This window comes from Schistocerca nitens, chromosome 4 (assembly GCF_023898315.1).
Source record: "Schistocerca nitens isolate TAMUIC-IGC-003100 chromosome 4, iqSchNite1.1, whole genome shotgun sequence".
In the NCBI taxonomy this organism is placed as follows: Eukaryota; Metazoa; Arthropoda; class Insecta; order Orthoptera; family Acrididae; genus Schistocerca; species Schistocerca nitens.
Window position 1 is genome coordinate 424,726,291 of NC_064617.1, and position 72,089 is coordinate 424,798,379.

Consider the following 72,089-nt stretch of genomic DNA (forward strand, 5'->3'; position numbering starts at 1 on the left):
AATGTAGACCTGCAATGGCATGAAAAGCATTTCTGCAGAAGAGAAATTTGTTAACATTGAGAATAGATTTAAGTGTCGGGAAGTGTTTTCTAAAAGTATTTGTATGGAGTGTAGCCGTGTATGGATGTGAAACATGGAGGAGGAGGAGGAGGAGGAGGAGGAGTGTACTGTTTAACGTCCCGTCACAACGAGGTCATTAGAGACAGAGCACAAGCTCGGATTAGAGAAGGATGGGGAAGGAAATCGACCACGCCCTTTCTAAGGAACCATCCCAGCATTTGCCTGAAGAGATTTAGGGAAATCACGGAAAACCTAAATCAGGATGGCCGGACGCGGGATTGAACCGTCGTCCTCCCGAATGCGAGTCCAGTGTGCGTGAAACATGGATGATAAATAGTTTATACAAGAAGAGAATAGAAGCTTTCGAAATGTGGTGCTACAGAAGAATGCCAAAGGTTAGATGGGTAGATCACATAGCTAATAAAGAGGTACTGAATAGTATTGGAGAGAAGAGGAATTTGTGGCACAACTTGACTAGAAGAAGGGATCGGTTGGTAGGTCATGTTCTGAGGCATCAAGGGTTCACCAATTTAGTATTGGAGGGCAGCATGGAGGGTAAAAATCGTAGAGGGAGACAAAAATATGAATATACTACACAGATTCAGAAGGATGTAGGATGCAGTAGTTACTTGGAGATGAAGAAGCTTGCAGAGGATAGAGTAGCATGAAGAGCTGGATCAAAGCAGTCTCTGGACTGAAGACCACCACAACAACACACGTACAAATTTTTTCCTTGACATATGACTCTGCAACCATAATAAATTGTTTGATAGAATTAACTTTTTCTTCTGGCTGGAAGTCATTACTGTGATATTCTGTTGGCAGATATAAGTAAACATGTCATTTCCAAGTGAGTGTCATGTAAAGTATTATGAATGTCTGTTTCCTACATGTGTGGTTTTGTGGGCTATACTGTTTGATGTGCCAGATTCAGCTCGATATGTGCAGGCTCAATGGCTTATGATTTCTGACAATTGAGATGTACCACAAGATCACAACTGGGAGAATCGTGCAGAAAATATTCAACACTTGCCCCTCCAGCCACCAGTTTCTGTTTCACAGTATAACAAAACATTAAACTTGTTGAGCATTACAGCAGAAGTAGCGGAATGAAAATTAAAATTTAGTGCTGTAGTATCAATACTTTACTCGACTTGCAAACTTTAGAGATGATGTGTCCAGTGAGTGGCGATTTATCCACTTAATAGCAGAGAAAAGGAGATGTTTCCATGCGATGAAATATATCTAGTAGTTATTAGCTGTCCATTTTGCCACAATAAGAGCTGTAACATGTATTCCACATGTTAGCAATTGCGTTACGGAGCCAGCCTGATGCATGATCACCATCCACAGTCACGACTTGTCAACACAGGTTGGAGCTGGGTCCAACACATGCACGGGTCACTTAATAGTATCCTAAATGTGATAAACAGGATTGATATAAGGTGACTTGCAATGCCACTCCAGTCCCTTGAGATCTGGAGTCTTCCTCAGATCATTTTGTTACAATCTGTGAGCACTGGTGCATTGTCTTGCTATATGTGAAATATCACCTGTGCACAAATGTACACATGCACGAATCAGCAATGTCTGACAAATCATTCACGAAAGCATCTCCAACATTAAAACACCTCCATTACCTTACCTGCCTGAATGGTGTCTTGTTGGCATGCAGAATGTGTCAGTTCTTGTGGTTTTACGTTATTTTAATGAACTTACCTTGGAGGCGGATGGATATGTGTGTGTGTGCGCGAGTGTATACCTGTCCTTTTTCCCCCCAAGGTAAGTCTTTCCGCTCCCGGGATTGGAATGACTCCTTACCCCCTCCCTTAAAACCCACATCCTTTCGTCTTTCCCTCTCCTTTCCTCTTTCCCGATGAAGCAACAGTTTGTTGCGAAAGCTTGAATTTCGTGTGTACGTTTGTGTGTCGACCTGCCAGCACTTTCGTTCGGTAAGTCACATCATCTTTGTTTTTAGATATATTTTTCCCACGTGGAATGTTTCCCTCTATTATATATATATATATATACACACACTAACTGAACTTACCTCATTTATTCATGCTGTTTCTTTGCCTTCCCATTGTGGGTGGTGCCTGGAGCATTTCTCTATAACATCCAGCAGAAATAAGCCAACACAGCAGTAGTCCACTGTCCTTAGTATTGCAGTTCCGTGAAAAGTGTCCACGTGGAACCGTCTACTGTGATGATCACTGAATGCATCACAGTGCTCTGGGAACACTTTGAGGTGGGAGAGGCAGTTTCCATTGTCACACCCACTTCACAAGAGCACATGGTCTGTATGCCACCCCTCAGCTTCATGGTGCTTGCACAGTAAACTGTGACCCAGACACTGTGCGGTGAAGGTGGAAGCACTTATGTACGTAATGTTCAGGTCTTCCAGCAAACCGTCAATGACACTGCACAACGCAATGTCACCTTCAGTACTGAAATGACACTTAAAGTTTTTTCTGCCATTCTAGAAAAACACACACACACACACACACACACACACACACACACACACACACACACACACAGACAGAGAGAGAGAGAGAGAGAGAGAGAGAGAGAGAGAGAGAGAGAGAGAGAGATACTATATATACTGTGTCAGTGAGGAGTTCTCATTGCCGTAGTCGTGAGACCAAGAGTTTGACTTTACACTTAGGAAGGTCTACATCCTTATCAGATCACTGATGTAACAAAAGTTATCAGGCGTGTTATTGCAGGTGTGGGGCATTTTTGTAAATGTGTACTCCATGTACAATAACACAATTCTTCAATTTCAACACTTCACCTTACATACATTCATTGCCAGCTGCCACGAAACTCATTCCAGTAACAAGTGAATTAATGCAGCACAAGAGCACATAGCCGTGGCCATTGACAATTACAACTGCACCTGGTTTCCACATTCGACAATGCTCCCATGATTGGATGGTGTGCACATGAGTCATAGAGTAAAGCAGTGTTTCCAAATTGTACTGAAAGTTATAATGATACAGTCTTCCCCAAAATTCATATGAAATGTCCGATACCACCTTTTTTTTTTATATGCATCCAGATAGTTATCGGACAATTCAGTGCTTCTTAATGCCTTGTATGTCTGTCTTCATATATATCATTCTGTCCTATTAGATAAAAACCTTGATATTCATTGCGAAGGCATGTGGAATGCTCTGGAAGGACGTGCGTTGTTGTAATTATCAGTGGCTTGTTGTCATTGATAAAATTATGTACATATACTAAATTAAGTAACTAATCAAGAAATTGAAGTAACAAGTCCTTAGCAATAAATAACTAGAGACTGCAGAGATGTTAACTTGTAAAATCAATGCTCTTGAGAAACCGCTTGGAAGTTATTACCAAGTGATGTATTTTCATTTGTTATTTATTTTTATGTCTTCCTCTGTAATTAAAATTCTTTGTAATTACATTTCTAATTACCTCTCCAATTGTTTACACCTCTCAGTTTTCCAGTTTCCAGAATTTGAGGCCTTATTTGTGCATTTTATGTATGTAATCGGATAAAGCACGAGCTCTGTACTACCATTGAATATTAGTAACCAAATCCAAACTTTACGTAACTAAAATAATACGAGAGACATTATTGTATTTAAATTTCAGAATGATTTTCTTATGGAAAACTAAAGATATTACTACAAAATATTGTCATTGAATATTGTATTTTATACCTTACTCAGCTGTAACATCAGTTTCTTTATGTTTTGTAAATCAAAATTATACAAATTAATAATCTTTATTTCGGAAGTTATTGTTAAAATTCTATATAAAGCGATGCAGCGATGATGCAGGGAGTCAGTTTTGAAGTTACTTTTGGAAGTCAAATAAATCAGTGAAGTCTGTCCGTGTTTTGTTTACATGACGAGTGCACAGTTCGGATGTCGATTAATGTGAATAAATTTTGTGAAGCATTAAAATTTCGCATTCATTCATCAATGGACCAGGCAGAAGAAACAAGTTAAGTAACATTCAACATGAATCGTTACAAAGTGTCCACCTCACTCATTCATGGCAGAGGAATCCTTGTCACAACACCTTTGCATATAGCTCTTGTAATGCCCCACACATATGACTTTGAACATGAAATGCCAAAGAGACAATTGTAATGTTCATATTAGTGCCCAGCACATCTAAACCTATCAAGTGCAGCTAATTTTGTTTCTATAAAAAAAAATAAAAAGTGAAAATTTGTGGACTAATGATCACCCACCAGGTGGCCTTTTTCCAATTTTCAAGTCCTTTATGTTATGTTTCTGTGCCTACACTAATCTCAGTGCCTTGTGGTTAGCTGGGGTAATGGTGCGGCACAATGTCTCACCAAACTAGTGGATGATTTTGGTGCTGGCCAGTGGTAGTTGGCAAGAGATTTTGTTCATTATGGCTTCTGTTCTGTATTACTATCTGTATATGTTGACAGCAATTCAGCCATCAACACATCATTTCATCCATCACCCACCTGCGAAAGTGAGGCACTCTCTGTACATCCTTGACTCAGTGGCATGTCAAAAGCCCAGCGCCTGCATTTCTAATATGGAATGTTCTTTGTGTCTGACACACACAATCTAACTGCACTGATACTATTCATCCTGACCATTGCGCACCTGACCGTCATATCAACAACCAATACAAGGCATGACAACATCACAGTCACACGACAAACAGAATTATTCAATTCACTGTATCAACATGAGAACACTTTACAACACAGCACCTACATCTGATTAAAAAGCTCAGTGTCTACTGCTCTGTGTTCAGGTACTACTGCAATATGACGTTGCTCCTTTGAATAACAATTTCCAGTCTACTCCCAGAAATATTATGCACCAGCAGACCTCATTTAACACATTAAACATTCATTTTTCTTACTTTCACATGTTAATTGTTTAATGTCCTCTTTCAAAACTTCGTGTGAAAGCAAGGCCATAAGGACAAAAAGTGGCATTGCACCTATGTCTAAAACACATTCCACAAATTGTTAAATTGGCACAAACAAAACAGAAAGGGTAATTATAAAAAGGTAACACATTTATCATACAGAAAATTTCTCTGCCTATCAATCTCTTAAAATATGCACAGTACAACATCAAAGTAGCAACAAATACAATGAACATTATGTTTAAAGCTTCTGATGCACATTATATTTGTGTGCAAAGGTAACATTACATGTATTTAGAAGTGTAAAACATTATATGAAAAATTAACAGAAAATAAACATGTGGTACACAATATAAAGTAGCAAACTTCTAGGTAGTAAACAATACAAAAAGTACAATACAAAACACCTTCATATTACGCCTGTTCCAATCTTAACACAGAATGACTATTGTCAACTCACTATTACAAAATGTTATATAATACTGCACTGAAAACAATGACAACATATTTGTACTTTAGCATTTTACTTTCCAGGTTTCTTCAACTTGCTGGCTGTCGCAGTTCGTTGTACTGAGGGATTGTTTGAACCACACTCACACCATGGGGTCAGTAGCTTATCACAGTGGAGCTTTACATTCAGAACTGTAACTGGAGCATCATCGATACTCATCTGTCTTACTTCTGCAAGTTTATATGAAACAGTATTCATGCCAGTCTCCAAATCACGGTGCCGTGTCACCTGAATCTGATTGAAGCATTTGGTCATATCACGTTTCCGTCTTACACGATCATGCATGTGCCTGCTCATGAAGAAAAAAAATGAGTACATGAATTTTCAATTTAATCTAGTATTCTGAATCCACAGAAATAGAACAAAATTAAAAAGAACAGCTTTTTAAACCTGTAAAATACTGCTACAAACATATCAAACAACCAATGGTATACTTACAACAAGTTCACAGCAAAATTGTCACCAATTCAAACCTTTGCAACATATGAGACTCCATTGTCAAAAATAGGAAAATGCAATACAAGAATATATAATAGATAGTTAAATTACTGTCTGTACTTCTTGTAACAACAAATAGAGAACAAGAAAAGTCCCACTGCTGATTTTATGTTCATTTTGGCCTGCACATAGATAAGTAATGGGCATGTTTCTCACATCAACTTTCACTTAAGTGTGCAGTATTTTTAGAATTGGATTGATTTGGTCATTTGGGGGGGGGGGGGGGGAGAAGATTAGTGTTTAACATCCCATCAACAACGAAGTCATTAGAGATTAAGCACAAGTTCCAGGATGGCAGGACAAGGGTTTCAACCTGGTTCATAGAGGAAGGACACAGATGATGAATCCTGATGAACCTAATTGCAACCGAGAATCAATAAAACAGAGATAGAAGAAAGTAGAAGTGAGAGAGGGGTGAGAAGGAGTAAGGTGAGTGAATTGCTCCACCCGGAAAGTAGCTGGAGGACCCCAGGACATGTTATGCAGTGGGAGATGCATTCTCTGCACCTGACCAGTGTTGCCTCACCCTCCATTATCACAAGAACACTAGCAATGTGAACAAGTTGATAAAATCTGAGGACAGTGAATGACAATGATATGAAATTAAAACAATAACAAATTTAAAATAACAAGAAGAGTAAAATGGTTGGAAGGGCAGTAGAGATGGACCCCCTGGATCAGAACAGGTGACAGGGCACCACTCCAGTCCCTCAAGCAGTTGACCAGACCAAAGTAGCCTACCTCACAAAAAGAAGTAGAAACCACCTACATGAGTAACACACATTAAACCAGATCAGCTGCTTTGGTGTCGTCCATTAGCACCAAAGGCAGCATGTCAGCAAGTTTAAGATTTTGACGTAAGGTAGCCAAATTTGGGCAATCCAGTATGTTGTAGGTCACCAACAATGGGGTGGATCCTTATGTCATAGGATATGGCCATGGGACGGCCAAGAACAGCCAACACAAAGCAGAAAGAGAATGGTGGATTCCCTGCAAGAAGCATGAAAGAAAGACTGCTACGTGATTGGAGTCCCCTTTATTGCCCACCGTTTGTTCCGAGAAATCAGAGCACATTATTCTGTGTTTCAAGCTCCCAACTGATGGCACTAAGATGATCGAAGAGCTTGTTCCACTATCTCCAAAGTCGGCATCCTTGTTGCCTACTGGTCAGCATGTTCATTCTCCGAGATCCCTATGTGACCAGGGGTCCAGAACTAGTCAACAGTCTCAAGACTACTCAAGGAATCACAGCTGATTATGAAAATCTCGCCCGTGCAAGAACAAATGTGAATGAGGGCTTATTTGATGGCCATCAATTCAGCAATGAATACAATGCATCCATTTGGCAGGGAGAACAGTTCACTGCACCTTGCATGTGTGTAGGCAAAACTGGTCATCAGTCACCACCAAGCCTTTAGTGCATACCACTTCTGAACCTGGAAATGCATCAAGGACAGCTAGGAATAGGTGGCAGAAGACCATGGGTCAACAAAGTCTTTCAGTTCGAAGGATGAGTCGGGACAGATCTGAGGGTGGGGTGCACACCATGGAGGCATACACGATCAGTCTCTGACAAGAGGCAACAATGAGGAAAGCTGGAGTTCACAGTGGACACAATATGCATGCTGCAATTGTGACTCCACTCCTGGCCTCTATTTTGGGAGGTAGAACTCCCTACTAGGAAAAAGAACATGGTAGTTCGGATGCTCAGGAGAGCAGCGAATGTGTATCCCATAATTGAGCAGTCACTGTTATTGTCTGGTCCGTAGTGGAGGGCCCAGCCTCCACAAGTAGGCTGGTCACAGGGGTATTCCAAAAGCCACTTGTTGCGAGTCGGACCCCACAATGGCGTATCGGTTCCAGCATCTGCAATGCCAAAGGCAATGCCAAGCCACATACCAGACTTCCATAATCATGATGTGACAGTACCAGAGCTTTATAAAGCCACAGAAATAGAGAGAGATCTGTGCCCCAGATAGTGACCAGCACCTCTTCTTAAGCTGGTGAAGATGAGGAATTTACAACAAGGCACCGAAGACCAATCCCAAAACACAACAAGATTCCACCATAAAACTAGCAGATTAAAACTGCGTGCCAGACCGACACTCGAACTTGGGACCTTTGCCTTTCGCAGGCAAGTGCTCTACTAATTTCATTCAAGATTCCACCATGTTCAGCAACTCATCTTTGAGGCAGAGTTGTAGTTGTGGATGGACAGAACAACAGCAACAGAAGCCTGTGACGTATGTCTTGGTGGCCAAAAGTTGAAACCATGAGTGAGTGCTCAGGACGGTGCCTTTCATATGGCATGCTGCAGTTGGCATTCAGCAACACCTACAGTTGACGAGCAATAGTACAAGCAAAAATTGTCAGCATACAAGGAGGGTGACACTGTAGAACCCACAGCTGTAACTAGACCACTGATAGCCACAAGGAAAAGCGACACACTCAATATAGTACCCTGCGGGACCCTGTTCACTTGTATACAGAGAGTACCGTGGGAAGCCCCAACTTGAACCCAAGAAATATGGTGACATAAGGACAAAAATCGTGGGTCCCTGGAGATTCCACTCATGTAGCATACTGAAGATATGATGACGCTATGTGGCATCACAAGCCCTTTGCAAACTGAAGACAGCAATAAGGTGTTGTTGGCGGGCAGAAGCTGTCTGGATACCAAGCTCCAGGCAGACCAAACTGTCAGCAATAGGACAGCCTAGGTGAAAACAGTTCTGTGGCAGATTCAAAAGGCCCCCACATACCCAAAGTCCCAACACAGCCACTAGCTCACCATGCATTCAATCAACATGCTGAGAGCATTAGGGAGACTAATTGGGCAATAGCTGTGACTCTCAAGGCGGTGTCTACCAGGTTTCAGTACCTAGACAATCAGCTTCCTCGTTACTAAGCTGGGAACTTAAACTTGTTCCAGATACAGTTTTAAATGGCTAGGACACAATGTTGGCAATCCATCAATAGGTGTTTGAGCATTTGACTATGGATAAGGTGTGGCCCTGGAACTGTGTCAGGGCAAAGGGCTGGTGCACTGAGGAAATCCCACTCACTGAACACAGCATTATATGGTTCCAAGTGGCATGTAGTGAGAGGTAAGTGAATACACTCCATCTGCTGTTTGAGAACATAAAATGCAGGCTGATAATTCTCAGGTGCACAAGGTTGGACATAATGCAGAGCAAAATGATTGGTAACAACAAATGGGTCACTGTAGCAACATCTTTCAAGGAGATACTAGGAACACCTTTGGGGACTGGTATCAATACAGGCATCAAATCTTTGACCAAACCTGAGGAATGGTATGCTGTGTAATGGTAGCATCATACCATTCCCAGCATTAATGTTTCAGTCATTTTATTAGATGGTGGTCCCAGGCATGGAGCTGTTTAAAGGTAATGAGGTGCTCCTTCAAAGGAAGTCACTTATGACTTGTAGAGCTTGTCTATAATCTATAATGGCCACAGCAATCAGCATTGTTGAGGGCCCATCTGGGTGGATGTCCACATGAGTGATGCTTAAGGAGGGACAGGACGATCAGGAAGTGATCCCTATAACACAAGTCATCACGGGGAAAGACCAATGGCCAAACAAGAGCCATATGCCACCATGAAGTGTGGGGGGCACCAGTATTAAAGAGACAAAACTCCAGCTTTGCAAGCAAGTTTTTGATAACTTTCACAAAAGCTTAGGGCATTGAAGTGACCCAAAATTATGAAGGGTGTGGAGAGCTGAGATATCAGTGGAGACAACACGTTCTGAGACACTTCACCATTGGGAGGGGGAGACACATCACAGACGGTAAAATCCAGAGACGATCTCACACAAGCAACCACAGCCTCTGCATGGCATATGTTTGCTGTAGACAGAGATCAGAACATATGTGCAAACTCTGCCTGATAAGTCTTTCACAGTTAGCGTGATTCTTAAAGTAGCCCCAATACCACAGGGGATAAGGGTCCACATTGCTGGGATCCAAGTTTCCTGGAGGCACTACAAAAAGCAGAGGAAACATGTAGGAGACATCGAAGCTCAGCCTGGTGGTGGAAAAAACTGCTACAGTTCCATTGGAGAACCAGCTATCGGTATCCAGTGGGCACTTGATGAGATCAAGCAAGCAGGTTGTGCCCCGTGTCATCTACTGCCACCGGATGCAAGGATATGGCATCAATATACATTGGTCCTGAATCAGGTTGTGTGGGGGGATTCGATGCCACTGGGACCACCAGGATTTCTGCCTCGGATACAGAGGCAGAACATGCAGGATCTGGTAGCATGGAGGCCACCAGTCTCCTTCTAGGACTACATGTTGTCTTGTCCTCCTCCTCCTCTGTAGATGATTTTGATGTCTGTGAGGGCCTGTCTGCATAAGTTTCAGGGCAAAGAAGGAACAAAGTCCTATGAGCAGCAGCCTGTGGCCCCTTCAGCCACTGGCTGGCATCTCATTGTAGATCAGCAGAAATGTGGGAGGCAGTGTCCCAAGGGACCTGCTCCTGATGAGAGATGCTGGAGGAGGGCGATGCTTTTCCAGCTGGGTGTTGGGCACCAATTTCCTTGACGGGTGGAGAGGCAATGTTCCCAAAGTGGGTGTTAGGGGGAGCAGTAGGAAGAGGGTGCCCAACCACTGCCATGGAAGCAGCTCTGAAAAGCCTGACACAGAAGGTATAAAGGGTAAGGGTACTGTTGCTAGAGAGGATTACATCATTGTAGCCATAGCATATGTCGTAATCACAAGTGCAGCATGCAGACAATCATATTTCTTCTTGGCCTCTCGATATGTCAGTCAGTCAAGAGTCTTGTACTCTTGGATTTTCTTTTCTCATTAGAAGACAGTGCAGTTCAGTGAATATGGGGAATGATGCCTTCTGCAGCTGACACAGATGGGTAGACGGACACAAGGAACATTTGTGCACAACTTACGTACACAATCCCTTCAGAGAGGGCTAGCATTACCACACTAAGACATGTGCCAAAATCTCATGCATCTGAAACACTGTAGGGCAGGGGAACATATGGTTTCACATCACATTGATATGCCATCACCTGCACCTTTTCAGGCAATGAGTCACCTTCCACGGCCAAGATGAAGGCCCAGTAGCAGCCCAATTGTCCTTTGGTCCCTGTTGGACACAGCAGACAAAATTCCTGCCCCATCACTCCAAATTGACATGTAACTTGTCATTGGTTTGTAACAGAGGATTGTGGTGGAAAATGATACCCTTTACCATAATGAGACTGTTTTGGGGAGGGGGTTTACAGTTACAGAAGTGTCACCCATACTGTTACATGCCGGCAGCACTTGTGACCAGGCAGGGAATGCTGTTTTAATCAGAACTGAACCACTCTTCATTTTCAAGATTGCTACTACTACCCCAAACCTACCCACAATGTTTTAACAAAGAATAACAGCTTTGTGGCCAAAAAGGAATCCACTTCCATCCTAGAGCAAACTAGGTATTAGGAAACTATGGGCTACTTCTCCCCTTGTCTCTTAGTCCTACATCCCTCCCACTGCATTGTCAGGGAAGGAAACCTTTTTGGGGCATATCTCTCTGAATTGTAAGAACCTTTCCCTTCAGAAGCGACTGTTGGGGCCGTTGGCCAACAGCGGAATAAAGCTTAATCCGTTTCATATGGGAGTCATCTGCGATGGTGCCACCCACTCTGAACGGGAGGCATCCACACGGCCTCAACAATGGCTACTTGGCTAGTAATTCACTGCCTGGAGTCCCTGTGTCCCAGCCTTGGTGAGCACATACTTCTTAGCAAACGTGATGAGTTTCCAGCTCAGGCACCAGTATGCAGGGGGCTACCACCATGCAGGTACTTGACGTTCGCCCCCGCACACACACCCACAATGGAATGACTATCGTGTTGGGTTTTGGGCATATAACTGTTGCCAAACAGGAATGATGCAAAGATACAAATGCACAAAGATGGAATATACACTCCATTGGGTGACCTTCCCTGCATGATCCACACTTTTGTGAAATTTGGAAGAGGTAAGGTACGTCTGACCTAAAAATGCAGACCATTTAGTGTAGGATGAAAAGTTGTGTAAAGCGCTGGAAGAGGGAGGGAGGGAGGCAGAAAAAAGTAATGTCCAAAATCAAAAACCAGTAATGTGTGGTCAGACCAAGAAGAACAGCCCATGGAAGGGCAGAGGGAGAGAATAGTAGTAGAAGGACAGGCTTGCAGACCAGAATGGGAAATAGCGATGTATGGGCTGCGATCCAGTGTTGCCCAAGCACCCACTCTCTTTGAGAGTTGAGAGCCCCATGTGGGGATGCAGTACTTTTATTCAACATTAATCTGCTCGTCTTTAGCTCTGGGAAGACATTTTACATTATGATAAGAACACCATATTCTAAATGTGAACATGAAATACCAGGAAAGCCCATTCTCAACACTACTAAATCTATTGTTCCAAATGGCACTTGTTCTAAAAATACAAGAAATCAACTTTATTATAAAGAAATAAATGTTAAAATATGGAGAACACTGCTGTGTAAAGATGAACTCACAGAAGAACAAACCTGCTGAGGGGCGTAATGACATCAATGAAGGTATGTATGGACATATGTAACCAAGCACAAAGGAAAATGTTCGCAGCAATTCTTATCTTGACTGCTAATTGCCAATGGAGGAATGAACATGAGATTTAGCTTGACATACCTGAGCAAATAATGTAATTTATTTGTTTAGCAACAGTCATAATTTCATTTACCACTGGATGAAGGCCTCTCCAGACATCTGCACTTATTGCAATTTATGATTTTAAGCACTATGTCCCGCTTGTTTCCTCTTATGACAAATTCAGAATAAAAGTACTCTGATCCATCAGATTTCATTCTGAAAATATGCCCAGCAAACATCAGTCCCAAACTAGATACTACAGCTTCCTCAACTACTATGCTCTCTAATCTATGCCCCCTTGTCACTTCTCATTATTCTCCCATCACCCCTCCACTGCCCATTAAGAAATAAGTTTTGGACTATAATTACTGACTTGCTATTTTAGGCAGATTGGGAAATTACTTTTGAATACCTACAAATTTCGATATCTCTAGTTCTGTGAACCAAACTAAACTTGAATCCAATAGGTAAGTGTCAGACTACAATCCAAATGTCCTAAGTTCAATCCTAAGTTAGTCCCAGAATATTATCACCTCTGGCAGTGATATGGAAATGTGAAAATTGCCGATCTACATTAAACTCTTTGATCTCCCATAACTGGCTCCATAAGTTAGTTCAATGGTCAGCGGACAGCATGGGTATGCCACTGCTACAACAGAACCAAACCTAGTAAGCAATGTGGCATTCAAACTAATCTTTGACTGAGTACAGATTAAATAAAATATTTGCTAGGGTTGGAACAGAAGGCCAATTTTTGAAAAGATTGAAACAACAGGAATAGATAACAGCAAACAAACAGAACAATTTCTTAAACTATTATGGCTAACTGTAATGCACAAGTACACCTAACACAAAAGAGAGTAATGGGACATACAAATTAACTCTGAAGTATCATTGTTTTAAATGTAAATAAAAATATGTCAGATATGCTACAACTTTAACAGCCCAGTCAACAAAGACCAGGAAAGGTCGAACAGGAAAAAATATTGTGTAATCACAAATTTTGAACAGTGCTGAAGGACAGCCATAAACAACATACTAAAAATCCTGATCAGTGCGGAGTAACCATGAGAATGGGTGTGTTCAAAGATCTCTCTTTTATGTTTTTCTTTAACAAATTAAAAACTGCAGCTTCTAGCAAAAATGTTTCCCAGTACAAAATTAAACTATGATGAATTTCCTACAAAAAGGTCCTATTTATTTCTTCTCTAGGACCAATAGTTTTCACATTGCAAGGAATGGAAAAATCACAATCATTAGAAATAATGTTTTAGTGGCATAAAATTGATGTCTATTGTTAAACAAAGTGGATTAAGAAAAATATTAAATTTGTGTACCACGTCAAAGTGACACAGAGCTGTTGTTGTTGTTGTGGTCTTCAGTCCTGAGACTGGTTTGATGCAGCTCTCCATGCTACTCTATCCTGTGCAAGCTTCTTCATCTCCCAGTACCTACTGCAACCTACATCCTTCTGAATCTGCTTAGTGTATTGATCTCTTGGTCTCCCTCTACGATTTTTACCCTCCACGCTGCCCTCCAATGCTAAATTTGTGATCCCTTGATGCCTCAAAACATGTCCTACCAACCAAACCCTTCTTCTAGTCAAGAGCTGTATTAAGGGTTAAATTGTGTTCTAAGGGTGTGATGGGCTGGACAACAGGGTAGACGGATGGGGCTGGATGGACTGTACACACGAGGGAAGGCAGGTGGTCATGAAATTCCCTTCTTCATAGATTTGCAAAATGGAGAGCGAGCAGGCAATTCCTCAATATCTATATCACACTGCATCACTAAAAGCAACTACAGGATATTTCACAAAGTTATACTCACCCTTCCACAGCTCACGTTATGAATCTCAGGCAAAGCAGTGCACAGAGATGCCCATAGGGAGGGGTGTTTATTTTCCACAATGTGTGATAACTCTATATTCAATACATATATGAGTTGTTAACAATACAAATGCAAGAAAAGCATATGGGCTGATTCTATACAAACCTCTGCCTTTTCTACACTGCTAAAGGGGAAACTGATTCTTAGTCACACTCTACAGCAGTTGTGGTGTTCTTGTGGAAAAGGAGACTTCCTCCACCCAAGTACTGCTCACTTTTCAATTTAGAGACTATATTGCCCCAGCATTTCCTGTCCAGTTCTCTTATATAAGTAGGCAAAATTACTTCACTGACCTCATGTTTGTATATTAAAGTTATTTTAAGTTAATTGAGTTCTTCTTTATAATTATTCAGTGAGCTTCTATGTAAAATTGTTTCTATAAACAATGACTGACAACTGCGTAATTTGTAATATGTAGCACTGGTGCGAAAAGGATTGGATTTGTAAATGTGGTGTCTTGCTGCTGTCTATCATCGGCAGCATATTATAAAGCCATGTAACAGTGAAGTCACTAGGTGGTGAATTGATGAATGACCAGAAACTTACTACATTTACTGGAATAGGACTGATCATGTTCAGATCTAGAAGAGTAATCTGTTGTAATGCATTGCTTGACTTGTGCTGAAAAATCTGAAGTTCTATAACACCTAGGTGACCTTCTGTTGTAGAGCAGACAATTTAAGCCTCTGGGCCTCTTCAGATGTTGGGGAAGCTGAGGCTGGGGTGACACATTTGATACTGCCAATCTACAAAAAGTATTCCACTCACTGACAATGGCAACAATAAAATCAGCACTGTCAAATACACATTGACAGCTGCAGCTGTTTAACTTCTTCACATAATAGCTCATTTAACAACTGCAAGTAATTAGTCACTTAATAAACTGAAAATAACATCATAATATATACATGACCTCAGTGAAGTTATTTTCTCTATTCATGTGAGAGAACGGGGCAAGAAAAGCTGTGGGGGTAAAGTTGGTATGTAAACTTAAAACTGAACAGTGTTCATGAAGAGGGAAGTTGCCTTTCCCAGAAGAATGCCATAGCTGCCATACAGACTAAGAATCAAATTCCCTCTAGCATTGTAAACAGTGTGCAGAGATTTACATAGATTCTGTCCACATGATTTTTGTGTGTTGATATAATTATCTATATTGTATGTAGTGTTAACAGACTTTGTGGAAAATAACACCCTCAGGCTCACCTGCACATTACGGAGCCAGTGATTCATAAGCAAGTTGCAGAAGGGTTGGTATAACTTTGTGAGGCACCTTGTAGTTGCTTTTTGTGATGGAGTGTGGTAGAGAAAAATGGGGAATTACCTGCACACTCTTCATTTTGCAGACCTATGAAGGAAGTAAGTGCATGACCACAATCCGGCAATGTACTTACCCTCACACTTCTAGCCTCCATCTCCATCTTACCAGGCTGTTACACCCCAAGAACACAATTTATCCCTTAAGACGGTTCTAATACATTTATATCTAGTATAATCATTTAATATTTGTTCTTAACCCACATTATTTAACAATATACATTAAAAAATATTTTTAATAATTTGCAATTTCTCCATCCCCTGCAATGTGGAAACTATTACTCCTAGAGATAAATGAATAGGATCTTTTTTGGTAGGAAATCTAATGCAGTTTTAACTGTAATCATATTGGCTACATTTGGAAACTGTGACTGTGTAGAATAAATAATTAATGCAGTTTAATTTTGTGCAGCGAGACATTTTCCTTAGAAGCTGCTCTTTTTGAGATATTCAAGAAAAAAAAAGGATAAAAAAATTACCTTTAAATACCCCACTTCCCCCCCACATTTGCACTCCACAAGACAGGGTTGTTCATTATACTCCCCCCCCCCCACCACCACCACCACCACCACCACCACCACCACTGTACAAAAATTTGCAACTACACAATTTTTTCTCCAAGTTTTCCTTCGCTGATTGGACTATAAACAAAGAAAATAAGCCTCGGTAATATTTGAACGCATTTGGTTTTCCAAACAATTTAATTCATCTGAAGGTGAAACACACATTATCTTTAATGAGTGTAGTGAATATCACTGATTATCAAAGAATTTTGCTTTTTCACAACACTCCTTATATACATAACACATAAGTATACTATTATGGGCAGAACAGAAGCATTTGCTTCTTCCCAATTGCTGCTGCGAAAGTAATGGGGAAAAGAGACAAATTACCTGCTGAATCTCTAACTTCCACATTTTTTTCTGAAAAGGAATTGGAAAATAAAACGAAAATTAAACAGAATGAGTAACTGAGTAACCGCTACAAACCCTATATGGACCCCCCCCCCCTCCCCCCCCCCCCCCACACACACACACTAAAAATAAAATCAGGACTGGTGTGTCAATTCATTAACAGCAAAATTTCTGTTCCTGCAGAACTAAACATCATCCATAGAAAATCAAAGCATTATGGGTGATAGCTATTTACTGAACTATTTAGATGAATTGAATTCCTATATTATCAGAACATTTTTCCCCATTTGAAATCATTATCTGTTTTTCTCATGTACAAACAAAATAATCTGAAAGGACTGCTAATGTGTGTTGCAGTATGTGTATTAATTTAGATCACAGCAGCTAATCCACACTAAATCATTTTATAACAGCAACTATTACACAACCATTTTTCCAACATCAAAATCATTTTGTAGCATTATGTTTATGGCTGCAACCAGTCGCATAAAATTATTAACTCATGTGTTTTTTCTGCCCATATGGGCATAGCATTGTGTGTTTCAGATTTTCCTCTACTGCCCCATGCCTTATTATGTTTAAGTCTGATACAGGACATATCCTTATGCTATAAAGTAAAATCTATCCTAACTTAAACTGCTATAGCATAGTCTCCTGTTGCTGTCTGTTGCTTTTCTGCAGATGTGTAGCTTAAACAGATGATGCAAATTTGATACGACGATATTGTTGCGTTTTGCAGCAAATTTCTGTAAGCAACAAAAATAAAAATGTAACCCACACAGCTAGTAAGGAAGTAGCAGTCGGTACTGTAAGGACAAATTGTTTACAGTCTTGTGGCTTGATAGTGCAGCACAATAGATCTTTTTGTAATCATTCCACTGTTTTCAAAGGCTTGGATTGTAAACACTTTTGCTTTTACATGTGCACACTTCTCAGTTAACAATGCTTGTGTTTTTGTTCTAAAGATATGTTTACCTTCAAGGCTTAGTTATCAAAGGTGTGGCATTTGACAGTGTGACTTAACATCTCTTCTTTCCTTTCACAATCTATTAAAAACAACCATTTATGGGAAACACACACACACACACACACACACACACACACACACACAACAGTATTTCAAGATTTTGTACAGTGGATTAAAACCAGTGTAGATTTCTTTGCTTTTATAAGGTCCATAAAATTGGTGAAGCATTTGCTTTCACTGTTAGTGAAGTTATCTGCTTCATTTATTATTTTATGTTTTTGAGTTTTATTGTGAACATACATATTTCTAAGGTCCCCTTAGGTCTGGTTCTTTCCCTTTTTAATAATGGGGAGAGGTTGAACATTATTTACTGAAACTAGATAGCCTTTGTTTCAGATGTAGAAGCTATTTCACAGCTGTGTGCTTTGTCATGTCTGATGTAGTTCTTGGAACCACTTTCTGAAATACATCCCAGATTGGTCTATGCAAAGCGACTTGACATACTTCAGGCAGATCATGTTTGTTCTGTGTATGTGAAACTTTTTTTACTAATCTTTTGCACATGTTTCACTTTCTTGTGGATAGACTTAATCACTATTTAGCCGTATTCAATTCTTTGTAGCTATCTTATTGGTCACCTTCATTTCTTGGTTAAAAACTTCAGGATTTAAAAGACATTTATAAGCTATGTGGATAAATGCCTTGAATAAAACTTGTTTTTGTGAGTCTGGATGTGTAGGGTTCATGGATATTGTGGCATCTAGCTTTTTATAAACTAGTAACGAAGTTTTATTGGTAATGTCCAGATAATTAATACTTCTTTTTTTTTTCATTTTCTACTGCGAAAATTATGTGGTGTGGGTTGTTAAATTTGACATGTAATGACGTAAGTATGTATGTGGAGCCCTTAAAAAGTAAAAAATCACCTAGTTACCTTGAGCTCGAGATTATTTCAGCATAAGTCTTTTTTATTGCTTAATTGTTTATTTTCTATGGAATTAATGAGAACTTCTGCAAAGAGACCACTTAAATGACTCTCCATCATTAGGCTTACTGTTTCTTTATGAGATTTACTTACTGCTTTGATTTTGAGCCAAAGGCAATCAATATAATCTGAAAAGTGTGGACATGTGAAAGCAAAACTGTTTACTAAATATTAGCAATATGATCTAAGCATATGAAAACATGGAAGTGATTTAAAAAAAAAAATTAGTGTTGTGCTACGACATCACACCACAAGATTATAAACAATGTGACCTTACAATACCAGGTGCTGCTTCATCCTGAGCTGTCATTTCACTGACAGCATTTATAGACACTGCTGCAAAATATGACTATAATGGCATTACATCAAATTTGTAGCACTACAATCCACATCAAGCTGGAAAGTAGCTCCATGTTTTGAGGAGGAGTGAGAGATAAATTTGAAGGGCTTGAGGTCTGCATGAGTGTGGCCGCAGGCAAGTGACGAAGTCCATGTTGCCAAACTGTGTTGCTGTGGACAACAATTAGGTTCATTTGGCTATGATACATTGTGTTATACATTCAAATCTATGTATTGTAACCAATTTAAATCAATTATCTTCATGGGAGAAACTGTACTCCATTTCATGACAACCCTGCATCAGCTGCTTCATAGCTAACGTCTACACCATGTCAGAAGACGAGAACAGTTTTGTGAAGACATAAAGAACATTTTCCTCAAAAAGGCTATTGTCTAGTGACATGGTCAAAAACAGTTACAATATTTGTCATTTTAAACAATGGAAAATCTGGAATGGAATAATAACAATACTATGAAAAGAATAGTTGCTGCTCACCATATGGCAGACATGCTGAGTCCCAGATACGAACAACAAAAAAGATTGTCAAACAAGTAAGCTTTTGACAAGAAAGGTAATGTTGGGCAGCATGCTCAGCAACTGGGTGGTCCAGTTGTTTCTGGGATACAGTTTGTAAGTGACCAATCATGCAGACAGACAGCTTGTAGGCTGTCATGCCCATGTACAATGCAGCACAGTGGTTGCATCTTGACTTGTCGGTCATGTCATGTAATATTCAACACAGAAAAGTAAGGTTAGCTTATTCCACCAAAATATTAGAGAACTGAGTAATAAGGTAGAACAGCTTCTTGCCTGCTTGCAAAATTTAGAGGAAAAGATAGACATTCTGTGCCTGTCTGTGGTTAGATAAATTATATACAAAAGATTACAGTCTAGCAGCTTACTCATGCAGAACTAATATGGGAAAAGGAGTTGTTGCATATTTTAAGACAGAACACAAGCTCAAAAGCATTGACACAAGTAGATTTTGTAGTGACCAGCACACAGAAGTGTGTGCTTGTGAATTAATGCTGAAAAACAGTCCACTTTTAATTGTAACAGTATACCACATCCCCACTGGGAAATTTTGAATTATTTATGAGGAACCTTGTTTCCTTACTGTTCTGTCTGTCAGACATCGGCAAGCAGTTAACAGTCTGTGGTATCAATGTACATTTTCTAAAGGATTCTGATAGGAAAAATGATTTGGAATCCTTATTTGGATTCTACAATTTGCTCTCAGTAGTTAACTTTCCAACAAGGGCGGATAAAGACAGTAGGTCCCGAACTGATAATGTTTTCTTTGATGAGGCACAAAGCAAGAAAATAACTGTTTACCCAATAACAAATACTCTCTCTGATCATGATGCACAGTTAGTCATGATAAATAACATAGTGCCATACAGTGTGGATACACCTTTGTGGAAGTCAGTCAGAATCATTAATGACTACAGGGCAAATGTTTTTAAGAGCAGTTTACAAGAAACAGCCTGGGATGAAATTTATAAAGAACCAAATGCCAATATAAAATTTAACCTAGTCCATGATAAATTCATACCAGCATTTGAAAATAGCTTTCCGCATAAGCTAATCAGAAGGGACATTAAACAATCATGTAAAAAAATCATGGATCACTAAGGGGATAAAGTATCTTGTGAAAGGAAAAGGGAAATATATCTTTTGGCAAGAGGGGTTGGGTTAGGTTGTTTTGGGGGAGGAGACCAGACAGCGAGGTCATCAGTCTCATCGGTGTAGGGAAGATGGGGAAGGAAATCAGCCATGCCCTTTCAAAGGAACCATCCCGACATTTGCCTGGACCAATTTAGGGAAATCACGGAAAACCTAAATCAGGATGGCCGAACACAGGATCGAACCGTCGTCCCCCCGAATGCGAGTCCAGTGTGCTAGCCACTGTGCCATCTCGCTCAATTTTTGGCAAGAACAAGTAGAGACCCTGCAGTAGTTCGCACTACAAAAACTACTCAAAATTACTAAGAAACGTTATTAAAAAATCAAGAAAAATGCACATAATGTCAGAAATCAGTACATCTCACAACAGAATTAAGGCAATGTGGAATATAGTGAAGCAAGAGACAGGACAACCAACCACAGAAGAGGATAACATTACTATTGAATTGAATGTAAGGGTAATAAATGACAGGTCACAGGTATCAAATGTATTTAATAACCATTTCTTAAACATAGTAGAAAGAATAGGGACCAACAGTTCCAGAGAAAGATCACAGCAATATGTTGAAGAAGTAACTCTCATACAATTACATCATATTAACATACCGCCAACTTCTACTTCTGAAATTAAGAGGGTCATACATTCTCTCAAGAATAAAAGCTCTTCTGGTGTTGATGGTGTTTCCAATAGAGTACTAAAGGTTTGTTCCCATATAAGAAGTCCGGTATTGTCCAAAATATGTAATGCATCATTAACTCAAGGCATTTTTCCAGAGAGACTAAAATATGCCGTTGTTAAACCCCTCTTCAAGAAAGGTGATAAGAGAGAGACGTCAATAACTACAGATCTATTGCTGACATCATCTTCCAGAATTTTTGAGAAGGTGATGTATTCTAGAATAGTATCTCACCTTGGCAACAATAATATCCTCAGCAAATCACAGCTTGGCTTTTAGAAGAGTTGCTCCACTGAAAATGTCATTTACATGTTCACATATCAGATATTACAAGCATTAAATAATAAAATAGCACCAGTAGGTATTTTCTGTGACCTATCCAAGGCATTTGATTGTGAATCATACTACACTCCAAAATAAATTGATGTTTTATGGGATTGATGGTATAGCCAACCAATGGATCATGTCATATCTAACCAAAAAAATGCAGAAATTTGTACTTAGTAGTAATTCAACCAACAGAATCCAGGGACATAATTCTGATTGGGGAGAAATCTTGTATGGGGTTCTCCTAGGCTCAATCTTAGGTCCACTACTGTTTCTCATATATTTAAATGATAGCCTTAATGACCAGGAGCAGCGGTGTTTACATAGAGTTATCAGTGTTAACAGACAAGCAACACTACATGAAATAACCACATAAATCAATATGGGACACAACAAAAATATCCATTAGGACAGTGTGGTAAAATTTGGTGTCAATCGACTAGAGTAGCAGATGACTGATGTGAATGCCTTGGAGGATATTGCCTGCAGTGCCTCTCCTGGTCTCATGACCATAAGGTTGGACCCTAGGTCAGATGAGTCCCAGTTTTAGTTGATAAGAGCTGATGGTAGGGTTTGACTGTAGCGCAGACACCACAACAAATGTCAACAAGGCACTGTGCAAGTTGATGGTAGTTCCATAACGGTGTGGGCTGTGTTTACATGGGATGGACTGGGGGTCCATGGTTATGTTCAGCTACTTGGAGATCATTTTCAGCCATTCATGAACTTCATGTTCCCAAACAATGACAGAATTTTTATGGAAGTCAATGCGCCATGTCACCCAACCACAATTTTTTTCATTTTGTTTGAAGAACATTCTGTACATTTTGAGCAAATGATTTGGCCACCCAGATTGCCTGACAAGAATCTCATCAAATATTTATGAGACATAATTGAGAAGTCAGAATGGCTCAATATTTCTGAAAAGGGCTTTGAACAAATTGTTGTGTCCATGTCACATGTATCACACGACTTGTCACATCAGCATCATAAAGTTTCAGAATGAACAGCGTTTCAATATATAATATTTGGTACACAGTATTGTTATGAATCAACCCATAATAAAGCTGCTTCAGTTTAGCATAAATATACAGCCTCTACATAGCATTTTCATAATAAAATAAATATACATTCACAAAATTAGCCCGGGTCACATATTTTGGGCTTGTGTGAGAATAGTTATTATGCCTTTTTCCATGGCCCCTAATAGTGTGTGCAGTAACTATGGAGGCAAACTCACTGAAGCAGACAGATTTTTTTGGATGAAATAAGAAACCACAAATCATTTACAACACATTTGGAAGAAAAAAAAAATATTGCAGGGCATATTTATATTTTTATTCAGTTATTTGGTGAATATCAAAATAAATAACAAACAATGACAGCCTGCACATAACAATAGCATGTCAGAGGCTGATGATCAACATTTTAGGTACATGGACCAGAATGATGCCAAACAAGTATACTCGTTTAGGGAAAAAACTCTTTAGTAAGTTTTTCACTGTCTCTTCAGAAAAAACAACATACCCTGGGAAACATCCTGGAAAGCCAATTTGCATTCATAAAGGGCAGAAGCATGATATAAACAGTGAAGTGCTTAATGAACCAAATAGAAGAGACACTGAGACATGCGAGAGATGAGTATTATACAGTCTTTGTAGATCTCGATAAAGAGTTCAACTCAGTCGTAAAGGAAAACTAATGGAGAAACTGAAGAGAATGACCAAGGAGGGAGACCCACTAGTGTAAGCAATTGCGGCACACCTTCAACAAAATCTGATTCAAAAATGCAACAATGCTGAAAGATCAGAGCAAATTATGCAGATGAATAGAGTTATCCAAGAACACCCTATGAGCCCAACCCTCTGCTACATCTATATAGTTGATGTGACAAACATAATGGTGTCTCAAATGCAGATACAGTTCTACAGAGAGAGGGACACAGTGTAAGGATCAGCAGAAAGGGAGGCCATACAGAGGGCACAACGAAGACTAGCAACAGGGGCAAAGGAAAATGATCTAAAAGTAAGCCAAGAAAAGATAGTTCAAATAACATTTAGGAAGGGAGGAAAAATATCACCAATGAGATTATAACTCCACAATATGAACCACTGCAAATAGTAGGGAAATATAAATACCTGCGGATAACACTACAGACAACAGCAACATCTTACAGTATGCATATTCTGAAAAGAGCAGGAGTAGGCATCAAGGCCTCACAAAATATTCGAAACATAACCAATTTGCTGAGAACCACAGCGATGACACTATTCAAAGCAGCTGCGGCACAACATCTTAACATCTTAAGACATATGTATGAGAGATCATGTGGGAAAAATTTAAGATCGTCAACATGAAAAGAATATAAAAAACCAAGACAATGTTCATGAAAAGTATACTGGGAGTGTGAAAAACACTGCAATCCAGACTTACACATTAATTCACGAAAGAGTTCTTTCATAGAGGACATTGATTTACAACACCGGAGCCTACCTTCCAGAGAATCATATTAGGAACTGATTAACATCATGGACTGGGAGAAGAGACACCTGGAATTCAACAAACCAGCCACACTGGACCAGAGTAATAACAACAAGACTCACAATACACAGGTTTCATCATAAAACATGTACCAACAGCACATCGAACAAGCCAACTGAAGAGAGTGCTATGACCACAAGGGGATAAGAAATACCATATTACAATGTGTGTGTGTGTGTGTGTGTGTGTGTGTGTGTGTAGAGAGAATAAAAACTGTAACAGATTACAGCAAAGACTAAAACTTACATATTAATGCCCAATCTGAGCACACTTTTCTCATTTTAAAAAAACTTTGAAAATTTTAAAATGTAGCAAACAGTGTCTCAATTGAAGCATCCTAGCAGACTAAAACTGTGTGCTGGACCCCAAGAGTCGAACTCGGGACCTTTGCTTTACGTGGGCAAGTTCTCTACCATCTGAGCTACCAAAGCACGACTCACGCCCCATGCTAACAGCCTCAATTCTGCCAGTACCCCAAACTTCACAGAAGCTCTCCTACTGCAGAGTGATAATCTCCTTCTAGTGTCCCATTTACTTGCATTAAATTGTTGCTTATGCGCGCGCGCACACGTCGAACACACACACGAGAGAGAGAGAGAGAGAGAGAGAGAGAGAGAGAGAGAGAGAGAGAGAGAGAGAGAGAGAGAGAGAGGAGAGAGGCAGACTAAAGAAGCTTCCATGTTTTTCTTACCTAAATGTATTGTTTTTTCCTGTAGTAATATTTTGAGGACGAGATATCTGAAGCTTTGCTTCTTTTAGGCGAACATAGAATTCATCATCTTCCAAACCCCAGCCCCAATATTTATTGCTCATTCCATTGACTTTTTGGAAATCCTCCCTGAAAACCAATTTTTTAAATAATAAGTAATGTTTTTTTAAATAATTTGATACATCACACTCCTTTTTAATCAACATTATATTGCCTCTTCCATTATCATTCTTTGAAGACATACATCACTTTACTAATGTCTTACATACCAGAAGTAACATAATTGGCAAATGAACATAAAAGACTCTGATGTTTATGAGGAGAGCACCTTTGAATGTGAGTTTTAAAGTAAAGATTTACTCTATGGGCAATTTATGAGATAAATAGTGCTGTTAACATCATTTAAGGAGTTATAAAATGCCAAATTGCACCTTGGTGTGAAGCTCACAACTGTCGGTCCCACTGTAAATGGTTCAGTAAATCAGTTAAAACATCTGAGAAAGGCAAGGTGTATCACCTCCAATAATATTACTCCTACTAAAGGATCACAATTACTACTAGAAATTGTGTGACAAATTCTACTATATCTATATATATACTCTGCAAGTGACCATACGGTGGGTGGCGGAGGGTGCCCTGTACCACTACCAGTCTCTTCCTTTCCTGTAACACACTCAAATTGAGTGAAGGAAAAATGACAATCTATATGCGTCCATATGAGCCCCAATTTCTCGTATTTTATCTTTGTGGTTCTTATGCGAAAAGTATGTTGATGGCAGTGGAATCGTTCTGTTGTCTACTTCAAATACCGGTGCTCTCAATTTTCTCATAGAGTTCTTAGAAAAGAATGTTGCCTTCCCTCCAGGGATTCCCATTTGAGTTCCCGAAGCATCTCCATACTACTAACATGTTGTTCAAACCTACTGGTACCAAACCTAGCTGACCACCTATGAATTGCTTCAATGCCTTCCTTAAATCTGACCTGGTACAAATCACAAACACACTAGCAGTACTACAGACTAGGTCACGTTAGTGTCCTACATTGCGGTCCTTTACATATGAACCATATTTTCCCAAAATTTGCCCAATAAACTGAAGCGCACCATTCACCTTCCCTAACACTGTCCTCATATGCATGTTCCATTTCATATCATTATGCAATGTTACACCCAGTTATTTAAACACTGGGACTGTGTCAAGCAGGACACTACTAATGCTGTATCTGAACATTATGAGTTTGTTTTTCCTACTCGTCTGCATTGACTTACATTTTTCTACATTTAGAGCCAGCTGCCATTCATCACACCAACAAGAAATTTTGTCTACGTCATCTTTTATCCTCCAACTGTCACTCAACTTCAATACCTTCCCGGACACCACAGCATCATCAGGAAACAACTTCAGATTGCTGCCCATCTTCTCTGCCAGATCATTTATGTATATACAAAATAATACTGGTCCTGTCACACTTCTCTGCAGCACTCCTGATGACACCCTTGCCTCTGATGAACACTCATCATTGAGGACAACATACTGGGTTCTATTACTTAAGAAGTCTTCAAAGAGGAGCAGCAGGAGATTAGTGCTTAACGTCTTATCGACAATGAGGTCATTAGAGACAGAGCAGAAGCTCAGATTAGGGAAGGAAATCAGCTGTGCCCTTTCAAAGGAACCATCCTCGCATTTGCCTGAAGCAATTTAGGGAAATAACAGAAAACCCAAATCAGGATAGCCAGACACAGGCTTGAACAACTGTCCTCCCAAATGCGAGTACTGAACGCTAACCACTGCACCATCCCGTTCGATAGAAGTCTTCAAGCCACTCGCCTGTCTGCGAACCAATTCCAAATGTGCATACATTCATTAAGTCTGCAGTGGGGCACTGTATCAAATGCTTTAAGAAATCGAGAAATAAGGAATCTGCCTGTTGCCCTTCACCCATAGTTCGCAGTATACCATGTGTGTCAACAACTCAATCAAGTAATTACGCAAACCACCTAACTGAATGGTAATGGGAAACAATTGCGGAAATACACAGAAATGTTTACGAAGATATTGACAGCTATATACTTACCTCTTAATTAACAATATTCCTCCAACAAATGTTGAGTAGTTGTAGCGCGGATGCAGCTGTGGAGATGCCACATGAAATGGACCACTCTCTGGATATCCGTATGACAGTTGTGAATTAAGTGGGAGAAGATCAACGTCATGCATTGCAATGTAGTCACATTCTGGGCACACTTCTCGGAATCCAACGTTGATCAACGCTGCACGGTTGAAGCGGTAACTGTCGATCTTTAAAACAAAATTCTCGTGTCAATGCGCAGAAGAAACAAACCTGGCTGAACATTTCTTACTGTAGTATTATTCTGAAGCCAGAAAGACAATATTTACCTGATTTAATACAAATATTTGATGATTTATATTCTGCCTTTTCAAAAACTTGTGCATATGAGGGGCAAATTCCAAAAGTTCGTCAAAACGGTCCCTAAAAGGAACTAGCACGGCTAGTTTATGTTTAGCTTCGTCACCCTCTGTCTGATACGTTTGTTCTTCGGTTTTCCGTTCAGTTAAATCACTTGATTGTTTATCCGCACAGTCACAGACATCTGTAAATTGTTAACGTGCTAAACAAACATTTTACGTTATTAGTCACTCAGCAACAAACACGGTGAATTGGCAACTTACCCGAAGTAATTGGTGTCAAAGCAATAAAGCATCCAAGCATGAATGTCATGAATATACACAACACCAGACACTTAGTTCTCCACAAAAGAAGTCCCAGATACACACCCATCTTACATCATGCATTAATAACAAGCAGGAGTACGAAACATTGCAAGACAGTCATTTAAAGAAAGCTTGTCTGCTGAATGATTATACACCATTTGTCTAATTCAGATTTGTATGACGAACACTTCTCAACATAGCTCTTAACAAACATATCGTTAACTTTTCTTGTGCCCAATGTCCAATTGAAACAAACTATTGTATTAATTCCTAACACCATTGCCTCCACAGCTTTCAAATTCACGCCCGACATCCGTCTGCAACTCACACAGTCTGCAATGAGCTTCGCGTGAAGAAATCCTGCATTTGAGATATCCGTGCACTGGCAATCTTATGGGCATCTAAAACTTGCACATGCATTCCCCTCAGACGCTTTAACTTGATTTGTTTCCATCACAGTCTGGTTCCTTCTAACCACAAGGCAATTATAGACATACAGGATAGGTAATATGACATTTCTTAATAACCGCTACACGATTCACGTGGGCTAAGCGCTACGGCATGCGCGACAGCATTCTTTTGGCATTTAAAAGCTGAGTCAACAAAATTACTCCATCACACACAACACATCTATTGCTCCACGGACCCGATCACTTACGGAGTTCATGGGAAGAGCCGATGCTCTACGAGACAGCAAACGAAAAACACTCGTAGATCAGGAACTTGATGACTGATGTTGAGAGTGCGGAGCTCCGATTACAAATGTCAAATTAAAAAAAATTATTAGAGTCACCCCCAGCGAAATTAGGTGTGCAGGAGTTCCGGCGCCGCTGGCTTGCGGAATAAAGCTGGAAACCAGTTAGTGGAGTAAACACGGTACCGTATTTATTGCTGACAAAGGAGCACACACAAGAATCGCGTGCTCACAGTACAGCCCTTCGGGACGAACTTTAGGACGTCATATCGTATTTGAGTAAATCACCACCAACTGTTTCTGAGGCAGTAATTCGTGTCTCTCGAGAGCACGCTATCTGGCATCAAGTTGGCTTGTTCAGTTCACAGAGATATCTCCACATCTGAGATAGTGTCCTGCTGTTCAAGCTTCCCTCGCAAATTACTTGTCATAACTGTTGCTCTAGTGTCTTGGTTAGTTAGTGGAGGAATTGCCTTTTCAGTGTTGAATCTGCCTTTGGCCAGAGGTGCTTGTATGCTATCACTAGTAATGTGGGCATGACCCCCTACATTGTTTAGGAGGGTCACGAACTTGGAAGTATCATAGATGATTCCATAACTGTATGGTACGAATTCGAAGATCATGACCATGTTTCCAGGTGTTCCAGTTGGAAGGCCAGTAGTAAAGCATCAGGAATGCATTCATATATGTGTTACACAGAAGTCCTGTTGGGGTTGTGCTTGAACACGCTGTCAGAGATTGATGGTGGACGAAGTCCTGTGGGCCATGCATGGTGCAGGTGATAAACTGAGATGCTTCTTGTATGGCCAAGACAGCTGGACCCTGCATTGGATTATGAATGAATTCAACTGGATCATTCATAACATGGATGTACAGGTAAAAGCACAGGCGGTATTGTTATGGAGACATGAATTAGTTACCCGAATATTGTCTTGTTGATGTGAGGCAAGATTTAACCTTGTTATCAAAAATTACCAAAGAGGTCAAAATGCATTACACATTGTTTGTACATATGTTCACCATTGTTGCTGTCTGTGGTAAGATGTGGTAGAATGTCACTTTTGTGTTTCACACAAATTGTAGGCTGATTAGAGTGGAAGAGAACATAATGTGAGTCACTTTTAAGTCATCATTCTGTTATGATTGTATGAAAAGACTATGATTGTGGAATGACTCCATTATCAAAACTAACACTGTATCACGAAGTATACTCGTTATGTCAAAATATATGTTGCTATTTGTTGTAGGGTTGCCATTGTAGGGGTCATGATGAGGGTGACTTGCAGAATGAAGCTGGAAGCCAATGAGTGAAGTTAACATGAATTTTATTATAAATAACATAACAAACAGAAATATCACTTACATGCAACAGAATCATTCACACTGAACTGAGAACAGCTAGAGTGCCAAATATATTCCTCCCTGTGGGATAGCTAAACTCATATTGCTGCAAAAGAGTTGTTTTGTGTATAATTCATGTCATTGATTATGAGGTCCCCAAAAGTTTATCGATCCACAAATAAGGTTGCTAATTCTTCTTCTTCTCATGGCATTACAACCCTGTGTGGGTTTTAGCTTCATCTACAAGTTTCCTCCATTCTGCCCTCTACAGCATGGTTCTCCACCGTCCTTGGACTCTGAGATAGTTTATATCTTCTTCCACGTCATCTATCCATTGTTTTCATGGCCTTCCTCTCTGTCTTCTTCTGGTTGGCCTCCATTCAACAATATTTTTAGTTGTTCTTCCAGTATCCGTCCCGAGGACATATCCAAGCCAAGCTATTCTTCTATTAAATGATGACTAACTGAAACCCTCAGCTGCCGACAGGTGTTGTTGATATACCTCGATGTGTACAGCTGAAAATGTGTGCCCCGACCGGGACTCAAACCTGGGATCTCTTGCTTACATGGCAGACGCTCTATCCATCTGAGCCACCAAGGACACAGATGAATAGCACGACTGCAGGGACTTATCCCTTGCACACTTCACGTGAGACTCACATTCCCAACTGCCCATAATTCTACATATGTAATGTACCTTATAAACATTTGCCCATCAATTCATTACTCGCACACGCTTTGGCGATTCCCGTAAGAGTTTGGGCAACCTGTGCGCATTCGCACAGACGAAGGTCAATGGCTGGGTAGCCTTTTAACTATATATATGAAGACAGTAACTGTTCTCGAAAGAACAAATACTGTTGATGACCGTGCAGCTTTCCCCTGGAATAAATGATGACTAACTGAAACCCTCAGCTGCCGACAGCTGTTGATGACATACCTTGCTGTGGACAGCTGTATGTACTGTATCCATCTTACTTGTTCTGCTTTGGGGCAGATGTTTGAATGCTACTCTACTCGGCATTGTTCCTTACATAATTTGCACATCATTGACCTACTTAACTTTTGCTTATCAACATTTTCATCCACCTTCCATTGCCTTCTTTGTCAATGCTATCACAAAAGCTGGTGGTGGAGCTTTTCTGAACTGTGCAGTTGCAAGTTACCCTTACTATATCTTCCCCACTTCTGAAATTATCCTGGCCTTGACCTATGGTAACCTACTGTCCCCAAACCCTCCACCCGACAGTTTCCGCCCCCTCTATCCTATTCACCTCCTCTCAGTTCGCATACCCTCATCCTCACTGTATATCACTGTCTGCCAACACACCCACCCATCTTTTCCCCTTCTCTGCTCCTCTCCTTTTGCACTCCCCCCCTCTCCCCCTTCCCCATAGCTTCCCTGCACTGAGCCTGGCAGCCTTGTCCTGCCACCAGCTTGTCCTTACACGGTCCGCCAGGCAGCACTGACTTCTCTCCCCACATCCATACCGCTGTCCCTCCCACTTTCCCGTCCATTCTGCACTGTCAATGTGACACACTTGCATTCTGACCAGAGATAGCAGTCATGTGCTTGCTTGTGTGAATGTGTTCCTTTTCCTTTCTGAACAAGGCTACAGCAGAAAGCACAAATTTGTGTCTTTTCATCTTGCCTGTATGCAACTAAACATCTCATCTTTACAATAAATAGCAATCCGTCCTTTTCATAACATTGCTGATATTCCAATATGGACTTTCCATTGTTCAGTTTGCCTTTCTTCAGAGGAAGAAATACACTTTCAAAGGAATTCAAAATTGCTTTTACTCTTTTGACAATAATTTTCAAATGGCAGTTCATCCACTACTTTAAACTGATTTCTGTGTCTGATGTCTCAAAATGATTTCAACAAGATGTCTATTTTAGTATTCAGTATTTGGTGGTCCATTTTCCTCTTCATCAACATTTCTTTGAGCTGGTGTGCTAAAGCCACAACACCTATTCACATTACTTTATTTGATGCCTTCTTGAAAAATGTGCCAAAAACAATTCTGATCAAGTGTGTGGAAACACTTAATGCTGGTCTACACATAGCAATCTGTCTGCATAAAATAAATCATCACAAATCTCATACTTCCACTTGACACAATCAACCGCTGGCCACCACTACCAGTCTGGGAAACAAATTTCAGTGGCAAGGGGCTATGCTCTTGCACAGAATATTTCAGATCATTATATCATAACTGACAAATCATAATATCGAACTATATCATAACTGACAAATTCTTCTGTGGACTATGTTAAGAACTAGTTTTTGAATAAATTTGAAATAAGTGCCAGAAGCGGAAACAATGACCTAAGTTGTCAAGGAAGAGTTCTATAATACATGGCAGTTTTCACATATTAATTTACTTCCCGAAATAAAAGGTGAACCTGGAAACTGGCGAAATTATTTGTGAATGAAAGAAGTGAGCCATAGATATCTATTGACACTTGTAAATCCTCACATTCTATTTCATCTGGTGTTGTCTTTCCAGTTTCTTCCGCAACCATATTTCTGCTGGGTCTCAGTATTACCTGATTGATCAGGGAGCACAAGAGTTCAAAGGAGCACATGAGTTCAAAATACCAAAAACTTAGTTTATATTTGTTCGCTCCTCACACCAGATTGAATACATTTCATTACTTTGCTAATCTCATTGCAGTAAGCAGGCTGTGATGACTACTTTTAACAATTGCCCTGTTTGCCATAGGATCAACTCTCCTTTCACTATCTATTAAATAATTAGCAACAAAATTTATCAATGAACTCTTTAGACTCTGGAGTCTAGAATACTGACATGTATCAGCCATTTTAGAATTCAGTGTGCGTTCAAAAAGAAGAAGAAACGCAGCCGACTCGAACACATTTCACCCCGCCAGAATTTTGGCAATTTGTTATTACTATAGTTAATAAGGTTAATATTCCACTCAGGGAATACAGAGTGAGGTGGCACAGTGGTGAGATACTAAACATCTATTCAGGAGGGCAGGTGGTTTCCTAAATCACTTAAGTCAAATGTTGGGATGGTTACTTTGAAAAGGACACTTCCAATTCGTGAGGGTACAAGATTTCCCAGATGTTTTGTTGCCAAAGTTTTTGAAAATAAATAATTTCATTGATTGAGGGGGAAGTCTGGTGCCAATTTTGGATATAAATCAACAAGAATTATTAGCAGAAGATCTGTTCATTTGTTCACAGAGAAAAATTGTACTGAATTTAAAAATTTAATTATTTTGTGGGAAGATTTGCTAAGGAGCCGGTCTTGTTTTGTAAGTTTAGTTATGTTATTGGGGTACTCCACATGAGACATCTCAGGAATATCAAAGCAATGATCGGCATCATGATGTGTGGAGTGATTGGCAGCAGCAAAGAATCTTTTCTGCGAAACATGATGTCATGGAATACCAATGACCAGAAGATTAATGATCTAAATGCTGGTGCATATGCATTGGTTTCTTACTCTGGAAGACTGGAGTTGGTTCAAAGGAGATGTACCTAACTGATTAACTTCAGATCCCACTTATAATAAAAGGCACAATAAGAGCCTTCATACAAATCAGGGTTGTTGAGTTCTGGTTTAGGATTAAGTAGAATTCTTCGACAGACATAAGAAGAGTTTATCAACGAGTCAAGGGTTCACAGACTGCTTGGAGCTGAAGACCAGCAACAAGGTAATTTAAAAATGTAACTGAACCTTCACAAGTTTCCTCTCCTATTCTTCCCTAACACAAGCATTTGCTCTGTCTCTTTATTATTGGTATCACCAAAAACACTAATGGCAGCAGTGACATTTTAAATGCTGCTCACAAAAAATCACAAAAGCATTATTTGATGTACACTGAAAAAAATTTGTAATTGTTCTAGGCCACTTTTAAAAGACTGACTTCATAATACTGACAACAAAATAGCACTTGTTCAGTTATAGCTTTAATATTAGAACAGCAGAAAATGTGATACCCCTAGAACAGTGGGAAGGGTTCATTTGCCTTTAATGAGATTTGCAATAAAAATCTACAGCTTAGTTAAGCTAAGGACTATATTTTTTCTACTCATTTGTATGTAATGCACAAACATCAATTACAGCTTTACAACAAAGTTGTAACACTTTTACATTACCATTTTAGGTACTAAGTATTGCTTGCCTCCTAAGATATGTATACTGTACCTAACATTTATTTCACTCGTTTGTGTGTAGTCAACTCTTTGAGCAGACTGGTATATTTCAAACGAATTTTCTGCAGATGGCTATTTTGTACTTCTCACAGATGTCATGGTCTTGTTTCCTTTACACATTCCAGTTTGCGCTTCTTTCTCTTTTCTGATTTGTCTGGTACTACAGCTGCTTCCTCGTTTGATTTGCTTTCATGCTATTGTCCTATTCTTTGTTGTTTCCTGTTCGTGATTTTATTTTTCAGCTGAAGAATGAATGTGTTCTTCTTCAGGTTCTTTTTAGTTGTTTAATTTACATGATCCATGCATGTACAGTGCCACGTCTAGGATACTGTAACAGACGTGCATTGGCCGCCTCCTAAAAGCAACCTTGGTTGAGTATTTATGAACCCTTAGAGCAACCAGTAATTTTTCTGGTTTCTCATTTGCTCATTGCTATTTCAGGATGTGTGCTGGGAATAAAGATGGCCATATTCTTCTTTGCTTGGTACACTGTTGGAGTGCATTCTGATTTATCAGTCTTTTTCATGATGAATAAATCCGCTTCAGTTGTAGTTGACAAATCCTTTATTTGGATAAAATTATACACATGACCCAGGTTTCAGGATGTATCTTCAATCAGCCACTCTGCGATGTTTATGTGTAATCAGGTGTCTCAATGGGGTTTGTTTGGTAGTCTGTTTATTGGTCTTGCTGGGCACTTATATGGTAAGCTACTTTTGACATTCACAAGTTGACATTTTATGGCTTTTATGTCTTCATTTTAATTTCTTAAGCCCATGCCAAATATCTAGTCATTCGCAGTTGGTTCATGGGTTACATTGGGGTGGCAATGTGAGCTTATTTGCTCAGAGAACATTTTCATGCCTCATCTGCATGGAATCTTGCATGCTACTTGAAAAATTTGCTGGATTTTGTGCATGACTGGTATGACTTTCTTATATGCAATCAAAGTATGACTTTATGTTCACATTTTTATGGGCCTTTTTAATGTTAATTAATTTTATGAAGAATTCCTCTTAGTTTTCCTTGTTATGTAGTGGTTTGTCAAGTACAACTGGATCAGATTTATTTATAACGAAAAATTTTAGCAGCCATTGTGCATGTCTGGCTAAGAGTATGTTGTCAGTGTTTGTCAAGATAATGGTGAAATGTAAGTCAGAATTGTTCTTCTTCAAGCAGCTTGATTTTGTTAGGGTATACCTTATTTACTGTTCCCACTAATGGCATCTTCATCTGTTGAAGATTCTTGGCAAGGTGAAGGGACGTGAAGAAGTTATGTTGTCATGTTCCTTCTTTCATTTAGAAATGGCTCCATGATGTGAAGACTGACATACTCTTCCAATGGCTGGTTGGCCTTTCTCCTTACCAAGATATGGATAGGAACTGCAAAAGTATCTGGATGCTATGTGTGCAGCTATCCAAAACACGAGTTCACATTTGTTGAATTTGTTAGGCACAAACTTTGTAAGCCTGCCCCTAAGTTTGCTTCAAAGTAACTGCTGATAAACTAGTATTTTCACTATAAGAACAGTGGAAGCAAAAGCACTTGCTCCCTATTTCACGACTTGTCAGCAGGGATGTGTGAAGCTTAAGATTACTTCTTTTCGAAGCAGACGGATCTGATAAGTTCACAGAAGATGACTTGTCAATTTATCCCTGATAAATTATGCCCCAAAACACGGCAAAAGGTAATACAAGGAAACATTTTTAGGGAAAAAAGGCACTTCTGACATACATGATACCAATCATTGCCTCCAATTATATGGTTCAATTTATGTTATTTATTTCCTTCCGAGCTTTTGATTCAATGTGTTTTATGATGCCCAGCATTGAATCATCAAAAACAAATTGTAAGGAACTTATGTCAGAGTCATCCACCTGGTGGCAGGCATATGCAATGAGCCCCTTCTCTCCTTCTGGGTGTTCAAAGTAACCTGTTTTCCATGCAACAGCATGTTAGCAGCCTTCCACTCTGTATCACTTCTAGCTGCCAACATCCTGTCATGTCAGGTGAGTCCTGAATCTAGTGAAAGAACTGAGATGGGGAGACATCTGCTGATAGCAACTGCTGCTCAGTCTCATTATCTTCATCATCAGTTGCAGTTGGTCTCCAAAGAAATCATGATCTGGAGCCGATAAGTCACTTTCTGATGAAATATCAGAATTCTCCAGAATATACAAAATTCTTCATTACTAAAAGCACGCTGATGTAATGTAACTGAAATGCCCATTGCAGACAAAAGAAAACCACTAACTGACGAGACGAGTACCACCAGCCACACATGAAAGACAATTAACAAGTTATGTTAAAGTCCGGTGATGAAATCTTTCCAAGTACATCACCTGAGGCAACAACAGCTGATTAAAATAAAATGCAATGCAAGTACCTTTGTAATTATGAGAACAGTAATATTCTAAAAAGGAGTTACAGCAGAGGCAACTGACACCTCACATAGTATATTTCATAAAATTTCCATGAAATTGTGGAAAATCAGTAAATTGTTGTACACTATTGTCAACACTAGAATAAATAAGGGAAAGTCACGAAGTCTGTTGAAAAGGTGTTACAAACTGAATGTTTTACAGAGGAAATAAAAAGCAGACAGGTGTCTTTTGACCCCTTTCACCGTATTAGTAACCTACGTTTACCTATGCAGCCATGACACCACAACAAGTGGCATAGACCAAAATCACTCATTCAATCACAACATTCACCGAAATAGATCTTAATCAAACAATGCAAAATCCAGGATGGAATGTAACAATATTATGAAAAGGAAAGTTGCTACTCACCATACAGCGGAGATTCTGAGTCGCAGGCAGGGACTACAAAAAAGACTGTCACAATATAAGCTTTCGGCCAACTAGGCCTTTGTCGAAAATAGACAGGACACAAACACACAAAGGTGCATGCCCGCGCAAATGCAACTCACACACACATGAATGCAGCCTCTGGCATCTCAAGCCACACTGCAAGCAACAGCAGCAGTGCATGATGGAAGTGGCAACTGGATGGGGATAAGGAGGCTGGGGTGAGGAGGGGGAGAGGTAGCAGGGTGGGGTGGGAGACAATTAAGTGCTGCTGGGGAGTGCACAAGGACGAGGTGCAGAAACGGTAGTGCAGCTAGGTGCAATAAGCAGGTTAGATGGAGGTCAGAGGAGAGGTGAGCGGGATTAGCAGAAAAAAGAGAGAAGTAAAAAGACAGGGCTGTGTAGTGCTGGAATGGGAACAGGAAAGGGGTTGGATGGGCAAGAAAAATGAACCATGAGGGTCACAGGAACGTAGGATATATTGCAGGGAGGGTTCCCATCTGCGCAATTCAGAAAAGCTGGTGTTGGTGGGAAGGATCCATATGGCACAGGCTGTGAAGAAGTCACTGGAATGAAGGATGTCATGTTGAACAGCATGCTCAGCAATAGGGTGGTCCACTTGTTTCTTAGCCACAGTTTGACGGTGGCCATTCATGTGGGCAGACAGCTTGTTAATGGTCATGCCCACATAGAATGCAGTACACTGGTGGCAGCTCAGCTTTTAAATTAGATGACTGGTTTCACAGGTAGCCCTGCCATTGATGGGATAGGTGATGTTTGTGACGGCACTGGAGTAGGTGGTGGTGGGAGGCTGTATGGGACAGGTCTTGCATCTAGGTCTGTTACAGGGATACGAGCCAAGAGGTAAGGGGTTGGGAGCAGGGACTGTGTAAGGATAGATGAGTACAGTTGCTGCAAGTCCTGGGCAGTACTGAGTTACGAGGGGAATGCTCCTCTGTGGCTGGACGGTGAGACTTTGGGAGGCTGTGCGAGACTGGAAAGATAAGGCATGGGAAATTTGTTTTTGTACAAGGTTGAGAGGATAATTACGATCTGTGAAGGCCTCAGCGAGACCCTCAGTGTATTTTGAGAGGGACCGCTCGTCACTGCAGGTGCGACGACCATGGGTGGTTAGGCTGTATGTAAGGGACTTATTGGTATGGAACAGGTGGCAGCTGTCAAAGTGGAGGTATTGCAGGTGGTTAGCAGGTTTGATATGGACAGAGGTGCTGATGTAGCCATCTTTGAGGTACAGGTCAACATCTAGAAAGGTGGTTTGTTGGGTTGATTAGGACCAAGTGAAGCAAATGGGGGAGAAGTTGTTGAGGTTCTGACGAATGAGGATGGATGTCCTCACCCTTGATCCAGATTGCAAAGATGTCATCAATGAATCAGAGCAAGGTCAGGGGTTTAGGATTCTGGTGTTTGGGAAGAATTCCTCTACATGACCCATGAATAGGTTGCCATAGGATGGTGCCATGGGTGAGCTCATAGCTGTATCCTGGGTTTGTTTGTAGGCATTACCTACTGATGGCTACATCAATACCTCTGTCCATATCAAACCTACTAACCACATGCAATACCTCCACTTCGACAGCTGCCACCTGTTCCATACCAAGAAATCCCTTCCATACAGCCTAATCACCCATGATCGTCGCATCTGCAGTGACGAGTGATCCCTCTCGAAATACACCGAGGGTCTCACTGAGGCCTTCACAGATCGTAATTATTCTCCCAACCTTCTACAAAAACAAATCTCCCATGCCTTACCTTTCCAGTATCCCACAGCCTCCCAAAGTCTCATCGTCTGGCCACAGAGGAGCATTCTCTTCGTAACTCAGTACCACCCAGGACTTGGAGCAACTGTACTCATCTATCCTTACACAATCCCCGCTCCCAACCCCTTACCTCTTGGCTCGTATTCCTGTAACAGACCTAGATGCAAGACCTGTCCCATACAGCCCATACAGTTTGGGGTACTGGCAGAAGTGAGGCTGTTAGGATGGGGCACGAGTCGTGCTTTGGTAGCTCAGATGGTAGAGCACTTGCCTGCGAAAGGCAAAGGTCCCTAGTTCGAGTCTCGGTCCGGTACACAGTAAAATGGCTGAGCAGTTCCTCAGAAGCCATGTATGTCTGTAGTCAATGCTAAGCAATGCTTGAGATGGTGTAAAGAGCAACACCACTGGATAGTGGATGACTGAAAACAAATTATTTGAAATGATGAATTACACTATATCCTGTGGCAATCTGATGGAAAGGTCCAAGTTTGCCAAACACCTGGAGAACAATACCTACCATCATATGTTGCATCAACAGTGCAATACAGGAGAAGTGGTGTTGTGGTATGGGGGTGTTTTTCTTGGTTAGGGTATGGTCCCCTTATTGAGGTTAAGAAAACTCTAAATACAGAAGGACATGGTCACATTTCACAGCATTATGTACAGCATGCAGTAGATCATCCGTTCAGAGATGATAACTCATTGTATCAGGTGACATGCACTGTCATAAAGCAGCACCTGTGGGGCAATGGATATGAATTGGCCTGCCCAGAGAACTGACGTGAACCCAATGGAACACCTTTGAGATGTGTTAGACCCTAGACTTCACTCCAGACTCCAGTGTCCATCACTACCTGCTCTCATTTCTACTCTTGAGGAAGACTGGGTTGCCATTCCTCCACAGACATTCAGATACCTCACTGAAAGTGTCATCAGCAGACTTCTAGTCGTCATAACGGCAAAACATGGTCACACCCTGTATTAATGTCCACTAACAGTCGCCCAGATACATTTGGATAGATAGAGGTGGTTGATGTGCACCAAAAACATTTCTTTACTGACCGACGCTTTTGCTCATGTAGATTGATGACCGTGTGTACCTATAAATAATGTATACATTAAAAGTCTGTAACACTGTCAACCAAATATATATTAAAAATGAGCTGACAAATGGACTAAATATGACAGGTCTTGTTAGAGATCAGCACTATTGTTGATGCTTCTCCTAGCGAACCCGCACAATAGAAACTACATGAACTGCCACTGCTGTGAAAGCTCCCTATATTCCAAAGATGAAAACACACTAGGAGACTACATTTATGCTTGAGTGCACTTACGGCATATCTGGCTCTTTGGCTGAAAGCTTTTGGTGGCAATTTGTTTCCACTGGTCATAACCAATATGGTGACAGTATACGGTAGCCTATAAAAATCACTTAATCTAATGATTTCTTTTGGCATTTTGATATGGAGAGCAGGAAGAAAAATAAATGTGCTGACAGTCTAAACTGTAGTGAACCCAAGGGCTTGGGTTAGGCTGTAGTGTGACAATTTGGTTGTGAGTGATGAAGCCAATGAATCTCAACAAGAAAATAAAACTGCTGTCATTGAATGACATGTAGTGCAGCCTGAGATATATATCTGTCATTACAATAACCTTCTTGTATGTCTTATTAACAATTCTGATGAGAATTTCAGCAATGTGGTTAAATTATTACATAATAGAACAAAATACCAGCTAACTTTATTTATGAACCACTTAAAATTACAAATAAGCTTTCTTAATGGCTGCCAATGACGGACTCACGATTCATCATGTTAACTTCCCTTTGTTCATCATGCCAACTGTAGCACGCAATGTAAAAGTTGTTTGTGCATGTGAACCCACAAAAAAGCTGCCGCCCCCACCCCTCCACTTTCCAATGAATAATGAAGAAGTACACTATGAAACTAATATGGGCATATGCCACAAGAGAGATTTGTGACTGTAGTAACTTCAAAAGTACACCTTTCTACTTTAAATACAAGTGGTCACAATGAGGACTGAAATCAAGAACTTCTTTGAAAGAGGATAAAGAAATTTAATGAGAATAATTTATTTGTAAATTCAAACAAGATCACATATTAGTAAACAGTACAGCACACCCACGCCAACAGGGATAAATTTTACACAACTACGTACATTGATCACACCTTGTTTATGCTAACAAACAGTTATGCACATAAAAAACTGTATTGACATGTTAAAACAGTTATACAGAGTGAACCTCGACTCCACACAAAATTTCAAAAGTTGTTCAGAGATATTTTTTTTGTCAATCCTGGTATAAGGGCCCAGTGATCTTTCATTACACATTATTGAATAATTTCATTTAATATAATTTTTATGCCAGTTTATATTTGTATCTGTATCACACTGAAAATATCTGCACAACAATGCAAATGTCGACAGTAGGTGCTGTGTGTCATGTTTGGAATTAAAACTGATTTGTTCACCCAAATTACTAGTTGCTGACTACTAATATCCACTTTGCTCTTCAGCCTCAAGCTTGCCTCCAGTAATGCTCAGTTCTATCTCAGGTTAATTCTAACAGCAATGTTAGGGTTATGTTAACAGAGTTGTATTTCAACAGAGTTGCATAAAAGTACGGATCGGTTTACTCGCGGAAGAGAGAGTCAATATGAACCTTGTGTATGGGTTCACTGAATACAATGGAAAAGAGGCACGACACACTGCTATGCTGGTCCTGCAGCAACAGCAACCATATCATACTACTTTGCTACTGTACACAGGTGCATTACTCCGTGTATTGTGTTGTATGTTGGGGGTGATTACATATTGAAGGCTTTTTCATTGCTGTGAAGTCACTTTCACAGAAGCAAGGTAATTGGGGTAACAAACTGAATAAATCATAAGTACATTATTCCTTTACAATGAGTTGCTGGAGACCTCAGGCTTCTCACACTGAAATATCCAGAAAATACCACTGAATAACCTGCAAAGTTTTGTCACAGGAATTTGAGTGTGTAGGCCAATATATGAATGTTTCTACTGTTGTTTTTCTCCTTGTCTCAGTTAGATTCAAGTTTACATATGTGAAATGAGAGAAGTGACAGACAAATATGTGAAAGTTTCAAGAGTGACTTAGAATCATATTTCAATGCGATGGCAATGTAATTAATTTTAATTTTTTAACTCTTACGTGAAGTATCACTCTGCCAAATGATCCAAGGGCAAAATACTGCTGCTGCAACTCTGAGGCTGGGAACAGTGGCCATGTGCATGTGAGTTGTGTTTGTGTGAATGCGTCCATGTGTTTACTGTTTCGGAAGAAGGGAGCTTGATATTTTAGCAGTCTTTTTCATTGTGTCCGTCAGTGACTCAGTACCTCCTCTATGTGGTCAGTAGCTCCTATCCTTCCCATATGATTGTTATTCCATCCGAGACTTACCATAGTTTGATTTTGTCAGACTTTTTTCAGTCATTCTCAAACATAGTAAATCAGTCTGGGTAAAAGTGGATTACTCTACAGTGAAATACAGTTGGTGACAAATTAAGATTTGCTGTCAAGTTGGAACTTTAGTCTAGGATTCTATCTTTTCTGGTCAATGCTCTATCTGCTAGGCAATCTGAATGTAAAGAACAATTCATAACTATAATTACTATAAACTATGTGATTGTGGAAGTAAGAAAAATGGAAATAATTATTATGTAGGATCTCTGTTTATAAAGTGATTTATTTTTTCCCAATTATTCTCTATATTGATGTACAGTTTCCTGTTCAGTGATTCGGATCTCCACATTTGGATGTACAGCTTTGATGTGCTGGTTGAGATTGCTCCTGGTCTTGAATCTTTTTGGACAATTTGGGCATTGTAATTGTGGCTCTTTTCCACACACATAATGGATGTGCTTCAGAAAAGAATTTCTTAATCTGTATTCCTTTCCACACCGTGGACATATGACCTCATTTTGTCGAAATAAATATGCCTGCTCATTTAAATACTCTGATGGTGTGTTGGAATAATCACATTCACCTGAAACATACACATGTAAATTAGTTCCAGTGTTATACTACCTAGATTACCTCTTGTAAGTTTAACCACTTTGTGATATAGTATGTGTGAATTTTATTTCTGTCACAAATACTAAAAGCTGTGTTGTGAATGTTACAGTAAACACTAGGGACATATTAATCAACAAGAATCTGTTTAGATTAACAAATTCATCCACTACAAAAATTTAATGTGGTTCAACAAGTTAAGATTTCCATTTGTTGAATCTCAACTCCAAAGCGTCTCCTAAAGAAGGCCATCAATATGTTAATATTACTAAAACTAAATATGAGGACATTCAATTGTTGCAGAATTCTGTAAAAGATAGTGGACATGACAATATCTTTGCACTAAAAACATTATAATTCTTTAAATATTCAGCTCTAATTCATTTCTTTTTTCGAAGACTCTTGACTGAAAACGCCACATCTGACTGCAAATTATGAGACATTCTGAGTTGAACGCATGGAAAAATGGTTGGAGTGAGGTGGGTCAACATTTAAGACACTGGACTTGTATTCAACAAAAGCAGCATCCAAATCCTCAGTCAACCATCTGGCTGTGCAATCAAACACAAATTTGGTATCTGTTCTTTTGGACAAGTCCAAAGCACAGAAACCACTCATATACACATCCAAATTTAGTGCACTGAATGTAAATTCTAAGATTCTTTGGAAAGACCACAGCCTCTTTTCTGCCTCATCTTTATTCAAACCTTAAGTTGTACTTTGTATTCCTAATCACTCCATGGTCAATGAGATGTTAAAACATAACCACATTTTTTTTTCTTGCCAGTAACTGACGTGTGTTTCCTTTTCTTCACCAGGTGTGTTTTACCTTGATACATCAACGGCGTTGTACTGTACAATGTAGATTTTAACTGCTTTAATCATTTTATGGCACTAAATCAGAAGCAGTGCATGGGAGCATGCATTGCTATTTTGGTGGTTAAGCATGTACCACAAATTTCCTTGACACTTCTTGTTTTCATGGGAACAGTTACACATTTTTAGTCTGTGTTTTTCATGCCTTTAGTCCTCTGCATGTGTGTAAACAGGGAAACAGTTATGTTAGAGACCATAAACTGCTTCTAGTATAGTGGTATACAATCATGGAAGTATAAAGTAAATGTTGTCTTGGGTTTTAGTACAATGTTACTGGTGAGCAAAATCTGTAAAATAAATGAATAATCATGAAGAGAAAATTTTCTTGAAACACATAATCCAATCATATTTAAATTTACAAAATATTAGGAAGTACAGGCTACTACAGAATGTATGCTAAAGAGTATTGTATAAATATCACTGGATTTCTTTGATGTGCAACACTGCTATGCATTGTGATGCACTGCATTACTTGTTGAATAAACCATTTATCATATTCTATTTTACAATCACAAAAGCACAAAGATTGCAGCTATTTGCCTGGGAAACTGTTATACTAACAACAAAACAAAAATAGGCCAACACACCCTGGTTCCAAGTTTTTCTTGATTCTGAGGTTAAGGCCAGAAATCATGCTTCCCACAGTCTTCAAAACTGCACTGCTCCCCCCCCCCCCCCCCCCCCCAAAGCAAAGAAAAACAAGCTCCAGTTTTTACTGACATCAATACAAAGCATAGTAGAACCACTGATGTAAGGAACAGGAATAAGTTTGGAAGGTTACTATTTATTTCATGTGTGGTTCACAGAAAAAAGTTTAACTTTCTTTTAAGCACTCTAATTATTTTAGCCAATGTACTCAGTTTTATCATTTATTCTTGATTAAAAATAATATGTTCCATATAACATGTTCAACAGACAATGGTCACTCACTCACTGAATATAACTTCCAATGTTTTCTAGTAATATCCTGAGTAACTGAGTACTTTGTAAAATGGTGCAAAATGAATATGGGTTCTCGGGATGTAAATAATAATTGGTGGTACTGGTGTCCCAAGTGTTTACTTGGCACAAAGAGAGGGAAAAATGTTGTACTCGCTAAAAGGGATTACTTGCTGGAACATCAAACTTTTTCCTGTATCATAATCATGTAAAACTAGATGCTGTTTAATCTGATTTTTCACTTCTGTAAAATATATAATTAATTTAACATCATTTTTCACAAGATGCAGTCTGTGACGGCACGCCACTGTGAGTTGATATCACAAATAAATACAAAGCACTGAGTTCATAATTTTAACAACTCAACTGCACATGGCAAATAGGGAAAATGCATAGATGGCATAACAAAATCTGATGCTACCTGCTGTGTTTGACAGTGTGGTAGATTCAAATGCCATGCCAGTTCATCCACTGTGCTGTATCTGATTGCACAACAGTTTGGATGCTGTGCCAGTTTATCCACAATGCCTACGGCTAGAGGGTACAGAGGATAAGCATTACTCAGTCACAAGTGCACTGCTTGTGATCACCGTCTGCATCACTATGTTGTAGTTTGGATTTTATAAGGTGTCCTGGACACACCATCTGTCAGTCTCTCATGTAATGTATTGCTAACTACTTGTTCAACTATTATGACGGCACCCACATTACAGGCTGGTATCTCTCTTTCCTTGGCTTTGACTTGAACTGAAATTTTTGTGCATCTCTGTGCCTGAGCAGTTGGACACTCGGCTGTAACCTCTGATTTTGTGCCTTATCAAACGTAATTAACTGATTGTAGCTCTTTTGTGTATTTATTGCAATAAGAAGGGTTTCCATTATCAATGGCTATTTATTCTCATTAGTTTCACTAGTATGAAAGTTTGTTTATCCATCAAACATTACTATAACATGTAATCACCTGATCAACAAGGTTAAGAAAATATATTTGTTTTCAAAAATTATTTGCTATATCTTCCAAAAACCATGTATTGTATATGACACACAGGCAGTCCAGGTAAGCAAAATGTAAAAATGAAATTGGGTAATATATTGATTTTATGTTTTGAAATTTGTTATGAAAAGGAACCTAGTACAAAAAATTTATTTGATTACATTATAGTACACTGAAAACTAGTTTTTACATTCATATAGAGGTTATTCTGTGAGACACGATATTTGTGGCCATACATCATGTGGTATGCTCCAAAACAGTTTCTTTCTTTTACTAGACACAAGTGAAATGACATTCTGGCGGCAGACCTTTGCTCTTACACTTTTGCAACTAGGCCTTCTGCAACGATCACCCCCATCACTAACAGTCACTGGTATGTGTAATGTTCCTGTCATCCTTTTTTGTTGGCTGAGATGGGGGAGTGGGAGTTACTGTTTTGTTGGAGGATTAGATACTGCATCTACATCGTCTTCACTACACTCTTTTGATGTCATGTACTCTTTTTCAGCATGGGCCAACCCCTCTGATACCTGAATCTTGAACTTGAAGCAATCCATTATTTCTTTGCTCTTCATTTTCATAGCAGTGTGGTCCCACCTTTTTCTCAATCCAAAGAGCAGCACTGGCAAAATAAAAATAAAAAAAGAAAGATATTGAACATACTGTTCACTTCCTAGTTTTTACAGTGTGCTTGTATGCTGCAATGATGCTGTTAAATAAATTAGCATCTTCCATATTTTCATTGTAGCTTTCAATGACATGTTGTCTGTTGATGCTGATATACTGTCTGGCTTTCTTAGATCACCACTTGCTTTGTCCTACGGGCATTTTACCTTCTGCAGACATATCAAGGACTACTGGTTTGTTGTCATGCCATTTGGCAACAGAAATCTGTCCATCTCCTCATATGGAATGGTCAGTTACATCACGGCATGTCTTTCTCATTTCATTGTCAGGCTGGAGCTTACTCTCTATTAGAGTTGTACTTAGTTGAACAATACCAGTTACCTGACAACCATGTTCAAATGAAGACGTTCAGCAGCTCAGCAGATGTAAAGTACTACAAACTCTAACACCCAGTCACAATACAAACTGCAAGTATTATATTTGGCAATTTTGTCACAACTTTGCCATCAATATTTAAAAAAACCATAACCTTCCAGTATTGTATTGCATATTTCCTTGTAAATAAAGAAATGCAAAAGTAGTTCCCTCATCATCACTTGATATTTCATCAAGTTCTGACAGATTCCCATAAAAGTGAAGGCTTCTCCAAGCTCATGAAGTATCTCATCTTCTGACACTACAGAAAAATATTTACTTATATTACATTAATCAAATCATTAGTTTCTTACTATTAAAATTATTATTATTTATTGTTATTATTGTAACTACTTCACTTATTAACACTCAATAATAGTAAAATGTGCCAACAGTGATAGAACATTACTGCTGAATATTTACAAATGAACAAACATTTTTATAAGATACAAATCCACTGTGCCACAGCCAACACACACGTGAAACTCATTTTACAAAATAGTGAAAAGTAATATCTTAGTGCTGCAGGCGGCTAATATTCCATTCCTTGGCAATAAGATACAATTGGTTTAAGAAAGACAGGACATGGATAAATGAATAAAAACACACTTACTGAACCTCAACTGTTCTTCCACTGCACGCATTAGGGAAGCAATGGCTAACTTCAGTAACTGCTGACACAGGGTGCTGAAACTCACTGTAGTAGTTAGTGATACATTGACTAACATGAACAAACTGCTGACATGTGTCTTTGGCATTACATGTGTTCTTTATGCAGACAAAAGTTACCTGTTCTGTGTGTTGTATACAACACACTGGAAACGAAAAGGTTATGAGGATAATTTAAACTAGTCCACCAGGCAGAGTGGTTCGGCTACCATTCGAAGTCCACAATAGCAATGCATCTGGCGCCACCAGTAAACTGTCTCATTGATTCCAAGGTGGATTCATCAAGAGGATTCATCAATATAATACATCGCCAAGGAAGATAGATTTTTTATCGCTAACTCTAAAGCCTCTCTAATGCAGCTGTTACCTTTCATATTGTTCTCAGTATAGAGTATAGGTTAAAATGTCATATCCAATGAAATCACATTTAAGTGTTTGTTTGCAGTTATGCCCATCCCTGTAAGCTATCAGACTGTGGCCGTCATAGTATCGTGTAACATGTAAGGAGCCATAACTGCAGAATGCACTACAGCATGAGTTGCTCAAAAACATTGGATTTTGGCTCTCCCATCGCCTGTGATAGCAGTCACATGTACACCAGGTTACAGAAATCATGGGAGAGCAATATGCATATGATGGTGGTAACATCGCGTACACAAGAACTGAAAATGCAGTGCATTGGCAGAGCTGTCATTTGAACTCAGGTGAGTCATGAAAAGGTTTCCAACATGATTATGGCTGCACGACAGGAATTAACATATTTTGAACACTAAATGGTAGTTGAAGCTAGATGCATAGGACATTCCGTTTCAGAAATCATTAGGGAATTCAATATTCTCAAATCTGTGATGTAAAGAGTGTGCTGGGAATGCCAAAATTCAAGCGTTACCTATCACCACGGGCAATGCAGTGGCCGAGGAGCTTTCACTTAGTGAACAAAAGCAGCAGCATTTATACAGAGTTAACAGTGCTAACAGACAAGCAATACTGCATGAAATAAACACATAAATCAATGTGGGGCATATAGCGAACATATCCTTTACAGCAGTGCAGTGAAATTTTGTGTTAAGGGCTGTGGCAGCAGATGACAGATGTGAGTGCCTTCGCGAACAGCACAACACTGCCTGCAGAGCCTCTCCTGGGCTCACGACCATATCAGCTGGCCTCTAGACTACTGGAAAACCATGGCCTGAGTTTGATTGTGGTGCACACCCCACAAATCCACCGATGCAAGCTGTCAACAAGGGACTGTGCAAGCTGGTGGTGCCTCTATAATGGCGACGCTGTGTCAAAATGGAATGGGCTGGGTCCTGGCCAATCAGATTGCCCAACATGAATCCCCTCAAACATTTACAGGACGTATTTGAGAGGTCATTTTGTGAACAAAATCCTGCACCAACAACACTTGCGCAATTATGGACGGCTATAGAGGCAGCATGGCTCAGTATTTCTGCAGGGGACTTGCAACAACTTTTTGAGTCCACACCACTTCAAACTGGTGCAATACACTGGGCAAAAGGAGATCCAACACAATATTATGAGGTATCCCATGACTTTTATCACCTCAGTGTATGTTGCAGTATGAAATTTGTGGTTTCTGGACAAATACAAGCCAATGCAATGGCATGGTTGACAGAAGCTTAGCCTGCAGCAGATTACATTGAAGGACTGGCACAGAAAGATTCACAACCACTGAAGAACTTCAGCATCAAACACTGTGAGTGAAGCTGTATGAGTTCATAAAAATCCTTGGGTTAAGCTGGCAATCATCCCATGCTGCGGTCCCACTGTGTGTTCCAGTATCTATAGTCATCACTTCATTCGACCCAATATAACACATGCATCAGACTCTTTGCAGCATGTCCTGTAGAGGTAAAATATCAAGGCGAGAGAAATCCACTTCTGGGACACTTAGTACTGTCTTCTGCATACTCTATCACGTACCGATTATGTTATGCTTCATAAAAGAAAGAGAACTATCTACCAATAAGTGCCAAAAAACAAAAAGCGGTAGGATAGTGGCTTATTGTTCTGTAATACTGCTGCTCACACTGGTCACGACCACATTAATGATATGAGAAAACGGAATCAATGGATTCATGATGTCCATCCTTACTTACATGCAGGATTTCATCAAACCCACACAACTAGAGTCGAACAGGACAGTCCCACTGTTTTGTTTGTCATGTAGAATTATAGAGCCATGTTATGCATCTTGTGTCAATAAATGGACTTTTCGTAGCAAGACAGGTATCCACAAAGACAGCGTAGCTATGTCTGGAGTGACACAGACTGTCAGAACAGCAAAAATTGCTGCTGCCATGCCAAGGAAAGGGGCTGCAAGAGGCGTGCCAAAAGAAGTGCAACCAACAACAACAATGGATGCAGGAGACATGTAATCTTTTCAGATGTGTCCCACCTATGCGTAAAGCTTCATGATGGATATATGTGTGTGTGGAGGCTCCAATTAGAACAAAAAGGTTAGACTGCATTTCTCACAGTCATTGTCATACACTAATCAGCCAGAACATTATGACCACCGACCTGCTATCGATATAAACCTATCCAGGTGATAGCAGCATCACACACACACACACACACACACACACACACACACACACACACACACACACACACACACAGTGCATGTAGTATCAGTAAGCGTGTTGAATATGGGGAAACATGCTAAGTTGCAGGCAGGCACAATTAAAGGACACTTAAACATAAGATTTGGACCTCAGCCTTAGTCAGAAAAAGAGAAGCACACACCATTCTCCTGGCAGCTCGGGTCAGAATTCCATGGTCATGGGCCCTTTTCAGTCGTAGTTGCTGATTTTGTGAGTTAACACTGGCACATGCATGGGTCTTGGCTGCGGAGACCCACTGTTAGGAGTGTTCGGTGCACTGTGTGTGTTGAGACACACCTGTACTCTGCTCAGTATTAAAGTTGATGTTAGTTGCGTCACAGTTTGCCACCTATCATGTTTTACCAGTTAGCCCAGCCTACAATGTCTGACATCTGTAATGAGGGGTGCCCACCCAACGCCACGACGCCTGGACGTGGTTTCAACTAGGTTTCACCACGTGTTTAACACACTCACCACAGCACGCCTCAAACAGCAAACAGGTCATGCAGTTTCTTAAATGCTCATGCTGAGCCTCCGGGCCATCACAGTCTGCCCTCAGTCAAACTCAGATAGATTCTGGCATTCTGGCCAGAGCTGGCGGTCGTGTGTGCAAGAGGTTTGCTTGTTTGGTGAATGAATGGTGTGTGTTTCTCTTTTCCCGACAAAGGATGAGGCCGAAAGCTTCTGTGTAAGAGTCTTAATTGTGCCTTTCTCCTACTTAGCATGTTATCTTTACATTAATTAGCAATCTATCTTTTCCTATATTGTTGATACTCCTGCCTGGAGTTTCCATTGTCTGAATGGGGAAGGCGGCTAATCTATCCAAGTTTGACTGAGGGCAGACTGTGATAGCTAGGCACGAGAATTTTGGAAAGTGCACAACTGTTTGTTGGTGAGTACTTTCAACATACGACAAAATCACGTCCAGGGGTTTGGACGGTCACCTCTCATTACGGATGTTGGACATTGTAGGCTGGGCAGACTGGTAAAACCGGATACGTGGCAAACTGTGGCAGAACTAACATCAAACTTTGATGCTGGGCAGAGCACAGGTTTGTCTGGACACACAGTGCACTGAACACTCCTAACGATGGCCCTCCGCAGCCGACAATCCATGCATGTGCCAATGTTAACACAACAGCATTGCAACTACAACTGAAATGGGCACATGGCCATTGGCATGGGACATTGGTACAGTGGCAGAGCATTGCAAGGTCTGATGAATCCTGATACCTTCTTCATCATGCCAATGGGAGGGGCTGAATCCGTCATCTTCCAGGGGAACAGCTCCTCGACACCTGTGCTGCATGAGATGGTTAGTTGGTTTAAGGGTGGGAGAAGGGACCAAACTATGAGGTCATCTGTCCATTGTTCCTAATAAAACAATGCCACAAGTGTAAGTATAAAACGGAAGAAACATATAACACAAAACGGAAAGAAAGGAAAAGCCACAAGAATGAAGGGAAGGCAACGAACAGTAAATGGAACAAAAGAGGACAAGAAAACAACATAGAGATGCTAGAGACAGAAGAGAGTATAACATGAAAGCAGATTACAGTGGCTGGTGAACCACGAGAATAAAAATGGAAAGCCAGCCACTTTGCAACACATTAAAACCTCCACCCTAAAAGCACTAGGGTGGAGGACACAGAAGGACAAAAAGACGCGTGCTAAAACCTACATAGAAATATAAAACCCACCCTCATGGATAAAAAGTAAAACTAAAGCTGCTGTGGAGGCATTGTCGCCCAACACCGAAGGCAGGGTGCTGGGAAAGTTAAAAGTCTGCTGCAGAGCGGCTAAAAGTGGGCAGTCCAGCAAGAGGTGGACGACTGCCATTTGGGAGCCACAGTGACACTGAGGTGGGTCCTCGCGATGGAGTAGGTAACCATGCGTTAGCCATGTATGGCCAATGCAGAGCCGGCAGAGGACAACTGACTCCCTGCGAGAGGCCTGCATGGAAGACTTCCACACATTCACAGTCTCCTTAATGACACGCAGTTTGTTGTGTGTGCTGTTATGCCATTCCGTCTCCCAAAGCCGGAAAACCCTGCGGTGTAAGACAGAATGCAGGTCAGTTTTGGAGATGCCTATCTCCAGAAGCGGTTTCCGTGTCGCCTGTTTGGCCAGCCTGTCAACAAGTTCGTTGCCAGGGATTCCGATGTGTCCTGGGGTGCACACAAACACCACGGAACGGCGAGACTTTTCCAGGGCATTGGTGGACTCCTGAATGGATGCTACCAGAGGATGGCGAGGGTAGCACTGGTCGATAGCTTGTAGGCTGCTCAATGAGTCAGTACACAGGAGAAATGACTCACCAGGGCATGAGCAGATGTACTCAAGAGCATGAGATATGGCCGCCAGCCCTGCAGTGAAAACACTGCAGCCAAATGGCTAGGAGTGATGCTCAATATGTCCTCCATGAACATATGTGAAGCCTACGTGACCATCAGCCACTGAGCCATCAGTGTAAAGCACTTCAGAGCACAAGAGTCAAGAGGAAGTGACAGTGGAGAGCGGCGGAGTTAATGAAGTCCTTAGGGCCATGCAAAAGGTCCAGACGAAGTTGCGGCCGAGGCGTACACCATGGAGGCGTACATGAACGGATCGCAAGTAGAGGTGGTAAAGGGAAGGACTCCAGTTCGGAGATAATGGACCGCATGTGAACCACAATCGTTAGCCCCGATCTGGGCCGCCGATGCGGGAGATGGACTGCTGTGGGCGGGAAAAGGAGACGGTAATTTGGATGCTCAGGGGAACTATGAATGTGTGCTGCATAACTGGCGAGCAGTTGCGCACGTCTGATCTGCAGTGGAGGGACACCAGCCTCCACCAGTACTGCGGTCACCGGACTCGTCCTAAAAGCTCCTGTCGCTAATCGAATCCCACAGTGGTGCACAGGGTCGAGTAAATGCAATGCTGAAGGAGTTGCCAAAACATGCTCTCAACAGCTTCACTGCTGCCGTAATTCATACTGGAGTCCCCTAATGAATTATGTGCACTCATCTCTTTGATACAAGAGAAATCATTGTGGGAGCTGTTTCATGAGGTCTGCGAGAGATGTCTCTTAGTCTAAAATGACATGAAGACACAGACACAGGGAATATATTGTTACCCAAATGACAGACTTATTCTGGTACTTGTGTGTGAGCAAAGAGAGATGGGGAGGTGAAAGTAGTATGAATATTCTACAGTACAATTTTTGTAGTCACATCCCTGCAATAATTACCAGAATGAAACTGTGCAGTATGTGCACAACTCAGTGAATTTGTTCTCTAATAGCCAGCAATTTCCCCAAAATCAAAGCTGCAGGAGAAAAGTGGGTAAATCTAGGATACACATGGTTAAGGCACTATATTTAATTCTATTTTGACATCAATTCAAACACTTATTGTAAGAAATGACAGAAAACAACTAACTAGAACATCTTAAAAATCACACCATTCTATAATTCCTTAGAAGATAGTCAGTACTTTACACAAAATAATTTTTCATGATGGCTGAAAGCCAAGACAGATTTCAGAACCAAGGATTCCTTGAAGAACTATTTTTTTTTTTTTCTTAATTTTTCTCAGTTACTTTGCCATGAACTAACTGGTGGGAACATTCCTGAACGGATGCATATTTTCAGCAGTGATGTTTTATTATCAACTTCATCTATCTTTCTTACTGCTGTGAGTTCAAAAGACAAGTGTACAAAAAACAGCTATATAGAACATAACATTTAATGGCTTTGTTCCAATTTGTCCACTGAACTGCAATTTTCACTACTGTTTCTACAGTTTTCTAATGTTCTAATGGGTGTGAATTCCTAAGGGACCAAACTGCTAAGGTCATCAGTCCCTAGAAGTACACACTATTTAAACTAAGAATAACACACACACACACCCATGCCTGAGGGAGAACTCAAACCTCGGGCGGGAGGGGCCGCGCAATCCGTGACATGTCGCCTCAAGCTGCGGGGCCACTCCGCATGGCCCTATTAATTATTACTTACCAGCAGAAGCTCCTTTTATAGGTTTGCTATGACAGATCATAATTGCTTCTTCTGTTGGACAATCATTTACTGCATATCACAGTTTTCAAGAAGCAGCTGACTACTCCATGAATTATTGCACATTGTTTCAATATCAATATGCCGAAAAAACACAAGAACAATTAATTTACAAAGCACTTATTTTAATTACCTTTGTTTTCCGTACCACAGATTCAAAAAAATCTTAAAATAGAAAAAGAAACAGACTCCACAAATCTTATACTTTGGGTACAGATCATGTGGTAACTGAATTACATCTTCCTTTTGGGCGGAAAAAAAAAAGGTTACTGTCAATTTCATTCTCTATGTATTATAATAGTCAGTAAAATTGGTGTTTTGTCTATAAATGTCATATGATGATAAATTTCTATGGTGTTTTTATACCTCTGTAGAAACAATACATTTAATAGGTCCAGGAATCATTTATCTACAGAATTGTTCAAAGAGGACTGATACTCCAGTTCAAAATTTGGTAGTACCTTCCTGCTGCTATCAATGACAAAGCATAAAATATATGTGATATGAGCACACGAACTACTGTATTTTATGGACTATAAGATGCTACAGACTATAAGACGAACATTCATTTTCAAGCAATTTAAAAATAAATTATTATTAGATTCCAAGTACTTCTTGAAAGACTTAACCGTAATGTCTTCTCTCACTCTAGACCACAACTGTCTTATCCACAGAATTTTTCAAATGACTACTAAACTGATCTAGTACAAGAAGAGAACTCTTCTTCAATAAAGCACCTTTCTTTCTCTTCCACACACTGTTAATGCATAATTCCATACCAGCCTTGTCCACCCAACCCTTGTAATGTACATGAAGAACAATACCTGGAGAATTTCAGAAGGTTTTGGCATTGTTTTGCACTTGAAAATGATCACTGGATTAAGTTTAGTACTGTCAGCACAACATGAAAGGACAATGGTATAGTCCTGCAGCACCGAATATATGGCCAGTTTTAAGACTGGTGGTGATTTTAAATCAAACACTGAACGTTTTTATATTGTCTGTAAAATACAATATCATCAATAAAGAAGCATAACAATCTCAATGAGGACTATTTCACAAGCTGAACTATAAATTTCGTGTATATTGTTGAATGGTATGTGCCTCATATCACAAAAACACTGAACAATTGCAAAAATAACATCCTAACAAATGGTTTCATTGGCTAAGTTGTGCACAACTTTGCTGAAATTGGACTTAACTCAAAATGGCTACATTTAAAGTCTTGCTCATCTTCAAAAAAGAAAAGATGGCATCCTTTAAGTAATACTGGTTAGTCTTCGCAAAAGACTCTAACCAACATGACCCCCCCCACCCCCCCAATGATTAATAACATGCTGCATACTGATAAAATACTCAGCATTTTACAAGTCTCTTACGGACAAACTCCCAACCCCCCACCCAAAAAAAAATAAATAAATAAATAAATAAATAAATAAATAAAAATAAAAAATAAACAAATATAAATCACAACATCAATTTTATTTAGGCAATCCCCATTTCTACCTGAAAGATGTTCCCACTTTTCTTTCCAGTTGTTAACTGTAGCAATGTTTGGTTAGAGCTTATAAATCTACGTAAAATGAGGTGACAAAAGTCGTGGGATGAGATACCTGATAATATTGTTTCGGACCTCCTTTTGCCCAGCATATTGCAGCAACTCAATATGGCATGGACTCAACAAGTTGTTGGAAGTCCCCTGCACAAATATTGACCCATGCTGCCTCAAATAGCTGTTCATAATTGTGAAAGGATTGCCAGTGCAGGATTTTGTGCAGGAAATGACCTCTTGATTATGTCCCATAAATGTTTGATTGGATTTAGGTTGGCTGATATGGGTGCAAAATCATTCACTTGAATTGTCCAGAGTATTCTTCAAACCAATCATGAACAACTGTGGATGGTGACACAGCACTTCATCATCTATATGGCTGCAAATGGTCTCGAAGTAGTGTCAATGATCAGTTCAGATGAACCAGAGGATCCAGTCCATTCCGTGTAAACACAGCTCACACCATTATGGAGCAACCACCAGAATGGTAGCAACCTGTGTCCATGGATTTGTGGGGTCTGTGCTGCACTCAGACCCTACTATCGGCTCTTACAGAGTGAAATCAGGTCTCATCTGAGTAGGTCACAGTTTTCCCGTAGTCTAGGGTACAACTGATATGGTCACGAACCCAGGTGAGGTGTTCCAGGTGACGTTATGCTGTTAGCAAAGGCAATTGCATTGGTAGTCAAGTAGTGTTCTCTGTTAGCACCAATAACTTTATGCAAATTCCCCTCCTCTTGGTCTTTAAGTGAAGGCCATCAGCCAGCGTGTTGTCCAAGATCAGAGGTAGTGCCTGAAATCTGCTATTCTCAGCATGCTCTTGACACTGTGGATCTCTTAATAGTGAATGCTCTAATGATTTCCAAAATGGAATGTCCCATGCATCTAGCTCCAACTATCATTCCACGTCCAAAGCCTGATAATTCCCACTGGGGGGGCCATAATCACATCGTAAACCATTTCACATGAATCATCTGATTACAAATGACAGTTCTGCCAATGAATTGCCCCTCTTGTGTATGCAGTACTGCCACCATCTCTATATGTGGATATCGCTGGCCCTTATCTTTTGTCACCTCAGTGTATGCTGACTGCTTGGAATTGCAACTGAGCCCTTTTTTATTTCTTGAACTATACAATCATTTAAAGAAATCTTTCAATGTTTGTACATTTTTATCTATTTTAGTACGCACTGTGACATGAAATGAAATGTTATGTCCAGCCAACATAAGTTTCTGCTCTGTTTTCTTAATGATCTTAGGTTTTTAAGGCCAGCCACCTGTCCTATCTTCATAAAGCATATTTATGTACTCATTGTTTGACAAATCCTATATCATTGTGAGATGATTCTTGGGCAAATAAATATAAATAAATATATAAATAAAAGTATATCTCCCATCTAATTTTCATTGTGCCTTACGACATCCCCTCTGAGACATGTATAAACAGTTTTGTTTAGTCTGGTAAATTCTATCACAGTCTTCTAATTGTTAGCTTGTTGGCTGAAAATCTTACTTTCTCTTTAAGAGCTGCAACTAGTTACACCGTTTCACATAGTAAAACACAAATAATTTTGCTGGGGATGAAAACAACACGTATGTCTACAAGCAAACACAAATCATCTTTTGCTATAACATATCAAAGCAAATCTCTCTCCTTCCATGTTCGAGTGCTCACCTTCAAAACCAAATGAAATGTCTCTGCTTTTGTGGTTATCCTTTCAGCACACTGATACTAAACGTGTCAATTACAAGATACAAAATAAGTTCAAAATATACTGCTAAATTAATAAATCACATATTCAACTTCCATGGGATCAGCTGAATAACAGAAGGAGATTCACGATTCACTGTTGTGATGCTGAAATTAATTGAACAATTTCGAAGTATATGCCACTCAAAGCAATCAGTATGAAATAAAGGAATATTTATAGTCATGAAAGGCATATCTTACTGATATTAAGAGCATATTTCATTAATTAATTAATTAGTTAAGGGACTACATAGCCCTTGTGCTTCCTTCTCACATGTACACGCAAATTATTCTTCTTTGTGGACCGTAGTGGGCAATAAGGGCATGGAAATTGAGGTTCTTTCCCACATTCATGTCTAATGTGACTCCAGAGGCTCCTACAGTGCCTGTATACTCTACCACAACCATCACATGTGTATGGAGCACCTAGAACAGTACTATGAGATATGTCCAAAAATTGCTGATAAGAATTTTCTTGTGCGTATCTGTTGACACTCAATCCTTCCTCTGACTCGAGTACACCTGTAATCAAGTAATAAAGGAAATAAACATACACAATTATATCATTAGCTTAATTGATTTACTGATTTGCAACAGCAGCAATAGAGAGACTATGCAGATATAATTGTATAATTGTTATCTTTAGGTAAGTAATTTAAAATGATACAAGTTATTTGTATGTATAATGAAGTATAGCCTGCTCTATTAATGAGTTTTTTCTTAATTTTTGGAACTGGAAATAATCATCACTTTAAGAAAGAGAGGCCAAACAAGAAAATAAAATGAAAAAATCATGAATATTAACTAAAGAAACTGTATAACAGAAAAAGAAAAGAAAAATATTTAGAACTGGACAAATGTCTGTAATTATTTTGCACCAAGCTGTAATCCATTTTGTAAATTTCAGTATCAGGTGATAAACTTCAAATTTTCAGATTTAATTTTACGTCTGCTTTTATGGCACATTTTCTTATTCTGAATGTGAGTTCTTTATATTGATTTTGTGCCTCTTGATGTGAAAAGATACTCATACCTAAGCATTAATAATTTTCAAAAAGGCACAAAAAATATAAAGATACATTTTTATAGCTTAGTGTACACCGTGGTGAGCTGCAACTGATTTTAAAGTTGCATGAAAACAACCATATAACTACACAACCACTTACTCTCATTCATAAATGCTGTTTTTATTCTACAAACTACAGTTTAATGCAGACAGTCCCACTGAATCTGAATAAATGAATAAGTAAAGAGTATTTTGAATACAAACCTTACAAGAATAGTGTATAGTTCATAAAATACTACAACAGAAAAAACATTTTAAACAGTCTCTTCATTTACAGAGAAAAAATCTCACATCCAAATACAGGGATGATGAAACTGTAATAATCTTGATAATTTCATACAAAACTAATGAATCAAAGGATAAGAGTATTCAAATTACATGCTTTAACATAATTCACTTGATCCTGCACAACACTACATCTTGTAACCAAACAGTTATTTGCTGCATAACTGAAAAGAAAACTATGATCAAAACAATGTTTTGAGCACTTATTTATCTATTTTTTCAACACATATAAATTAGTAAAACAGAGATTATGTTCAAAAACTTTAATCAATTTGTTTGTCTACGTCAAATCAAAACAGAAGTAATTTCCTCAATACTGTATTCTCTCTTGCAATTATAATTTAGTTGGGCATAAACATTAAAAACATCCATTACAAGATACACAAAACTCATAGCGACAGGATTGTCAATAATGCTATCATAGCACCTGTACTCATACTTCATACAGATATTCATTTTTAAACAAAAATCAAATTTGTAACTAAATAAGAAGGCCCAATTACAGATGAGGGAGGGGTGTGTGAAATGGACTAGTATTTCTGCTATAGACAGTGCAATCTGATACATCAAAACTTAAATTTAATTGACCAGGATGATATGCATCTGACTGATAAAGATAACTGATTAGCACATTCTGTGCAAGCCAAAAACTGAAGAACTCAGTACTACTGATTGGTATCAGAAGTATGTAACAAAATGCTTGTTACATTGATTGCCAAATGTGCTACGGAACTTTATTGGTGGTTTATTCTGAGCAGTAGCTTTCTAATTTCTTTTGGAAATGCAACAACTGGGTTTACTAAGATTACAGAAGAAATATGCACATGAGGGCACCATGATTCTGACAGTGTCTAAATAAGTGAGGTTACAAACTGTGATGATCTAAAATGCTGCATCAAAAACTTCAAACTTCCAAACAATTCTTCTCATTATTTCCTTATGAAACATTCTAAAATTTGATTGTACATACTATTACATACCACAAGCCAAAAATTTATTATTTCTGTGCACTTTACAACTATTGCATCTCTCCTCTAAGGAAAGATATGACAAAATACATTAAATCAAAAGCATTGACAGAGTAACAAAAGAGGAAAGTAATGTTTGCATAATATATATTTGGCACATTCAGTGTAATAAAAAAATCATTGTCCAGCTAACTAGTAAGAAATAAATTACAGAAACAACAGGAAATTATATGAATATAAAGAATCAGCTTTCTAAATTTTCACTTAAATACTGTACATATTTTACAAACAGTATCAAAACAAGACGCAAAAAAGGGGACTATATCTACTGAAACATTTATAAAAGCATGAACATTGTCATTGGTGGCCATTGTCCTCTTATAAAAAGAGAGTAGAAATGCCATTTACATGTGTTATACCGTATTTGAATCTGGTACTGTCTATTTTTACACTCCTATTGTGTACTGATCCATTCTTTCTACCTACCACTTGCACATGGTCATATGCTGATTGAGGAAGTGGAACTAAAATGGCAGTGTAACAATATGCCCTAATACCTGACAGAAACCACCATACACTGCAGCAATGACTAATTACTGATTTTTTTATGATTACTTGTTTTGCTAGATGACAAATATTAAAGTATATATTACTACAAGTAATGCAAACACAACTTTTACTGAGGGTAGAAAATCCAGTTTACAAATTTTATTTATTGTGAAGCCGTGTTCACAAGAAATAATTTTGTCAGGAAATTCAATTCTGATAACATTTTGTCTGGAACAAACACGCTGTTGACTGGATATTAAACTCTAATCTTCCTTTCTTCCTCCTGATAACACAAAAAGAATTCAATTAAATTTGCTGTACACAAATTTATGATTTAACACACAAAGTGCCAGGTGATGTTACAAACAACTTGTTTCTCGACTGATGATCTTAATATATTGCTACTGTTGTGAGTAAAAGTGAAGGATATGTCATATCATGTGGCTAATACAAAGTCCAATGCATATAAATATTAATCATTTGCTTGAAAATGTATAAATTTGATATGACTGAAAACACCAAAAAATGTAAAAATGTGTTATATACATTTGCACTCTAAAATAAAGAAAATTCTTCCAGAATTAAGAGTGACAAAATAATGGCAATCAATGAGTTAAAAAATATAACTTATGAAATACTTATTTACAAAGTAGATAGATAAAGAGAATGAAGACTTTTTCTACCAGTAATGTAAATAACATTAAATCTTCAAAGATTCATTTTATACAATCAAATCTTTCACAACTGCCAGAATTGATTCTGAGCAAATTCTGATTATGAATCCCAGTACTTTGAATTTGTTCCCAATACATTCTTTCTGTTCAAACCACGACCAGAGGATGTAATGTAAAGTACATTCCAACATTTTTGACAGAAAATACTTCTTCAGAGGGCAGCAATAATGTAGATACGTAATATACTGAAGAAACAAATAAGAAGCAATTACATATTTTCCAACCATCTATGCTTTAACACTTCATATGTCAAACATAATGAAGACTTATTTTCAGTAATATACCTTGAAGCTGTCACACTCAGTGTGGTCCAATGCATCCTCATTCCAAGGATCGCTTAGGTTTTATCTTTGAGTCATGTATAACTGTCATCGCTAAGTTACTGAAACTTCTTTGGTTTGCAGGTGATTTCACAGAGTGTTGACTCTATAACAAAAAGCAGTAAAGTAAAAAAAAAATATTAAAAGAACTAATAATGATAAAAGACGCCATACACATTAAAAACAATACCTTTGAGATAGTATAAAGTAACGGGTAGAACACATATTGAATAATCAACATATCATATATTAATTTCTTGTCCAGCATTTGGAACATGATTGTGTAGGGTCTGCAATGGCAGTAATTACTTGGACTCATATAACAGTACCAGCTACACTTTTATTTTCAATCGCCATGACCAGTTTTCACCACCAAGGCCATTTCAAGTGGCTATCTGAACAACACTGAAAAAACAGTCTTGGTGATCAAAAATAAAATTACAACTCATGCTGGTGTTTGATTTCATGTCAAATATTGCTGACACCTCATATCATTATGTCAAAGTACAATTTTTTTTTTTTTTAACATGATAAGAAAGCTCTTGGTGGAATACAAATACAGTGCGCCCGCAAAGTCTCTCTGCAGCGACGAGCTCCACATCTTGCCTTCAGGGCACGTAAGGTAGGCAGCACATTTGTGTTGCTATACAAGATAAGGGCCAGGATTCACTGCTAGTGGCTGCAGTTGTGTTGGGAGATGGGATTCAACATCATTACAATTAAATACACTGCACTCATCAAAGTCACAGTAGGTGCTGGAAATGTTTTTCTCTTTCTTGAAGGCATAGTTCAACACATTTACATTATTTGTGAACACCTTTACCAGTGTTTCACATGTAATCAAATACAGATAATCAATTATTGCTGTCTTCAATTCCTCTATTGTCTTCGGGTTATTTTTATACTCAAGTGTTTTAGGTACACCACAAAGGAAATAATTGGATGGTGACAGATCTGGGAAGTGTAGTGGCCAAAGACTTCTCATATTTACTCTGTCTGCAAGGATTCCATCTAAAAGTCAAAGGGAGTAGTGATGAGCAATAGTGTTTCCTTGTTGCAAGAGAGGATACATCACGCGAGAAACCAGTTGGATACAAATGGCTGCAAACTAATAGCCATCCAACTGTGGCTAATGAGAATGCTCTCAGCTTGGGACTGGATTGGTGTAGCCACAGCAGCACAACAGATGTCATCGCAGAGGAAAAAGGCAGAAGGGGAAATTCAGTCTGCTTTCACAGGAACAGCCTGGGACAGAAGGAAAAAGAACAGAACGCGCCACTACAATAATGATGATGAGAAACATCGACATGTCAGCTCTCAGGAAGGGACTTAACTTAGCACCATCTCCAAGAAGTATCTCTTTCATTGGCATCATAACTGGTGTGGAGCAAGCAGTTTGTAAGTTTCCCTGTGAAACTGCAGAAGAAATCCGTCATGAAACGAGCCACATTCTTTTAAAATCCAAGCCACCAACCTCGAACTTTACAAGAGTTTCGCAACAATTCTCTCATCATAATTTTATCAACGGACAATTGCAATGCAACCATCATTACCGAATGATCTGACTATGACACTAAGATCTGGTCGATTCTGTAGGACATGTATCAAAAACTTTCAAGGGACCCAACATCCAGCTTCTAAAGTGGCCCTCATTGGAAGGGAATGTTCTTAGAAAGCTTATCCCTCATGCACCTCATCCACCTACTTTGCATGGCCTTCCTAAGGTTCATAAGAAGCACACTCCTCTGCACCCCATCATAAGCACCAGTGCATCACCAAAGTACAGGCTAACTAAACATCTGGCCCACCTCGTTACTCTGCACGTTGATCATTGTGAACACCACATCAAAAATACAACTTCATCAGTCAAATTAAATGCTTGCATCTAGGAAAAGGAGATATGATGGTTAGCTTTGATGTGGTGTCACTGTTCATGCAGGTTCCCATCAAAGACTCTTAAGATTTGCTCTCCATTTATTTGATGACACTGTTGTGGATTTATTTAAGCACACACTGACATCATCAACTTTTTATGTGATGGAGACTATTTTAACCAGGACGGCGTAGCGATGGGAAGCCCATTAGCGCCGGTTATAGCCAACCACTTCATGGAGTACATTGAGAACATTGCCCTGGACACGGCTCCTGCAAGGCCTAGTCACTTTTATCATTACGAAAACAACACTTTTGTGGAAATCTGGGAGGATTTTTCAACCACATCAGCAGCATCCACAATAACATAAGATTCACAATGGAAGTAGAAACAAATGGTGCCTTGCCTATTCTAGACGTCCGCGTCCACTGGAAAGAAAACGGTTGTCTCAGCCACATTGTTTATCGAAAACCCTCACAGACAGACCGATATCTGCATGCTACCACCTATCACCACCCTTCGCACAAAAGTTCTGTTCCTAGTACATTGGTGCATCAAGCGGAAGCGATTTCAGATGCTAAAAGCCTTCCGAAAGAGCTGAGCCACTTACGGAAAGTCTTCAAAGAAAACAGCTACAACAACCACCAGATTTAGCAAGCCATCTTGCTGAAGAAACATAAGCAGAAGACCTCCAAGGAGGGCACAAAGAAGCTTGTGTTCTTGCCATTCTGTGGCTCAATAACAGGAAAGATTAGCTGGTTTCTAAAGAAGCATAAAATCAATACAGTTTTTAGGGCGCTGGCTAAAATTTGACAACTAATGAGGCATGAGAAAGACAATGTTCAACTAAGAATGCCAGGAGTATATAAAATACTGTGTGAGTGGGGACAGTTCTATATCCGACAAGCTGTACATACTATTGAACAGCACCATGTGAAACACGAGAGATGTTTTCAAATACGGTATCCTGAGAAATCAGCGGTGGCAGAACATGCTTTAGAAAACGGACACCGTATTACATTTGCAGACACATCTGCTATTACACGGACTACTAGTTTTTGGGACAGTGTTACAAAAGAAGCAATCAAGTTAAAAATATCTGACAACACCTTCAATAAAGATAATGGCCTGCAGCTAAGCACTGCTTGAAGCCTGGCCGGCAGAAAGCTGAAGCAGGCACGCAGAGAAAACAGCATCATATATGGCATTGGAGCAAGCACCAGAGACATCACTGAAGACAGTTCTGTTTGAACTGTTCAGTAAAATTCCAATGAGGAAATTAACTACAAGTGTTGGCTGACTACAAGTGGGGTAGTTCTAGATCCACATCAAAATCAAAAGAAGATTTTATTGAGGTGTTTCCATCAAGTTTGTAGCAGCTCCTACTACACTCATGTATCACCCATCAACAATGACATCATTAAAATCACTAAAGGAGCACTCAAGGTAAATTGAGCATCTTGCAGTTTTGATTTTGTACAAAATTATTCCTTCGCCATTCAGAATGAAGTACAGGAATTTCACTGGAATCATTCACAGGTTACAATTCATATGTTTGTAGTTAACTACAAAGATGCAAATGCTTATGAAATACATCATGCGATGAGGCTGCAAGGGCTGCGAGGAGATTAGCCACACTTGCCAGATTCAAGCAACCTCATGAAAACTAGAGTTTCATACCAAGACATTTGTTTCAGTCGTGCAAAGAAAATATTCCTTCACATGTCTTCAACCGTAAATCAGTTTCCCATCATGATTAAATCACTGCCAAGCTGACTCAACGTTTCAAGAAAACGGTTGCTGGTATCCATAAGCTTCACTGTTTAATGCATATTGACAAAGGTATAGTAAAAACAAAGACACATTCTGCTTCTTTAATGAGCAGAGAAGAGTCGGTGTTTGCTGTGTGGTCAGAAATTCTGTTAAATGACAAAAAGGGTTTTTGTTGCCTGTATGTACGACAGTCCTTGGTGGATTGTATATGACTTACAAACTTATGAAGAAACAGATGAAGTACAGGCCAGCTTCATGCATCCACATCGACCATCTCCATCATTTGCATTTGCTGCCATGCCTGACTTTTGTGTTATCAGAAGATGTCACATTCTCAAAAGACTGGAAGGACATACTCTCTCCCTGCATCAGATCTGGTGAACATAGCAATTTAATTAGAGACTTGTGAAATGAGACGTAACTACCTTTTATTGCCTTTTCATTGAAGCTACACTGTAAATGGTCCATAATACCACTACAATAATACAATCAATATTTTTGTATACTATTACTTATTAATTGAATTTTTTAATAATTTGTCTTTCATATTTACACACTACCTTCTGGTATTTGATTTGTGTGTGTGTGTGTGTAGATTTTTTAAGGTGGGGTGTTTTGAGATATTCAAGGTCAAAAGTTAAGGTCAATAATGGCCTTGAATGTGAAAATTCTTAGAAACCCACTGTGTTGCATATTAATGTAAAGCTCTACTCATTAACTTTTCATTGAAATAACTTTCACTGCTGTATCTGGATTAGAACCAGAATAATATTCATTTGTGTTGAGAAAGACACACGTAAGTTTCACACAATTTCCAAGCTTCATGGTTGTAACTTCCTTTGCAATAATTGTCCTGGTATATTGACAAGCGCTGGCACGAAGATGAAAAACGCAACCGCAGAGAAGATGCTGAGACGACATCAGCCAATAGCGTGGTGACTAGGCCGTCACCACAACAGGGGTGGCATCTAGACAAAGTGAATATAAGAGCTGTTCCTGCCAGCCTCGGCCAGACATTAGTGACACAGTATTAGTGGGGAACACTACGATAGCAGTGATGTGTGATCCACATCAATTACTTTCATGGACCTTTACTGATTGTATGTCGCCCATTGCTTGCGACACCGCTGTAAATTCAATGTTAAGCATTGTAAAGCATCTTTATTGTAATAAAAACTTTTAATCTGTTTTGCTTGATTTGTTGTATAGCATTCTGAGAACACAGTGTCCTTTAGGCACCCTACAAGCGACGAGTGGGCAGGACCCCACAGTCACATACCTCTGCAAACTGATAGGTTTACATATTTTATCTGGATCAGTGGATGTACCAAATCTGAAAGAAATCTGGGATGGTCATTTTGACAATTTTACTTTTCTGCGCTGAACTGATGTGGAATTCTCCTGCCACAAATACTGAAATCTAACACACCTACTGACTCAACATATTGTTGGAAGTCACAAAATACTCTCCTAATGAAACACTACAAGAGTACAGTCTGAGTAATTTGCACTCAGTTTGAAGAAAAGCTAGTTTTTCATACATCTCAATGCTTATGATGCATCTGCTGAACTGTGTCATAAAATGATATATTTTGCAGGTACACTCAGTGGTGTATGGGGATAATGTCTTCAAAACATGCTGTGAATAATTATTAGTAAAGAAGTAATAAATTAAAATGACACGCCTAATGCTGAAGTTTTACTGCATGAACAGCACATATGCAGTAAGTAACAAACCTTTTTCCCTTTCATTATTTTGTGAAGGCGTGCCTGCAAGAAAAAGTTCTGAAATTTTGCAATTGTGGGAAAAATTGTTGGAAGTCACTAAATGCTCTCACAATCAAATACTGGTTGAGTATGTTGTAAGTAATTTGCATACCTCAAGTTACACTACCTCAAGATATATACACAGTCTCTAAATTTAATACTCGACTCACTGTGTAAATCTGTTAACTTAGCATTATACATGTTAATGAGTAGATTATAACACAATTTTAAATTTTGTCATTAATTATTTGAAATATTGAAAATCAAATTTTTGTTGCTCTGTAAGTCATTAGATATGGAACCTGCAACTGAGACCATGCACCATTTTAACTGTTTAGTAATACAGATAATACAGCATAATAGTCCATTTAAACAAACATGCCAAATGATTTAAATAATTCAAGTGGTTTACTTTTACAGTCCTTTCTCTCAAAATTGACTTAGTCCACTTCAATTCTGAACCTTACATATGTGGATGGCTGATCACTTAATAAAGAACAAGAACCAAACAATCCAGACAGAGTTCACTGACATCCTCTCCTTTCCCTAACACATACAAAAGATATCACAAAAATTCACTAAGCTTTAAAATGTGTGACGGACTGATGCTGTTGTCTGCTAGAAAGGTGGACAGATCTTCAGCTAAGCTGAGGGTTGCCCTTATACGAGCTTATGAAATACATGGAGTTAAAATATGTTGTACTGAAAGTGGTATTTCACATGCTTCACATGTCACGTGGTCATAATGTGGTGTGCGTCACTTCTTTCCATCGGTGTGGCTGGCATGAGGTGCACCATGCCTACACTGCAAATTTGATCACAGTTTGTTGTTTACCAGCTCAAACCACTTCCCTTTGGTGAATGATCCTTCCATTTGACAATGAGATAATAGTGTGAAGGCGGCCCCCAAACAACAAATCACATGTCCTCTACATTCTTCCTTGGCTGCTCTGTCGACAGCATAATTACCCCATGTGTACCAGTACCCATCAGCATACCTTTCCTTTTCTTGGCTTGGATTCATTCTGATATCTCTTACAGTATGAATCATTTTTTTCTACTAGATACATTTGTTGGGCAGAGTGCAGGGTACTAAAAGAGTCAGAGCAGATGAGAAACTGTCTACTGTGATGGCTTTACACCAACTCCACTGTCTTCAGAACTTTGCACCTCAGCATCATAATTTTTTACCTATTCCAGGAAGCAAATTATGAAGACTATTAGGGAAAACAGGTTGAACAAATGAGCACATTCCCCTGCGTAGGTTAATCTGCATATGCAAGGACTTCCTGACATATTTCAAAATGAAAGAAAACAATTTTTTAAAACTTTAGCCAACAGAACTAGTTTCTGCTTTCTGCAAAGCTTAAATTCGCTTCAAGTTTCTGGAAAGGCCGAAGCAGCAGTTTGTTCCATCCCTGGTTTCTTATCCTGTGGTTTGAAATACTTAGGATGTATGGATCCCAAATGACTTGGTCACAAGTGTCCAACTCCTGAATATCTGCTCAAAGTTTGGATCATCCACCACACTAGACTGCAGTGATTGAGGCACTGTAAATATTTTCAGGGACTGTCTTGCCAAGGGTGAAACACAATGTGCATGAGAACAGACACTGTTCAAAACCATGAAGTGTGTGTGTCAATAACTAGTACGGGTGCTGATGACTAAACTGTTGAGTGCTCTGAAACCACTATCATAATCAAAATACGAGATTATTTATAAATTAAGATAACTTTCAGCTGAAGCAGAGTATGTTGGACATTGTGTTCATGTCATTTTGAGAGATAATGGAGGAGAATTTGACAACAATGAGGTCTAAGAAATTCTTCACAAAGAGGACAATGTTCAACACGTGACAATCCCGTATTGTCCATAGTAAAATGGCTGCAGTACAACAGAAACTCTTACCATTGTGGTTCTACATCTACACTCCACAAACCACAGTGAGGTGCATGGCAGAGGGTGTGTCCCATTGTACAGTTATTACGTTTTTTTTTTTCCTGTTCTATTAACATACGGAGTGCGGGAAAAATAATTGTTTGAATGCCTCTGTGCATGGAGTAATTATTGTAATCTCATCCTCATGATCCCTATGTGAGTGATGCATAGGAGGTTGTAGTATATTCCTAGAATAATCATTTAAAGCAGGTTCTTGAAACTTTGTTAATAGACTTTCTTGGGATAGTTTACATCTGTCCTCAAGAGTATGCCAGTTCAGTTCCTTCAGTATCTCTGTGACACTCTTCCACGGATTAAACAAACCTGTGACCTTCAATAAAATTTTTCTGGGTTTGTGACCACATTGTCTATATATATAAAACTACCAACGCTTCGGTCCCTGTTGCATGCGACCTTCTTCGGGGTGTTTTTGTTTACTGCTGAATGGGAAACTTTGTTTCTTATACACCTTCAGATATGGCTGTTATATAATTCTGATAGGCTGTTTAGGATGAAGGGGAGGGATGTTAGAATACTTTATTGGTGTTTTTATTATTTCTTTTCATTGGTGGAAACCTGATGTTTTGACTGGTATTTGCATTACTGCTTGTGACTGGTGGAAATTGACGAATGGAAAACCAGGCAGCAGCTGTGACATAGTGTTGTTTTCCTGCGTTCTAGTGATGGCCGAGGCGTGCCAGTACTCTATGTACCTGTGACCACTGCAGTCTCCCACACACCTGTATGTGTTGCTTCACATGAGCTATAGGTTCGTAGTGCTGTTATTGCTGGCAGCCAAGACATCAGAAGTCGGTACCCGTCTTCTCTGTTTATTTTGGTGGACACTTAGCTATTTATATTGCTTCTCTAATCTTCCTCCTGAAAGTAACTGCACCTTTTCGTTACTGGAAAGCTGGACATGGATGACTGGGAGATCGACATGTTAACCTTTCAACAGGCAACAAGGTCGAATGATAGTTAACACCATCCATCAGATGAGGAAGTTCAACAAACTGCAGCAGAAAACAACTGAGGAAGGACTGATGCTGGACACTCGGTGGATAGCTTTCCAGCCACATCTTAAGCAATGCAGCCACACAAATTCTGGCTAAAGGGATGAATTTTGCAGTTGCACCCAAATGAGTCCTGAAAGAAGACATCATCGAATCTCTTGAGGTTTCAATTCGTCGGCTATCGCAAGCTGAGGCGGAGAAGATTAGACAAGAAACAGTATGGCTCCTGACCCATGCAAATCCTCCGAAACAAAATATCAGCAAGAAGGAATGTCATGCTATCGCGGAACTGAAGAACAGCTCTCATTTAGTAATAAAAGGAGCAGACAAGGGAAATGCGACCATTTTGTTGGACATGGAAGATTATAACAAATGAATGGAGGATCTTTTGAGTGAACCCATTTATAAGAAACTTAATGGAGATCCGACGGCCAAGAAAATCAATTCAACACAAGCACTGCTAAAGCGTACTAGAATTAATTTCGACACGGCCAGAAGACTCATCAGACAAGTTCCACAGACACCAAGAATATATGGTGTCCCGAAGGCCCACAAAGAGGTCTTTCCTTTATGTCAAGAACTCCACCAAGTTTGTGGAACTTCTACAAGAAAAGTGTATCTCGGCCACAGACCTGATAGTTAGCATCAATGTGAAGCCTTTATTCATGAATGTACTGGTACAGGACACCATGACCATCTTAGAGGAATGCATGGCACCCGATATCTGTGACCTAGTGCGCCACCTATTTCAGGTGGTAAGGGGAATTTGATGAACAGACAGATAGTGTAGCTATGGGCTCTCCTCTCTTGCCTATTGCAGCAGATATCTTTATGGAAGCATTTGAAGAAACAGCACTCCAGTCCGCACCATTATGCCCAGAATGTTGAAGACACTTTCATTATCTGGCCACATGGAGAGGAAGAACTATGAAATTTCCACTAACACCTCAACCAACAGCACAGCAGAATCCAATTCACTGCGGAGATAAAAGAGAATGGGGTGTTGCCTTTCCTCAATGTGGAAATTTACAGGAAGCCTTATGGTAAACTGGGTCATAGAGTACATAGGAAGCCAGCCAGTACTGACAGGCACCTGCATGCCTCCTCCCATCATCAACTTACGCAGAAGAAATCTGCCCTGCACACTTTAACCAAGAGGGCTCACAGATTCAACGATGAGGAACATCTAAAAGGGTGAACTACAAAACCTCAAATCAATTTTTTGTGCCAGTGGATATGGAATGAAAGTTATAAATAAAATTACGGCAACAAAGAATGAAGGCAATAGTGGAGAGCAAAAGGAAGCACAAAACATCACTGTATTACCATATGTTCAAGATGTCACAGAAGGTGTGAACAAAATTCTTCGTCGAGCAGGCACCAAGGTGACTTTCCGAAGCAGCAACAGAATAAAAGATGTTCTTCGCACAACCAAAGATACAGTTGACAAACTACATGCTGCTGGAGTTTACAAAATCAGGTGTGAATGTGGATTATTGTATGTAGGCAAGATGGGGCAACCCATCAGTAGGCACGCTGGGGTGACCCGTCAGCACCCAGGTACCTGAACATGAAAGACATATCCCACTAAGACAGAAGACCAAGTCAGCGGTAGCAGAACACCAGGCTCGCGCTATTCGTCCACGGGACTCAGAGGGCCATAGACATGGGTTCCCAGGTAGATGCCATGTTTCTTGACTTCCGCAAGGTGTTCAATACAGTTTCCCACAGTCGTTTAATGAACAAAGTAAGAGCATATGGACTATCAGACCAATTGTGTGATTGGATTGAAGAGTTCCTAGATAACAGAATGCAATATGTCATTCTCAATGGAGAGAAGTCTTCTGAAGTAAGAGTGATTTCAGGTGTGCCGCAGGGGAGTGTCGTAGGACCGTTGCTATTCACAATAAATATAAATGACCTTGTGGATAACATTGGAAGTTCACTAAGGTTTTTTGCGGATGATGCTGTGGTATATCGAGAGGTTGTAACGATGGAAAATTGTACTGAAATGCAGGAGGATCTGCAGCGAATTGACGCATGGTGCAGGGAATGGCAATTGAATCTCAACGTAGACAAGTGTAATGTGCTGCGAATACATAGAAAGAAAGATCCCTTATTATTTAGCTACAATATAGCAGGTCAGCAACTGGAAGCAGTTAATTCCATAAATTATCTGGGAGTAGGCATTAGGAGTGATTTAAAATGGAATGATCATATAAAGTTGAACGTAAGTAAAGCAGATGCCAGACTGAGATTCATTGGAAGAATCCTAAGGAAATGCAATCCGAAAACAAAGGAAGTAGGTTACAGTACACTTGTTCGCCCACTGCTTGAATACTGCTCACCAGTGTGGGATCTGTACCAGATAGGGTTGACAGAAGAGATAGAGAAGATCCAACGGAGAGCAGCGTGCTTCGTTACAGGATCATTTAGTAATCGCGAAAGCATTACGGAGATGATAGATAAACTCCAGTGGAAGACTCTGCAGGAGGGACACTCAGTAGCTCGGTACAGGCTTTTGTTGAAGTTTCGAGAACATACCTTCACCGAGGAGTCAAGCAGTATATTGTTCCCTCCTACGTATGTCTCATGAAGAGATCATGAGGATAAAGTCAGAGAGATTAGAGCCCACACAGAGGCATACCGACAATCCTTCTTTCCATGAGCAATACGAGACTGGAACAGAAGAGAGAGCCGATAGAGGTACTCAAGG

The 72,089-nt window shown here is 39.6% G+C and overlaps 1 protein-coding gene and 2 long non-coding RNA genes across 4 annotated transcripts in view; all 3 read right to left on the reverse strand.

The window, feature by feature from the left end:
* Positions 1-3,843: 3,843 nt before the first annotated feature.
* LOC126252961 (beta-1,4-galactosyltransferase 7) lies at positions 3,844-28,051 on the reverse strand. Its single transcript, XM_049953976.1, has 5 exons — positions 27,661-28,051; positions 27,367-27,581; positions 27,044-27,267; positions 24,952-25,098; positions 3,844-5,759 (listed from the first exon to the last, which is right to left on the reverse strand). The coding sequence occupies exons 1-5, from the start codon at positions 27,767-27,769 to the stop codon at positions 5,483-5,485; spliced, it is 972 nt and encodes a 323-aa protein (XP_049809933.1). The 5' UTR covers positions 27,770-28,051; the 3' UTR covers positions 3,844-5,482.
* A 14,185-nt stretch (positions 28,052-42,236) lies between these two features.
* Positions 42,237-49,608, reverse strand: LOC126251502 (uncharacterized). The gene is made up of 2 exons (XR_007545749.1): positions 47,046-49,608; positions 42,237-42,556 (listed from the first exon to the last, which is right to left on the reverse strand). It is a non-coding gene; the product is annotated as an uncharacterized LOC126251502 (long non-coding RNA).
* An 8,216-nt stretch (positions 49,609-57,824) lies between these two features.
* LOC126251501 (uncharacterized) overlaps positions 57,825-72,089 on the reverse strand; it is a 19,009-nt gene continuing 4,744 nt past the window's right edge. Inside the window, exons 2-3 of one of the 2 annotated variants that reach the window (XR_007545747.1) lie at positions 60,973-61,114; positions 57,825-60,237 (exon numbers count right to left, since the gene is read on the reverse strand). This is a non-coding gene — a long non-coding RNA (uncharacterized LOC126251501). Of the gene's footprint in view, positions 60,238-60,633; positions 60,874-60,972; positions 61,115-72,089 lie in introns of those variants that run through there. The other variant, XR_007545748.1, reaches the window with a different exon arrangement.

Excerpts from the sequence above, each read along its gene's own strand:
- LOC126252961 (XM_049953976.1), bottom strand. The coding sequence starts at position 27,769 with ATGGGTGTGTATCTGGGACTTCTTTTGTGGAGAACTAAGTGTCTGGTG. Across the intron at positions 25,099-27,043 it reads GGAATATTGTTAATTAAGAG|GGAGGATTTCCAAAAAGTCA; the intron begins GTAAGTATATAG and ends ATTGGTTTTCAG. Across the intron at positions 5,760-24,951 it reads GGAAAAAACAATACATTTAG|GCACATGCATGATCGTGTAA; the intron begins GTAAGAAAAACA and ends CTTCATGAGCAG.